This window comes from Arachis stenosperma, chromosome 5, assembly GCF_014773155.1.
Source record: "Arachis stenosperma cultivar V10309 chromosome 5, arast.V10309.gnm1.PFL2, whole genome shotgun sequence".
NCBI classification, from domain to species: domain Eukaryota; kingdom Viridiplantae; phylum Streptophyta; class Magnoliopsida; order Fabales; family Fabaceae; genus Arachis; species Arachis stenosperma.
Window position 1 is genome coordinate 116,173,771 of NC_080381.1, and position 69,039 is coordinate 116,242,809.

The 69,039-nt window shown below is 36.8% G+C and overlaps 8 protein-coding genes across 14 annotated transcripts; 3 read left to right on the top strand and 5 right to left on the bottom strand.

Annotated features, from left to right (window-relative positions):
* Positions 1–2,048: 2,048 nt before the first annotated feature.
* LOC130979195 (DNA-binding protein RHL1) lies at positions 2,049–8,808 on the bottom strand. 2 transcript variants are annotated; one of them, XM_057902572.1, is made up of 12 exons: positions 8,352–8,808; positions 7,671–7,781; positions 7,119–7,205; positions 6,746–6,957; positions 6,171–6,243; positions 5,659–5,877; positions 4,719–4,749; positions 4,586–4,635; positions 4,424–4,472; positions 3,767–3,801; positions 3,137–3,226; positions 2,049–3,020 (listed from the first exon to the last, which is right to left on the bottom strand). In XM_057902572.1, exons 1-12 carry the CDS (start codon positions 8,691–8,693, stop codon positions 2,970–2,972), a joined length of 1,350 nt encoding a protein of 449 aa, XP_057758555.1. In that variant the 5' UTR covers positions 8,694–8,808; the 3' UTR covers positions 2,049–2,969. The 2 variants fall into 2 exon arrangements, with proteins under 2 accessions (XP_057758555.1, XP_057758554.1); XM_057902571.1 differs by having other exon boundaries at positions 2,202–3,020; positions 4,719–4,752.
* Positions 8,809–9,399: 591 nt separating this feature from the next.
* LOC130979437 (plastid division protein CDP1, chloroplastic) lies at positions 9,400–15,187 on the top strand. 3 transcript variants are annotated; one of them, XM_057902884.1, is made up of 13 exons: positions 9,404–9,607; positions 9,681–10,049; positions 10,474–10,587; positions 10,663–10,800; positions 10,914–11,018; positions 11,114–11,236; positions 11,884–12,252; positions 12,389–12,484; positions 12,640–12,756; positions 13,302–13,367; positions 13,465–14,241; positions 14,455–14,645; positions 14,826–15,187. In XM_057902884.1, exons 2-13 carry the CDS (start codon positions 9,786–9,788, stop codon positions 14,905–14,907), a joined length of 2,442 nt encoding a protein of 813 aa, XP_057758867.1. In that variant the 5' UTR covers positions 9,404–9,607; positions 9,681–9,785; the 3' UTR covers positions 14,908–15,187. The 3 variants fall into 3 exon arrangements, with proteins under 3 accessions (XP_057758866.1, XP_057758868.1, XP_057758867.1); XM_057902883.1 differs by having other exon boundaries at positions 9,400–10,049; XM_057902885.1 differs by having other exon boundaries at positions 9,400–10,049; positions 11,129–11,236.
* Positions 15,188–16,478: 1,291 nt separating this feature from the next.
* LOC130978955 (succinate--CoA ligase [ADP-forming] subunit alpha-2, mitochondrial) lies at positions 16,479–20,902 on the top strand. Its single transcript, XM_057902288.1, has 7 exons — positions 16,479–16,818; positions 17,032–17,241; positions 18,213–18,383; positions 18,972–19,095; positions 19,268–19,329; positions 19,918–19,999; positions 20,606–20,902. The coding sequence occupies exons 1-7, from the start codon at positions 16,621–16,623 to the stop codon at positions 20,743–20,745; spliced, it is 987 nt and encodes a 328-aa protein (XP_057758271.1). The 5' UTR covers positions 16,479–16,620; the 3' UTR covers positions 20,746–20,902.
* An 8,214-nt stretch (positions 20,903–29,116) lies between these two features.
* LOC130982102 (dolichyl-diphosphooligosaccharide--protein glycosyltransferase subunit STT3B) lies at positions 29,117–34,773 on the top strand. Its single transcript, XM_057905959.1, has 6 exons — positions 29,117–30,258; positions 30,927–31,463; positions 31,537–31,991; positions 32,631–32,753; positions 33,437–33,496; positions 34,334–34,773. The coding sequence occupies exons 1-6, from the start codon at positions 29,344–29,346 to the stop codon at positions 34,461–34,463; spliced, it is 2,220 nt and encodes a 739-aa protein (XP_057761942.1). The 5' UTR covers positions 29,117–29,343; the 3' UTR covers positions 34,464–34,773.
* Positions 34,774–35,605: 832 nt separating this feature from the next.
* On the bottom strand, positions 35,606–38,660 carry LOC130982103 (uncharacterized). Of its 2 annotated transcripts, none has more exons than XM_057905960.1 (3): positions 38,028–38,660; positions 37,148–37,308; positions 35,606–36,889 (listed from the first exon to the last, which is right to left on the bottom strand). In XM_057905960.1, exons 1-3 carry the CDS (start codon positions 38,166–38,168, stop codon positions 36,100–36,102), a joined length of 1,092 nt encoding a protein of 363 aa, XP_057761943.1. In that variant the 5' UTR covers positions 38,169–38,660; the 3' UTR covers positions 35,606–36,099. The 2 variants fall into 2 exon arrangements, with proteins under 2 accessions (XP_057761943.1, XP_057761944.1); XM_057905961.1 differs by having other exon boundaries at positions 37,166–37,308; positions 38,028–38,657.
* Positions 38,661–52,400: 13,740 nt separating this feature from the next.
* Positions 52,401–55,950, bottom strand: LOC130981920 (E3 ubiquitin-protein ligase RING1-like). 2 transcript variants are annotated; one of them, XM_057905681.1, is made up of 2 exons: positions 54,700–55,940; positions 52,401–52,677 (listed from the first exon to the last, which is right to left on the bottom strand). In XM_057905681.1, the coding sequence occupies exon 1, from the start codon at positions 55,822–55,824 to the stop codon at positions 54,721–54,723; it is 1,104 nt and encodes a 367-aa protein (XP_057761664.1). In that variant the 5' UTR covers positions 55,825–55,940; the 3' UTR covers positions 52,401–52,677; positions 54,700–54,720. The 2 variants fall into 2 exon arrangements, with proteins under 2 accessions (XP_057761664.1, XP_057761665.1); XM_057905682.1 differs by lacking the exon at positions 52,401–52,677 and adding an exon at positions 52,684–54,459 and having other exon boundaries at positions 54,700–55,950.
* Positions 55,951–56,860: 910 nt separating this feature from the next.
* Positions 56,861–61,104, bottom strand: LOC130980209 (disease resistance protein Roq1-like). The gene is made up of 5 exons (XM_057903864.1): positions 60,404–61,104; positions 59,204–60,311; positions 58,774–59,103; positions 57,842–58,654; positions 56,861–57,737 (listed from the first exon to the last, which is right to left on the bottom strand). The coding sequence occupies exons 1-5, from the start codon at positions 60,922–60,924 to the stop codon at positions 57,048–57,050; spliced, it is 3,462 nt and encodes a 1,153-aa protein (XP_057759847.1). The 5' UTR covers positions 60,925–61,104; the 3' UTR covers positions 56,861–57,047.
* A 2,176-nt stretch (positions 61,105–63,280) lies between these two features.
* LOC130981663 (disease resistance protein Roq1-like) lies at positions 63,281–67,386 on the bottom strand. 2 transcript variants are annotated; one of them, XM_057905285.1, is made up of 5 exons: positions 66,791–67,386; positions 65,567–66,689; positions 65,144–65,473; positions 64,216–65,046; positions 63,281–64,127 (listed from the first exon to the last, which is right to left on the bottom strand). In XM_057905285.1, the coding sequence occupies exons 1-5, from the start codon at positions 67,312–67,314 to the stop codon at positions 63,528–63,530; spliced, it is 3,408 nt and encodes a 1,135-aa protein (XP_057761268.1). In that variant the 5' UTR covers positions 67,315–67,386; the 3' UTR covers positions 63,281–63,527. The 2 variants fall into 2 exon arrangements, with proteins under 2 accessions (XP_057761268.1, XP_057761269.1); XM_057905286.1 differs by having other exon boundaries at positions 63,886–64,137.
* Between the last annotated feature and the right edge of the window lie 1,653 nt (positions 67,387–69,039).

Sequence of the window (69,039 nt, forward strand, 5' to 3'; positions counted from 1 at the left end):
CGATTGTGATATAATCGTCTTACTGAGTATCTGGCCAAAAATAGATTCAAGAATGATGATATCTGCCCATGTGTTTTCATAAAGAAATATGTATCTGGATTCATTATAATTGCTGTGTACGTTGATGATTTAAATATCATTGGGACTCCTGAAGAGATTCCAACAATTATAAAAGCTCTAAAAGAAGAGTTTGAGATGAAAGATCTTGGAAAGACTAAATTTTGTCTTGGCCTGCAGATCGAGCATACAAAAGACAGGATCTTTATTCATCAAACAACATACACAGAGAAGATCTTAAAAAGATTTTATATGGATAAGTCACATCCTTTGAGTACCCCAATGATCGTAAGATATTTGGATGTGAAAAAGGATCAATTCCGTCCTAAAGAAGAAAATGAAGATATCCTTGGTCCAGAAAGTACCATATCTTAGTGCCATTGGAGCGCTAATGTATCTTGCTAATAATACACGACCCGATATATCATTTGCTGTGAATTTACTAGCAAGAAATAGTTCCTCTCCAACCAGAAGACATTGGAGTGTAATCAAACAAATCTTTCGATATTTTCATGGAACAGTTGATATGAGATTGTTTTATCCCTATGGATCCAAGTCACAATTAGTTGGCTATGCAGATGCTGGATACTTGTCTGATCCACATAAAGGGAGATTTCAAACAGGATACCTGTTTACATATGGTGAAACAGCTATATTATGGAGGTCCACGAAACAGACGATTGCTGCAACATCCTCTAATCATGCCGAAATACTGGCGATTCATGAAGCTAGTCGCGAGTGTTTTTGGCTGAGGAGTCTGATTCAATATATTCTGTCATCATGTGGACTGATTGATCATAAGATAGCTCCAACTGTTCTGTTTGAAGATAATACAGCATGCATTGCTCAACTTAAGGGTGGATACATCAAAGGTAATAGAACGAAATATATTTCTCCCAAATTCTTCTTCACTCATGATCTTCAAAATCAAGGGACAATTGATGTTCAACAGATCCGCTCAAGTGACAATCTGACAGATTTATTCACAAAGTCACTCCCAAAATCCTCCTTAGAAAGATTGGTACATGAGATTGGGATGCGCCGATTTCGAGACAATAAATGATGTCGACAAGAGGGGGAGACTGTACTCTTTTTCCCTTGGTCAAGTTTTTTTCCCATTGGGTTTTTCTTGACAAGGTTTTTAATGAGACAGTCCCCATCACAAAGGATTTTGTACTCTTTTCCCTTCACTAAAATTTTTCCCATTGGGTTTTCTTTAGCAAGGTTTTAATGAGGCATAATCCTAAATCGACATCCAAGGGGGAGTGTTGTGATAAAATTACTTACGTGGATGCCCATTTATGATGGGCGGTTCATATTTTTCAAGAAAGAGTACATTTAATAAGCTTTTGAAAAAGCTATCCTATGTACATCTATAAATAGAGGATTAAGCCTCTGAAAATAACACACAGCAATAACAAATATTCCTACCTCTCTCTTCTTTCATATATTATAATATTATAAAGTCTATTTTTTTCTCTCTCTCCATGGGTGCTAGTATATATATATATATATATATATATATATATATATAATATTAATACATTTCTATTAGTGTGAGATATTGATGTGGTGAAAATTATCTATTTACATATTTTATTTTATATCTAGTACATCTACCTTATTTATTTTACAACAATTAAAAGATCTTTAGATGGTTCTATGATATAATTAATGTGTTTCAAAAATTTATTTTTATCCAAACTTTTAATTACATGTTAAATAACGTGAATTGATTAAAAACATGATTATTTCGTGTTAAAATATATTAGTTCAAACTAGCAAACTCCCTTTTCATATTATTCTAAAATTTATAAATTCCTTTGTTAAAATATCCAATGATAATAAGAATAAAATCTTATTCTACCAGATGAAATCTACTATATAAATCATTGATCAACTCATCAAAGTCTCTGCTTTTAACTATTGGGGTCTGTCCCAAGTACTTTTATATATAAATGAAGCAAACTCCTGCATGCTTCATTGCATAACTGTGAAAATAGGGGCAATAGCAAATTGCTCTATGGTATCTTAACTATCTATATTGTCATCTATTTATTCAAACACTCCATCAATGCCAACAAGAAGTGACATCAAGGCATCGCATATTTTCAATTATCAATGATATCTTGCTCATATAGAATGCTTTCTTTGACCATGTAGTATCTTCCAAGGGGACTAGAAATTTGTTATTGAACAAATTCTCCCGGTAACAAGAACTTTGATGTAACTTTGCATCACTGAACTCTTACTCCATTGTGTCTACTATAAAGTTTTAACTTGCTTCGTAAAAATCCACATGAATGAAGCTTAAGAATAACTTGGAATAAATTTTCGATTACATTCACCTTTTTCAATATCTCGGTAAGTTTCATATGTTCCACCTGCTCCTCACCAACACCACCAACAAGCATGCCATGATTGATTAGGGACAGACGTTGAACCCAAAAAACAAGTATACAATATATATTGGGCAAACTATTCTAACATCAATCTTAAAAACATTCATTAATTCATTAGTTTCTACCTTTTACCAAACACACTACCAGTCTTATAAATATTCAATAGAACCTACCGATCATTCGTTTTTTTTTTTTTTTTTCAAGTCCTCCATAAACTTGCATCTTTAGCTTCATGTTCTTTTGTAAAACACTTTTTAAGATGATTGAAATTTGTGTCACTTATAAGAACTTCGATTTTGCAAGATGAAGACTGAAGTGGTAAACACCAAATAGTGAGCAAATTTCATTCTCTCTCTCTCGATCTTAAATCCCTTCTCTAATGTATGCACTGGAGAGATAGGTAAGCAGTGGAATATCATCACAGTTCATCCATCATAATGACTTCAAGGTCACCACATCACCTATGCCTTATCATCTCTGTGCCTAATAACTGTGTTTCATATCACACTCTCAGGCAGTCCAGTCTTCATCGCTATCATTATCATCGGTATCATTATCATCCTAAATAAAATAAGAAAAAAAAAAAACATAAAATACAGTTCAGATGCTTGAAAAACTAGCAGTGGTTACAGAACTACATGCATGCAAATGCAACCATGTGTATCAGGAACAATTACCTCTGAAGCATTTGAAAATTCTTCAATGTCATCATCATCATCATCATCGTCGTCATCATCATCATCATCATCATCATCATCATCTTCAACCTATATTGAAAAGTGCCAAGGAATCATATTGCAGTGCAAATGCTAATTCAAGTTTTATTAGAAGAGAGCATAAGAGGGAGAGGTTCATAGATAAACGAGTACATTTTCAGAATAGGCAGTGTATTGAATCCCAAAGTGATCAATGGGAAAAATATCCCAATTCAAACATTGTGAAAAAAAAGGGACTAAAACCCTAGTATACGATATAATGCGAAACCAGAGACAAACAAGAAGCAAGTGCAGTCATGCAGGTACGGAAAAATCAGTGATCAAAATTCAAGAAAGAAAATAAAGTCAAAGCGTGTTCCTCAAAGTATTAGTAGAAAACTTAAATATCAAAGACAGAACAAAAGGAAATTGAGAGATGGCAAAATGCAGTTTGTGGCAAACAATCATCGAAAACAAAGCTAATCCATGAAAGAACGGGAGAACCAGTAGAAATTCTAAGATTTACTTCCTATATAAGTTGCTGAGCTGTTTAACATTACGATAAGCATCAACCAATAAGTAAAATCATGGACTTAAAAGGGAAAAAGTTACCTTATGCCCCTTGCGTTTTACTGTAATATGTTCATCTGAAAAATAGCATACACGGTAAGTTTGCCAAAGTTGTTAGTGAATGACTTATTAAGATAGAAGATTTTAGAAACTTTAGAAGACGAAAAACCGACATTTAGTTACAGAAAAGAAGCAGCCTTTAATGCAGATTGGTAACTCCCTAAAAAGAAAAAAAAATATTAACGGTTGAGTTGTTTCCGTATGACCTCAAAGTCTTGGGTTCAAGCCATAGAATCAGCCACTAATGCAATTATTAGGTTAGGCTGCCTACATTACACCCTCTAGGTGCAGCCCTTTCCCGGACCCTGCGTTAACATGGGATGCTTGTGTACTGGGCTGCCCTTTGGACAGCTACATGAAGAACAATAAGAAAAAACATAAAATGTCTTCCTAGTTTCTACTGATTTGTTGATGTTCAGGCAGGGATTATATCAGAGTTCAGAAAACAACCATATATTGCGTAGGACATGACATATCAATAGGGCCAAAACTTATCTAAGATTAATAGCTACTCAAAGTTTACGGAGGACTTCCAAAGAAACATCCATAGATCCATTCATCTTAGATTGAATTTCTACATTTTTAATAATGATGAAAACACAGCCAATAGAGAGTTAAGTTGGATAGGAGGATATTCACCGAAAGTTTTGTCCTTGGTCTTCCTTGCCCGTTTTTTGGTTCCTGCATCCTGTAACAATAGCCAATTTATTAGCTTTTATCATATTCCAACGTTGAACCACTTACTGCTATTAAGATGATTCTCATCCCACTTGAAGGAAGAATATTCAGGAAAATGAGGACCTGATCAATCTTTCTTTTTGAACCACCAGGCTGCAATTTCTGGCCAGTAACTGAAAAACACCAATAGTTTTATCATTCAATTTTCACAAATTCAATTGCTGAAAATTATATAAAGAAACAAAAGTTTTACAACCTTTAGATGATTGAGGTTTCCTTGTTGAAGCCTTCTGAAAAACAAAAAGGAATTTGACCATTAAATATATACAAGCATATCAGATTATTCAAATTCATCTTGGTGTGAAGGAAAGATATTAAGGTCTTCCAAAGAGTATCATGCAGAGATACTTGATTGAGATGAACAATCATGTGTTCTCATTGCATGCATGGATATTTATCAGAAGTGAAAAATCTCCACGTTTTAAAACAGGCAACCTAGACATTAGACAAGGCTCCCACCTAGTGATGTTTAAGGAAAGTAGATGTAGGTAGATTTTAACTCATGACTTCCAGGTCACAAGGTAAAGACCTTATTCTTGTGCTGATTTACATGATCTAAACATGTATTTTTAAGGTTTTGAAAATTGTTTATATCAATCCCAGTCCCACCCATATCTATTGACCCCCGCCCCCGCTCTCCCAGCAAGGAAGAACCCCACCCAACCAAAAAAAGAAAGAAAAGAAAAAGAAGCAAGTACATCTTCAAATCTTCCAAAAGAATATTAGAAAGTGGAGGTCATATGACAAAATCTTAGATCCATGATCAAATAAGATTTGATTTCAAACCACCATTAAAAGACTACATAACCCAGTGTCTAGCAAGAGGCTAAGAAACATTTTCTTAATTAATCAGAGATGCAATTCAAAAAGCACCTCCATATCTTCGATGCCCTTTTTTTTTTTTTATAGAAGACCAAACTTTCATTCATAGAAATAGCCAGAGGGCACTTACCAAGAAAAAACATAAGATCTACATCTAAAAAGACTAATAAATATCTTGTATGTTGAACTATAAACTGAGAGGAGGCGCAATATTCGACTACAGAGAATCTTTAATACAAAAAGAAAAAGAGTAAACTAACATTGACATATACTGAAATTAAATGCTGGTCCTGCTTACAGTGTCAAAACCTTACCTTCTCTTCTGCTTTCTTGAATAATGTGCCTATAGTAGGCTGGACAAGTGAAGCATTGTTTCTAGACACAACTTCATTATTTGCAGTGGCTGAAGCAGATCGTGGAACTTCCTTAGATTTTAAGCCTGAAGCATGCTCTTTATTTTCCTCACGGACTTGATCCACTTCTGTTGTATCCTCATTATCAATGTCAACAACTGCAGGGCATGGACTTTTTCCCTGTATTGATGAGTTAACAAAGAATAAAACTTCAATATAAAATATAAGATCAATGAATTTCTAAATTCCGACATTTTAATGATGATCAAAGAAATAAAAAACAAAAAGGACAAATAATGTTGAACACAGTTGCAAGTAATGAGGGTAAAGTATTAAGGGAGTGGAGTTTTTTATGAAAAAATTCTACGTAGAATTAAATCCTGAACTTTTTACCCCCAAATATCAAGGGGATCCAAAACAGACTATTAGAATTATTCAATCTGGTGATCGTCTACAATAGCATCAACTTGTACCAATTTTTCTTCATCTTCAGAAAGGTCGGGGCTGCTTGCACCAGAACTATCATCAGAGGAAAGTTCTGTAAATCTGGTCCAAAAAAAGAACCACATAAGTACGGCCTTCAGTCATAATAATACTAATTTAAGTCAGATCATCCTCCTAAATAACTCAGCAAAATAGTTTAACAGAAAATTATATATGAACATTTTAGCACTAAGTTTCAAGGCAGATTAGGCCCCTGGTTCCAGCACAACTTCACAATATGGCAATAATGTGTTTATAAGAGCACCACAACTTTTCATGATTTTATGTCCAGTTAGCAATACGCATAAAGAAATATGGAAGAATTCTGTTTACACATCAACATTATCATCAACAAGAATTAAAAATCCTTTCTTGAGTAAGAGGAGTTGACTACATAGATTGAAGAATGTCTCCTATTACAAAGCATGTCCATAGGCAAGCATTTAAAAATAAGGAATTCTTAATAATTTTATTTAATCTCCTGCTATCATGACCAAACCATGATACTTTTTCATGACTTTATACTGGCACACATCAAGTAAACTAATATAGAAGAGGGTCATACTTATATGATTTTCTTGTAATTCTTCCTGAATGGCGGACTGGGACCGTTTCCTTCATATCTTTTGAATTCATTTCACTATCTGATAAATCATTGTCAACTGGTGTCTTTGGTGAATCTGATTCTGCACATTGAATTTTGGTTTTGTGAACAGCTTTATTAACTGCAGAATTTGCACCTGCACCCCCTTTAAAGTCATATTCAGCTTGCTGTCCCTGAAATAGAAAGAAACTCCAAACAGTTGTATCAGCCACACAAGAGAGGGAGGAGGAGGCATGGAAGGGGGGAGATTTCATTTTTCCTTCATGCCAAATATAGAAGCACGCAACAGTTGTCTCTATAATTAGGTAACTGTGACATTGTAAATATTGCTAACCTCATGCAATTCTTTAGGAAATTCCAGCTTAGCTTCTTCTGGATTCTCATCTTTCCTCCCAATCCACCATGCATCCGAAAATACAATCTATTGAAAGCATGAAATTATCAATTACTTCATGCAGAAAATCCCAACTACAGGAAACACACAATTGCAAATGAACAATCAGAAAGACATGCATAAGATCATAGTTCCTAGACTAAAAGCAAGAGATTCAGGAAGAACACAAAGCATTGTTAGATATAGACATCTGTATGTTACATAGGCATAGGAATTGAAACTACATTAATTTATACAATGAAACAACAACAATAACAACAATGCATTTTCCCGCTAACAAGGGAAAGAATACCGCTGTGTCTTATGATAGACCATACTGTTAACTACAAACCTATTCACCCATCATGAAATGAATATATTAAAAGCCTGTGATAGGAGGTAACAAGGAGAAATTTATTTAGTTGAGCACCTTAAGCATCAATCTAACTTGCACTATCTAGATCAGGCGTCAACAAAAATGAAGATAACAATGAAGTGGGATAGAAAGCCAACCATGTTATCAAAAGAATCTTCGCACATTACATTCTTCCCACCTCTGGAGAACTGTAAAGTCAGGTATCTGTTCTTGGGATATACAATAGTACCAAATAACTTCATTTGGCCCTGGAAGGTAAGAGAAATCACTTCAGAAACCGAAACATAAAGCAACAAACCCAACACTTATAATCCATCCAAAGCAAGCAACTGCTCATACTCATACTATTTCACAGAAACCCAAACCGACCTTAGTACTGAAACTATAATACAGTATTTACATTTTACGTGGCGGCTATTCCAAAACCAAGTTGTTAGAATTAGTTACAAACTGCAGTAGGCAGTTAAATCACAATTGGTACAAAACCCGGGTAGATGATCGCATGATGAAGATAAAATATCTCCTCATTCTCTATTTTCAGTTATTCTCTCAGTTCCTTCTCTCTTTCTGCCTCATCATAGTTGACCCTAGCAACTAAGAACAACAAAATCGCATCCTTCGAAACATTTAAAATAATGCAGAGAGTAGCTAAACTATACACTTTTTTTTTTTTCAAATGAAACACGAAGTTAACCTAAATAAGAGCTAATTATACTATCTCTAACACACTACCATCTCGCTCTCAATTACAAACAAAACTCAAGTAAAATTTCATTTTAGCATAAAAAGTTCAAATTAAATTTAAAAATGGAGATAACCTGCGGAAAATCGAGGTAGAGAATAGGGTTTTTCGTTCCTAGATCCGTGAGCTCGCCGATCTTACCGCCGGCGATGGGAGCAAGGAGGCCGGGGAACGAGAAGAGGAACCTTGTGCTCTTCCTCTGAGACTTCTTGATGATGTCCTTACCGTGGTGCTTCGCCACCGTCGATGACGGCTTCAGGTGGACGGAACCGGCATCGCCGTCGGGAACGTCGGAGAGAATGCCGGTGGAGAACGCCAACGCCTTGAGCCTCTTGCGCTCAATGGCTTCAGAGTTTGTTGAGGGATCCATGTCAGTTGCTTCGGCTTCGTCGACGTTCTTCTTCTTTCCGCGCGCCATTGAGATTCTCTTCTTCGGCGCTCACAGTCAGAGGCGGGAAATAAATTATTTTTCTTCGTGTCAGCTTTAATTAATAATTATCACTGGGTTTATGGTTTGGTTCACTTGTTTTGTTTCAGGCTTTCAGCTTGTTCTATCAAAACTAAATAATACTGACAAATAATATTATTCTATAACAGTATAACCTCTTTTTCATTTTTTAAATAAATAAAAAAGCTATAAATATTTGTGCAGCACAAGTTAAGAATATGTTTGAAAGTTTAAATAATTGCTATTTACTTTATTTTGACCTACTAAAATTTAGTTAAGCAGATTAATGAATTATATCTTAAATAGTATAATTTTTTTATATTTATTTAAGAGTTTGCGATTTCGAATCTTTTTATCTTTAGTTAAAAAAAATAGTTTATAACAAAATAATTTTTTAAAAATTATTTATTTTTACATTTTGATATATATTAAGTCTCACATAAATAAGGAGATATTGAAAAAAGAATGTTCCAATAAAATTGCTAAAATTAGATTGCACAAACTCTGAACCTTACACTCAACATAGATCGGTCTCAATCATTTGATTCTTTTTTCTTTTGCAATTTTCACATCAAACTCACACTACAGGCCAACTGGGTTTTAGCTTTTTCTTTGCCATAGTAGCAAATTAAAGTTAAAATTAAAAAGAAAATAAAACAAAAAAGAAGAACAAAGCTACTATATTGAATTTTACAGAAAGAAAAAAAAAGGTTCCATTTCTCTAATCAAACTTTATTTCAGCTAATTAAAAACACTCGCTCGTTAATTAGATTTTCCTCTCTGGGAATGGGAATTAATCTCCCTCCCTTTTCCTCTTCTAAGTTCTAACTACTGCAACGCTTTTCACACTCTCACTCTCACTCTCGAGAAGAACCTTCTTTATGGTTACTTTTTTTTTTCTTTTTAATGTCCATTAAATTCAGAATGCGATTCTGAGAATTCAAAAAAAAACTGCAGAAAATGCGAAGCTAGAGTTGAAGCTGAAGCGGATTTCCGAAAAATTAGGGTTTCAGGGGGTGCATTGTGCTTTTTCACTTTTTTGTTTTGGGGGAATGATAGCTCATGGCATTTGCGAATGCTTCAGCGATCGCTCCTTCATCTCTGCGTTACTTTGCTCGCGTTGGTTCCTTTGATTTGAAGGTTCCATTTTCGGGTATTCATGGCGATGTGGGTTCCGGGTTTTGTGGTTCTTCATTCTGCGTTGGGTTACACGCGGGGAAGAGTGATGTTGTGCTCGAAAGGAGAAGATTGAAGCCCGTTGATACCCGCATTATTGAAAATGCTCAGTTGAAATCAACTGTTGAAATCCCTGTTTCTTGCTACCAGGTAACGGAAGCTACCTTTTTTAGTCCTTTTTTATCCTATTGTATCTTTATATGTTACTTTCATTGAGGAATTGGGAAGGAAGGACAATGAATTATGGGCAATCAAATCCCGGATGTTGAAGAAAAATAATGGGAAATTTAGCTCAATTGTGTTTGAAGTCATGGAAGAAGAGAGCACTTGATTGTTGACTTATTGGTGGTTTATAAACTTTTCTACTGAAATAATATGGTTAATTTATTCAAAGAAAAAGTATGTCACAATGTCAGAGTTGTACTGCTGAATAAAGGGAGTAGAAGGAATCTTCATCTTCTTATCTTGTTTTCCATCTTTTTCCTATTATACTGTAATGTTCGACTTGGATGCTGGATAGTGCTTATTTACAATTAATATTTATGTTTTTTGTGCTGTTCATACCATTTTGCAGCTCATTGGTGTTCCTGATCGAGCTGAGAAAGATGAAATCGTTAAAGCAGTTATGGGTTTGAAAAATGCAGAAATTGAAGAGGGTTATTCCTTGGATGTTGTTGCGTCTCGCCTGGTATAGAAATGATCATCAATTGGTGGTATCTGAATTGAGTTTCTCTTATTTCTCTGATCTGAAGTTGGTTTACAGGATCTGCTGATGGATGTCAGGGATAAGCTTCTATTTGAGCCAGAATATGCTGGTGATCTGAAGGAAAAGATTCCCCCTAAATCCTCCCTTCGAATTCCTTGGTCTTGGTTGCCTGCTGCCCTGTGCCTACTTCATGAAGTGAGCTTGACTTAGTCATTTTGGATGTTTTTCTTTTGGTTTGTTTGCATGGTTTCTCTAGCTTTTTTTGGGGATGAAATATTTATTGTGTCCTTTATATTTCTTCTAATTAGGTTGGAGAATCAAAGCTTGTATTAGAGATTGGACGGGCGAATCTTCAGCATCAAGATGCCAAACCTTACACAGATGATTTGCTTCTTTCTATGGCACTAGCTGAGGTATGAAATGTGGACCCAGACATCAAGATATTACTTTCTCAATTTGTAGCAATCTTGTTATGTACCCATTCCTTATCATAGGTGTTTTCTTTAAGTGTGCAATTGCAAAGGCTGGCTTTGAGAAGAACAAAGTTTCTCAAGGTTTTGAAGCTCTTGCTCGCGCCCAGTGTCTTCTAAGGAGTAAACCATCTCTTGCAAAAATGACTCTGCTATCCCAAGTAAGAAACATTTTTAGAGGGTATAATTTCACTTAAGATCTCTGTGTTATTAGCTGGTTTTCTGTATATAACATATTAACATATACCAAACAAACGCGATATTGGACTATATAAATCTAATACAGTCTTTCAACAGAAGAAAAAAGATAATTAATGTCCACCAATGTAAAATGCTATACTCTTCATTGTTGTTTCCACAACTGTGGCATATTAAGTGAGTTCTTGGAATAATTCAGTATCTTATTTAGTGAAAATATTATTGTGCACGTCAACAAAATCAATAGCTATTGCTTACAATGATTCAGGAAGCTTCACTAATATGTACTTTAGGCAAGCTTCATGAATATCTTACTATGTGTTGTCAATAACTATAGTATTTTTACATATTAATATCTATAGAGTACTTATTTAATTTTGCAACCATTTATCACTCTTGGAAGTCTCCATTATGTGTTCATGACATTCTTAATTGTTCACATCTTTCCTTTTTCATACTTGTTTTTTGCTGGAGAAGTAGTAGTTCCTGCATTCATGTTTGAAAACATTTAATTTTGAGACATCAATCTCTTTCCTCTTTGTATTATCACATTTCATATCTCAAGATTAGGAATGGAACACACCCTGAGGATGCTTTTGATGATTTCTAGATTGAAGAATCTCTAGAAGAGCTTGCACCTGCTTGCACCTTAGAACTTCTGAGCATGCCTAATTCTGTTGAGAATTTTGATCGAAGGCGAGGTGCTATTGCGGCTTTGCGTGAATTGCTCAGACAGGGTCTTGATGTTGAAGCTTCATGCCAAGTGCAAGACTGGCCTTCATTTCTAAGCCAAGCATTCAATAGTTTGCTGGCTGGTGAGATAGTTGATCTTCTACCTTGGGATAACTTAGCAGTGATGCGAAAGAATAAGAAGACAATTGAATCACAAAATCAAAGGGTAGTAATTGATTCAAATTGTTTATATAGAGTATTTATTGCTCATTTGGCACTTGGATTTTCAAGCAAGCAAAAAGAGTTGGTAATACTCTTCTCTGAAGCTTAATTATTATAGGGATATTTGAATTCTTCTCTTATAGTCCATATTTCATAGTGCTATCTAACATTGGCTTTGTAAGTTTCATGCTAATATTAATTGTTTATGTTAATATATGTAGATTAACAAAGCAAAAAACATATGTGAATGTTTAATAGCTTCTGAGGGCATTGATCTGAAGTTTGAGGAAGCTTTTTGCTTATTCCTTCTTGGCCAGGTATTTTCTTTCATTTCATGTTAACTCTATTAATCATTTCGGCCTTCCAGAAGCATTTAAAAATTATGTTGCAGTTTTAATTTATATCCTCCCTTTACATTCCCCCTGGAGTTCTTCATCATAATTCATCAACTTTTTTTGGCCTTAAATTCTAGGCTACAGAGGCTGATGCAGTTGAAAAGCTTAAGCAGCTTGAGCTGAACTCAAATCCAAAACATAAATCGGTCTTGGGAAAGGCAATAATGGATGCTTCTGTTGAAAACCCATCATTGGTATTTCTCTTATTCATGCAGCTTCTTATTTTGGTTGCCACTCTGATCATGTATTTTTTTAATTTTATGCGGCTTTTTTGGTATTATGTAGCATGCGAAGTTGGTGATAGTTTTAAACTTTTAGCGACACCACCTCATCTTCCAGCAGCCCCATTGTAGTGTTAGTCTGTTAGATGACCTTAACGATAGACCTGGGCTCCTCCTGGCCAGTGTCTGTTATTATCTATCAGATGGGTTTCCAAAGTAGTGTATCTTAGATTACTTAATGCTTTTAATGTCTAGCCTAAAATATAATGCATATTTTACTGCCATACTTTTCCAATAATTTACGTAGAGTTTTCTTTCATTGAAAATTGGATTTTTATAGTCGGGAAAAAAATTAACAAACTTCTGTTCTGATTAAGCTTCATTATGTATTATATTTTTTCCACAAGATAACAGCTGTAATGCTTCAAGAACAATGTTTTGTCCTTCATCTTAGTGTTTTGTCATAAAATTTAGAGTTTCTGTTTTCTTATCGAAGACCACTTGCTGAAATTAACCAGGAAAAATGGCTGAAGGATTCTGCACTTGCTTTGTTTCCAGATACTAAAGATTGTTCTCCTGCTCTGGTGAGATCCATTGTAGTAGTAGTAGTAGTAGGCAACAACTCATCTGCTGCCTCCTTAATTTTAACAAAACGTCGTATTTCGATCTACATCTTTGCAGGTCAATTTCTTTAATGCTCAAAAGAAGTTTCCAGGAAGCAAGAAAGGTACTGGAGCTCCACAATTGGTGCCTACTATATGTCATAGACCTCTGTCCTCATCTGGTTCGTTAGAACGAAGAGATCTCGAGGAACCTCGCTCCTATACAAGCTCTTCTCCAAATATAGGGTATGCAGTCAAACAGCTGACTCCTACTGATTTGCAGAATTCATTGCTATCTGGCAAAGATGAAAATGGAAGCAGTCTTCACGAATCACCTGTTCAAGTGAACAGAAGTCTAGGCACTCATCGCAATGGAATTTGGGATGGTCCCTACACTCATCCACACATATTTGGAAGAGTAACATACATTACTGTACTTGGTTGTATTGCTTTTGCTACTGTCAAGTTGTTTGGAATGAACTTAAGCAAGAGCAGCTCTCATTGGACTTCAACTAGAGCCAATAATAACAGTGCTTGGACAACAGATTCTTCTGCTGACTGCACTATGGGCCCTGCTTACATCAGGGGTAGTAACATTGCTGGCAGAATGAAGAAAATCTTTACAATAGTTAAGCAACCATTTTTGCACCAGTCCGATGCCGGAAATCAAAGTGATTTGCGCGCCTCTCTTAGCAAATCATCATCCCATGTTAATGTGTACAGGAGGCTGATGATGCCTTTGGAAGAGGCTGAAAAGCTTGTTAAACAATGGCAAACAATCAAAGCTGAAGCTTTGGGACCTAGCCATGTAGTTACTCCCCTAGCTCAAGTCCTTGATGAGTCCATGCTTGCTCAGGTAGCCTATGCTATGACTATTATTTAATCTCCTCTCATTCAAATTCTTGTTTGCTTGTAATGGGTGATTTCTGGAATTTGAAGTCAAGATACTCATAATTTGTTGGTTTATGAAAGTTAGAATTGAATGAAATTAAGTAAAATTATCACATAATACAAATTCATTCATCACAATAAAGAGGGGGGAAAAACTAATTGGTGCTATCTTTGGCAGTGGCAAGCTTTGGCTGATGCGGCGAATGAAAGATCTTGTTACTGGAGGTTTGTTTTGCTAAAATTGTCTGTCCTACGAGCGGACATTCTATCAGATGGGAGTGGAGTAGACATGGCAGAAATAGAGGCTCTCCTAGAGGAAGCAGCGGAACTAGTTGATGATTCTCAGCAAAAGAACCCAAATTACTATAGGTATATAGTTTACTTGCATAACCTTGTATTTTTCTGTGATCTATTGGCTAGACAGACCTATCATTTTTGCTATCCTTCATTATTTTCTCCATTCATTTTCCCCCCTTTTCCTGTAACATTTTGCACTACTTCCTGGCTTCTGTCATTTTTTCCTTAACTTCAATTTTTAATTAATTACAGCACTTATAAAGTTAAGTATATCCTCAAGAGGCAAGAAGATGGATCATGGAAGTTCTGTGAAGGTGATATACGAACACCATGATCTTTGGCTTACCACACCAGGAAATAACTTACATTGCTGCTAACTTTGGTTTATTTAGGCAGATGATTACATATATTTTTCAGTGTATACTGTATAAGGTAAGATGACTAGGTTTTCTCTTTTCACTTTATAAGGAAGATGAATAGGCTGTCCTCCAACCCCTCCCTTTTTTTTTGTCGATTAAAGTGTAAAGAACCGATTGATTGACATATTCATTGTAGTGAGGAGAAAATTCTGATAAAATTTTTTTAACGAAGTAATGTGAAAATAAATTATTATGGAGTCCATAGTTAATGTTTTCTTCTATGTTAATGATATACTTATAGTGTTACCAGTGTTTTTCATGACAAGGAAATATTCTCTTTAGTTAGGCTTTTTTCTTTTTATTATTTCTTCTGCAGAATTTTAAGAATAGCAAATACAACTAAAAACGTGAGATTTGAGTGTTGTATCTGCGCAACTGGTTAGGAACTTAGGATGGATATATTTTGTCCAAACGAATCCCCGCTCTAAAATGATTCTAACTCTAGGTTCTTCTAAAAGTATGAAAACACTGATGCTATGCATCTTGAATAGATTGCTGAAAATGCGATTGCTAGCTACATGTTACAGAAATATGTGGTTGCAATCCGATTCAGAGCCATAAAAGTTTATTCAAACAGTAAATTTCTGGCAACAATTCGGTCTCTGTAACAATTTTTCCCGTGAAAAAATTAGAGTGAATTTAGTACTTTGAGCACTTATACTTTAATTATATATTTCCTAGATTATATATTAAGAAAATTTATGGATTAACCAAGTCTCATTTTGCTAATTGCTACTATAGCAATGTATAGACTATAGAGTTATTTTGATTTTTTTAGTATCATTTTCTAGTTGACCAAACCAAAGATTAATCTATAAGCCAATTTGAGCTCTATACATAAAACAAGTAAGTTAACAATTCAATCAATCTAAGTTGGTTATAAAGTATAGAGTAATCAGTACCAAAAGTATTATGTTCTTATGAGATATTGAATACCTAAATAAAAAAAGTCCAATAAATAATAGAAAAGATAGTGAAACATGGGATAAAATAGACATGCAATTACATTTAATTATGTGCTACCGAAAAATAATTTTGTTTTCAGATAATAAACATAAAAATAAATTAGTATTTAATAGTGGACAAAATGTGATTAGAATTTTTTTTTTAAGTTAAGAATGAAACTGAAATTCGCGACTTTTAGATGAATATGAAGAGATTATGCCATTTGAATTATAAGTCGTTGAAAGATGTGATTAGAATATCAGATGTTAATGTAAAATTCAAATACATAAATATCCGTTACACATATATAATAAGGTCGTAAATTTATATTTTTAATAGATTTAACAAGACAAATTAAATAAAAAATAATACATATCAGTTTTTTTTGGCACATGAATGATATCTATACATGAATTCGATTATTCTTCCCCAAACATCAATAAGCCCAAATGTTTTAGCCTTTTAGGCCAAAATTCTTACTTCAATTATTTCTTCTTTTTTTTTTGAATTTTTATTTTATTTTAATTTTTTTGTCACAGAAAATTGCGCTTGCCCTAAGGAAAGCAAATTAGACAAGTGAACATCAGTTGCAGAAAAGCGAGCATAGAAGAAAACTTCACTGCATTCAAAGTTTCAAACTCAACACAGATCTGAGACAGAGACAGTGAACAAGGACGAACAAGATGGGTCGCCAAGCGTTAACCAAGCTGATCGCCACCTTCGCCTCCCGCCGCGGCCACTCCATCCGCCACTTCACGGCGAGTCCCACTCCCTCCCCCGCCGTCTTTGTTGACAAGACCACCCGCGTCATTTGCCAAGGCATTACCGGCAAGAACGGCACCTTCCACACCGAGCAAGCTATCGAATACGGCACCAAAATGGTAATCTCCCTGTCCTTCCTCCTTCCAACATTTCCGCGATCAGCTGAATTTGTTGACCCATTTTGAATTTGGATTAGCGATCCTTAGGTTCTATTCGTTTGTTATGTGTGTGATGTTGAAACTTGAAATGAAATAATGTGTCAGTGAAATGAAGGATTTGAACTGAATACGTGGCTGATCTCTATGTGTTTGATGTTATGTGCGGGTGATTAGGTGGGTGGTGTGACACCAAAGAAGGGTGGTACGGAGCATTTGGGTCTACCTGTGTTCAACACTGTTGCGGAGGCGAAGGCTGAGACGAAGGCCAATGCTTCAGTCATCTATGTTCCTCCACCTTTTGCCGCGGCAGCAATTATGGAAGCCATGGAGGCTGAATTGGATCTTGTTGTTTGCATCACTGAAGGCATTCCCCAGCATGATATGGTAATTTTCTCACTCTTAATGTCAAATTTATAGGATACTAGTACACCAGATATATAGTAGAATTGTAGAGATTGATTCATTATTCATAATGCCCTAAGTATATGAGCTTCACCTTGCCTTGCCTTGCCTTAAGTCTCATTGTTTCAATAATGAAAATTTTCTTCGAAGTTTCTAATGAACTTGGAAGTTATATGTTATTTCCTTTTTCAATTTTAGATGACTGTCTATGTTGTGTCAGTGTGTCACGGTCAACGAAACAATTTTTGAGGTAAACATGTATAGACATGTGTTGTCTATGTTTAATGCAAGATTCATGTGTGTGTGACACTCAAATGATGCGTTGATGCTTCATCGATTTTGTTATACTTTTTTTCTTTTTTATGTTAAGTTGGTATTTACATGGCTTAAGACAGCATGTCATATTCCATCTATGTAGTTCCAGTATAAATAGTTATTATCAATTATTCCACATTGAGAGGAGCTGATTGGGATCGCCACAATATATGTGTCTAAAGATAGTATACATAGGAAATTCCACCTAGTGAGAAAGAGTTTGGTTGTTATTGTATGCTTAATTGGGCATTATGAATTAATCTCTTCTATTAGGTCAACGGTATTTGGAACTTACTTATAACAACCTATGTAAATAGAACTTTTTTTCCTTTTTATTCCGAGATAGGTTTATCTTATTACATGTAGAGGTTTTAATTGTTGCTTCTTTGAAATCTATTTCGTTCTATTTATAGGTTTGATATTGTAGTGTTTAGTAGTGAAAGATTAGCTTGACAAACGCATAAAACTATTGGTAGTATTAATGGATATGAGAATCTGGACTTATGGACTAATATTAAAATATCATATGAAATCTTATGTTTGAACTTGAGCGATTGCTAAGCACCATTACACTAGTGTAGTTTACATATTGCTCACTGCTGCTGAAAATATTACTAAAGTTATTGTGTTTATGCTAGGTAAAAGTTAAAGCTGCTCTTAACCAGCAGTCCAAAACTCGTTTGATAGGACCAAACTGCCCTGGTATCATCAAGCCTGGGGAATGCAAAATCGGAATCATGCCTGGTTACATTCATAAACCTGGCCGTATTGGAATTGTATCTCGTTCTGGTACCTTGACATATGAAGCGGTGAGTCATTATTTTGATTTCGAGTTGAATATATAGTTTGTTCAATAGTGGATGCAATTGAATTTTTTGGCTAAATGGTAAGTGTTGTTTGTCTGGATTGGGTTCTTTTTAATTTTTTTCCCAAATTTTTCATGGGATATGATATCGGTAGTATGTAGAGGAAAATATTGGCACATACTACTGGGGATACTGATGTATCTTTTGCCACTTTTCTTCAGTTGAAAATTGGTTCATGGGCCTACTGCTTTTCCACTTGTGATTATACCATTCATAAAATATTTATATGCCACTTCTTGTATTATCATCTGTTTTGGTTCACTCCAGTTCTTAGTTGGAGCACGATAATCAACTATAGGTTTCAATGGATCAATTTTCTTGCTCAGTTTCTTGACATTTAATGCCTCTACTTGCATGCATCTTTTATAATTTTAGTTTAGCAGCACTGATTCAGCATTCATGTTTGTTACCAAATAGCTGGCTTTTATTCCTTGGAGTTATTATCATTTGAATATTCAAGTTCATTTTGATTCATAATTAATGATGTTCATTGTTTAACAAAGGATAAAGTATGTGTTCTTAACTATTTAGGTTTTCCAAACGACTGCTGTTGGCCTTGGACAATCCACTTGTGTCGGTATTGGAGGAGATCCCTTTAATGGAACAAACTTTGTTGATTGCCTTGAGAAATTCATTGCAGACCCTCAGACAGAAGGTATGTTGTCATATTTTATCTCTTTTATTGTCATTTATATTACTGCATGTTTTGACTATCTTCTGATCCTTGGCAGTGACTTCTGTGAGTATTTTCTTTGTGTCGTGAAGTGTTTCCTCTGGGAATTATGGGGTAGAGTCATTTGTAAATTCTTTCTGTTTGTTTAATTCAGGTATCATTCTTATTGGAGAGATTGGAGGAACTGCAGAAGAGGATGCTGCTGCATTAATCAAGGTTTGTTTTTAATTATTAGCTGTGCATACGATTTTGTCTTTTACTTAATTATCAGTATTTGAGAAATTAAAACATGTTTTTGATCTTGTGAGTAAGGAACACAGCTAGGCTTTCATAATATGTTTCCTACATTATAATTATGATTTTGAGGAAAGTATTTATGTTATGCTGAATTATAATATGAGTAGAACTTGCTGCTGCAGTATTCTGTTCCAAATTTCCAATTGTTTTAACTTTTAAGTGATAGATTACTCTTTTTATGGGTGAGTGGTAATTAAAGCAATTCATTGCTAGCCATCACTTCTAAATGTTATCTTCTTCTTGGTCCAACATTTTCAAAATTTTATGTTTTGTTGTTATTCTGCTTGTATTAACTAGGTCTAAAAGCTTTTGGTTCATTCATTTTGTTATATATGATCATGTGTAGTAGAAAAAAGGTCCATATATTGTTGGCATATATTAAATGTTATAAGGTGTTGCCCGGTGATATTTATGCTACATATCATAAACATGCTCGGTTATCATGTTATTTTAGACTACCATGTTGATGTTAGGCGGTTCTTAACTTTGAAATGGCATTCTATACAGGCAAGTGGTACCGAGAAGCCTGTTGTTGCATTTATTGCTGGATTAACTGCTCCCCCCGGCCGTCGTATGGGCCATGCTGGAGGTAAGGATATTTTATATATATGTGGAACTGATGACTTGTAGTGGAACATACCAATGCGGCTTGTTGCTTGTTTTGGAGAATTAGATAGCATAATGCATGCTTATTTTGCTCCTTTCTCTCCATGCCATGGGTTTTAGTTTACAATTTATAACTGATATTTATGGATGTTCTTAAATGCCGCAATGTCAGTTGATGGCTTTTATTTTGCAAGCCAAGGGATTTTGAATTTATTAGTTTAGTTAACAAGTGACAATTATTAACTACTATATGTTTTCCCTTTTAGTTTGACCAAGAACTGTGTTGTTTGATATGAATGAGTTCATGTAAAGCATCTTATGCTTAAGCCTTAATGTGCTACAATTTGCTTAATACAGAGGAGGCACCCGTAGTTTGTTGAGGGGAGAAAGTATCGTTCATTTCGAAACTGTTCTATTAAAGACTGAAGTTCTCATTGAAAACTGCGCTATAGATTGGAGGAGTTTAGTTGATATTTTGGCCATTTAGCTTTGGGATACTTCTTAGTTATATGTTCATTTTACGTAATTTTATTATGATTGGTATTAAATCAACCATACATCCTGAATTTGTTTGTGCTCGTTTGTGCAGCTATTGTCTCGGGCGGCAAGGGCACCGCACAAGACAAAATCAAAACCTTGAGGGAAGCTGGCGTCACCGTTGTGGAGTCCCCTGCCAAAATTGGAGTCGCTATGCTAGATGTTTTCAAGCAGAGGGGTTTGGTGCAATAGTTTGGGTTCATTTGACTTTTAATCAAACCATATTGGTTTTTGTTGTCTATAACACAATCGGAAAACTTGATCCCCATTGATAGCAATGGGACTTTTTCCTTTTTCCCCCAAAGAAAGGCTGAGAGGTGCATTAAAATAAAAAAAAGTTAAAAAGTCATTCAAGATTCTTCGTATTTCCGGCAAGATTGTTATGGTCTCTACCAGTTTTGTGGCACCGATTTGTAAACATCTAATTTATCATTTGCAGTGAATTTCCAGCAGCTTAAAATTGCTGTTTCTGCATCGGTAGCCTGCAACTGGGTACTTCTGTGCATGTTTATGGTAGCTTTGTTATCAATACGCATTATGATATAAAGTCACCCTGTTGCAGTGACTTTCGAACTACCTAAAATTGTTCTGCAAAGTTGGTCACCTATAATGTTTGTCTTATGATTCGCTGTGGATAATCTTGGGCATACATATGTTGTCAACTTGTCATAGTTTGGTACGTCATTGTAATTCAGTGTGGACTAGAAACTAAAAAGTGATAGTAACGTTCAAAGAGGCAAAAAAGAAGAAAAAGAGAAAGAAAAACAGATTTAGCAAGTTATTATTGGTTAGAACATTGGCAATTAAGGTATCTATTTATTTTAGAACATCCATAAGTTTTGAACAAGAGGGAACAATATTATATTAGCCTATGGATTGTATGCACTATATAATTTGATGATGCAAAAATCAGGAATTTTGTAAGACTAGTCTTAAATGCTATGCTGACTGGTACGATAAATAAACCTCGTTCTACATATCTCAATCTTTAAGTTCTAAATCGCACTTCAGCTCTTGCTGTTGAAGAATTACCATTAGTCGAAAAGGGCAGTTTTTTGTCCAGAAGATGAAGTTCATCGCCTGTGTGACATTAAACACCTAGTTCTAATGTGCCATCCATAAAAATTATTTTGACGAGTAAACCGCTAAAAATGTTTTCAAATTATCAACAAAGTACTCTATATATATATATATATATTCAAAAGAATTTTAGAAATTAGACTTAGATATAAATATGATTAGAAAATGAAATAGATTTATCCTAAAAATTTGATGATGTTTACTATTTTTTGTTAATGAAAAAAATCCATTTAAGAAATGAAGAAAGGAAATCTAAAAATCAAATTTTGGTTCGGATTTTTGGTACACTTTTAAGTATTATCTAAATGTTGTCACAAAATTTCGAATCATATGTATTAATATTTTGTCAAATACAAAAGTTATTTTTACTTATAAAAAAATGTATTTTTTATTATTTTTAAAGGGAATTAATTTGTCTTAGATTTTTATTTTGATATACAGTCAACGTAAAGTAATTTTACACGTGTATTTAATCACATAACGTCACATTAGCATAAATAATTATTTGTTATATTGACCACTAAATAATCATCCAAAAAATAGATATAATTCCACAATTGTATTAAACGTTTACATAGTCAATACACTAAAAATTAAACTTTGTCTTATAATGATACTTTTTAAAAATTTAATTATCTTATAATAAAATTTATTAAAAATTTATTTGTCGAACACATTAAAATTTGATTGAAAACAATATAAAAATTAATATGTTCGACGAAGTATCAAAGATTTCTAAGATAAAAATTTATATGACACCAACATATCCAATTTAAAATTCGTTGAACCAATTTAAGTATTTTCTGCTGAAATTGTTTTTCCTATTTCTATTTTTGGTTAAATGTGTATGGTTTTCTTGTCACCGTCTGTATTGGGCCTTGTGCTCTGTAGCTCATAAGCTCAAAGCTGTGGTCCAAAAAACCAAGCATAAAGTAACCTCGTTTTTTTTTGGGTCAATCTAGTGTGCAGATGTATTTTGGTACAGATTTACAGATTTTTGTTTTTATTTGGTTAAAAGTGTATCACTAAAAGTGTTGCTTAAAGAAAAAGTGTTACCCTTAATCGTTAACTTAGCTCTGATACCAATTTTTTAAATGTTATTTCTTTTTCAAAATTATTAACTCTTCATATTTTGCTTTGAATAAGTTTATAATTTGTATAGATTTGGTTGGTGGTACTTTATAATTTGTAATTTCATAATCAAAAGTATTGACCATTTCTGATTTTATTTTTATAGTTTTTCAATCTTGTTTTAGTTTATAATATTCTTTTTTGCATGGATTATTGTATATAAAATCTTTTATCTGTTTGTCTTTTTCTTTAATATAATTTTTCAAATCCTCAAAAACTTCTTTTATTTCTACACTTTCTGTTGTTTCTAAATATCTTTTTAATTTTTCAACTTCCTTCTCCATTTTTTCTTTCAACAGCTTTAATTCTTTTAAGTCATAATATGGTGTTTCAGGCATTTATAAATTTTTTAAGTTTAGCTCCAACTTGTTTATATTTGTTCTTATTTCTATCCTTTTTATTATAAGGTCATTAATTTCGAACTGAAGATTATTTAATTCCCGTTTATACTCCTTTATTTTACTTTTTAATTTTTTCGCCCTTTTTCTTTTTATTTTGTTTTCTGGTCTTTCAACCTTTTTATATTTCATTATTTATCTTAGAATTTCTGCAAATTCTATCATTGATTCATCACTATTTTCTAGAGATTCTATTAATTTTTCTAACTCTTCAACTTCTCCTTTCAATTTGTCATAGATTATTTTTAGAGCTTTAAATGCTCTTTGATTTATTTCAGAAAACTGTAAATAATTTAACCGATTTTCTCTTTCAAAAAGCTCTTGTTTCTTGTCTTGATAGGTTACATATATTTTTTCTTTATTTATTGTCATAACTTAGTGTTTAGGGTTTCATTTAATTTTTCGACCTTTTTTGTTAATTCTTTTATTTCAGAATTTTCTTCTTTGATCTTTAACTTAGATAAACTTAAAGGGCTATTAATTTTGGATTCTCTTATTTGAAAATTCGATGAAACTAATTTTCCTGATGGTTCTTTTAGTAAAAGAACTGGGTTTTCAATAGCTTTATATTTTGGTATTTCTGTCTTTACAATTTTCTGAAATAATTCATCGACATAAATTCTTTCTCTGTTTTTAAATATTATACTATGATGGCTATTTGTTAAAGCATAATTTATTGCATATGTAATTGAAAATGGTTCATCGTCTTGTTCCATTAAATTCTTTCTGTGAAATTTATAAGCCAAACTTATAGATCTTCCAAGATTTTCAGTTGATAAAGGTATAGCATATCTAAGATGGGCATTAAATTTAACATTTACGTTTGCCAAGTTTCCATGAACAATTCCAATTATTTGATCTATTGGGTCATCAGTAATTCTTTTGTCACAGATTGCTAAGCTTATTGGTGAATTAATTCCTTTCATATATGTAGATTTGATTAGGACTTGTATAGTACTAATATGAATCCATCCAATTTTAGATTTTTTTGTTGATCCTTAATTTTCTCAATCTGTTTACTCAATTCTTCATCATTTATCAAAGCTATTTCAAGTTCTCCATTAGCAGATTTTATCTTTATAAGGGCTTCAAGTTGAATTTTTCCATAGTATATTATATTTTTTCTATTAAAAACTTCTTTTAAAAGATTTTTTTTATTAAAATTTTCATTTGATTTGAGGTTTAATTCTGTTTGTAAAACAGCCTGTTTTTCATTATCTAATAAGGCAGATAATCTATAATAATCAGATTCTTCCGTTAATTCTAAACTTTCTAAATAATTCATAACTAAAAGATTAGGATAAAGGCGTACCTTTCTGGAGAAAAACTTTCTTTATTTAGAATATTTTACATAAGATGTTTTTATCTCCAGAGGGGAGATTGTAGATACTAACTCCAGAGGGGAGTTTAGAATTGGGTTTTCCTAAGGGAATTCTTCTTCAGACTATAGAATCGCCTTGGCAGCTTCCTCCTTGCTCTCCTAGCATATGAGTACTCTTAGCCTCCTGCTTTCTATTGTCTGATGCCTTCTACAATTGCCTAAGCAACCTATTTATAATGGTTGGGTCTGATGGACAATTCCCATCCTTACCCTTCTTATGACGTCATTGCTTACGTCATTGTTTATTATCTTGCACCAGCTACATTGTTGGTGCTCTATGACCTAAGCGCTTACGTCACTATGCAATAATGTTGAGAGATGCTTCATATGTGCTGTCCTCCTCTTTCATCATGTGACCTTCAGATGTATTGTCTTCTTCCTTTATCATGTGGGTTGATTCCGTTTTATTATTGCTTTCTTCAGATAACTCTGAGACACATAGCTGGCACTTGTGGTCTTCTCTGTCTTTTATCAGATAGCAGATATTCCTCTTTATCCCTTCGGGGAGTTTTTCTAAGAGTCCAAATAAGTTGTAGAATGCTGATTCAAATTCCACTAAGAGTCTCATCTCTCTTTCTTCAATTTCATTCCTTTTACTGGACACAAGTAAAGTATTTCTACTTTTATAATTGATTCTTGTGTGAGATTTCCTTGTTATTTTTTGAGTTCTTTCGAAGACCCTTGCTAGTGTGCTGGCTAGTCTTCCTTCATGACTGTAGATTGTTAAATCTTGAACTTGATCAATTGGTTGAAAATTTCCTGGGAAGACGGACATGAATATTACTTGATGTGCTGAAACCAAGCATTCTTCTTCTTCATTAAAAATAGGTTGACTATTCGTAAATTTTAGGGATATATCCCTTGGATTTACGTTGTCAATCATATTTTTAAATCTCTTTACTGCATCAATGAATCCTGCAGGAAACTCACTAATAATTTTCAGATCATTAAAAATAAAAATTGTATCAATTAATCCATACTAGAAAAACTGATAGGTGTCAGATGGGAAAGCATCTGGAAATATAACCAGCTTTGTTAGCTGTTCTTTGGCAATAGGATAATATCCCAAGATTGCCCTTTTTTCTTCAGTCCAATTCAGGACTATGTTAAGGGTTTCTCTGAGATTTGATCTACAGACCCTTTTCTTTTCCTTGATTTTAGCCCTTGTAGCAATGTTTCTTATTATTCCTGTTCTCTGGGTTTGAATTGGAGCTTTATCTGCTCTTTTTAGGGTTTGCTCTGGATGAAGAGCTTCATATTCCCTGAAAGATTCCTTTGCTTCTTCCAGTGTTAAAAACCCTCCTTTATGAATTATCCTTGATTGATGTGTAAATGGTGCTGCTTTTTCCCAGGCATCATATACTCCTTTCATGGGGCCATTATAAATTACATAATATTTTTTATCTTGGGTGGATTTTTTGATAATTTCAGCAATTGTTTTATTTTCTGGAATTTTTTCTTCACCTGATTTGTCCACCACGCTTAGCTGGCTGAACTCTGATATTTTTGGTTGTTGTGTTGATTTCATTGCTTCGATGGCCTTCTTAAGAGATTGGATCTGTGTCCTTATTTGCTGACAATACTTGCATTTTTCGAGTTCTTATTCGTATTTTTGAATTTCTTGATCTAACGCGTTGTAGACGAACTCCATTCTCTTGTTAATGTATCTGCAATAACATTTTTGTCACCCTTGATATATTCAATTTTTATTGGATATTGTAACAAAAATAATTGCCATCTTACCAATCGTCCATGATTATAATCAACTTTTAAATTATATCATATGAAACCTGTTAGGTAACTTGAATCTGTCCTTAATGTAAATTCTCTGGGTAGTAAATCAATTTTCCATTTCTTAAGAGATTTAATTGCTGCTAGAGTTTCCTTTTCATGAGTGGTATATCTCTGTTCTGTTGGAGTAAAAGTCCCTGAAATATACCTGCAAAGTAATTCCTTTGGGAAATATTTAGAATCTAGTGATTCTTTTTCTTGTTCCAAACTTTTTATAGCTTTCTTAGCTTTTAGACATCCTGACCAGGTTATGTCTGAAGCATCTGTTTCTACTATTAAGTAGTCATTTTCTTCTGAAATATAAAGTTCTGGAAGTTTTTCACAAAGTTCTTTAATTCTTTGAATTTGCATACTATCGTTTTCATCCCATTTCCATTCTTTTTTAGTACTTATTTTTGGAAATAAACTTTTAGTGTATTCTGTTATATTCTTTAAAAATCCTTTATCGGAAATATAATTTATACACCCTAAAAATCTTTGTAATTGTTTTCTATCTTCTATTTTATTAGGAAATAAATTTACCTTTTCTAGAACATTTGGTTGAAGTTTTAGCTTACCTTGAGTAGATAGAATTAATCCAAGAAATTCTATTTCTTGTTTTGCTATTCTTGCTTTCTTTTTGCTAAGAACTAATCCTTTTTCTTTACATCTTTCTAAAACTATTAATAATTTTTGAAGATGATCTTCTTTATCCTGTTTTGTAAAAATTAGTATATCATCAATGTACACTAAAACAAATTCATTTAATTCTTTTAGATTTTCTTCCATAAATCTTTGATAAATACCTGGGGCTTGTTTTAATCCGAATGGTAATACATTCCATTCATAGAGCAACACACTTGTTGATTCTTTTGTTGGGCAAGTAAAAGCAGTTAATTTCTTTGTTTCTTCGTCTAAACGAAGTTGCCAATATCCTGATTGTTGGGCAATACCAACATTTACAATTTTCTTTTTTATTCGGGCAATAGTTATTTCTTTGTCTTTTGTTTTTATTATTATTTTCTTTTCTAAAATATCTCTTTTTTCTCCAGTTTGGATAGTATTTTCTTTTTCTAAATTGATATTTTCTTTTTCTTTGAAAATTTTTATTAAGACCATATTTTTGAGGTATCTCTTCATTATCCTGACAGCAAATTCTGATTATATTTGCAAATCTTTTTTGAGTTGCTTCTTGCATACAACGTTCTTTTATTTCCTCTCTTATTGTAGAGGTTGCTCCACCAAAATTATTTTCAATTGTTCCTCTATTTATTTCTCTTATAAATCTTCCCATTATAAATTCATTAGCAGGATATGGAAGTTTTGTTATGTACATACTAAGATAATGATTTTTATCTTCTTCTTTTAATTTGTAATAATGTATTCTATATTCACATATATAAGATTCCACATTACATAAATCATATATCTGAATATTAGCTAAATGGTTTTTTGCTTCTTGATATTCTTTATTATAGACTTCTTGTCTATGATCTATAATATTTTTTCCAAAAAATTCTTTATATAGAATCATCATTATATATAATATCTTATCATAAGTTGTTGTTTTTGTTTCTAATTCTTCTATTATTTGGTTTTCTATTGATGTCATATAATCTCTTATAGTTCCTTTAGTATGAAACCCTATGTAATTCCAAATGTCTCTTTCAGACAATTCACTAAGTTTTGGATTAGTAAAGGCTTCTAATAAGAAGGAATTTAACCAGTTTTCGAAAATTTCTTTTTCGTTCTTTTTGCAGTCTAAATCGAGCATTCTTTCTCCTTCTATTTCCTGAATTTTAGGAACGTATTTTGATGGTATTTTTGTATATCTTGAATCTTTATTTATAAACCCTTTTTTAAAAGCATAATTATCAAAACCTGTTTCCCATTTAAATTGAGATTGATTTTCCTTAGATGTTCCAGCTTCATTTTTTACTTGTATTGGAATTGCTGGTTCTTCGTCACTTGAATAATCTAGAATATGTTCTTCATTTTCTATATTTTCAGAATTAACTAACTCTTCTTCTATTTGAAAACCATGTTGCATAATATTATTTTCTTGAGCCATTTTTAATTGTTTAAAAAGCATTGTAACTTCTTCTAATTTTTCTTCAATATTCATAATTTCAATGGTGGTTTAACTTTTAGATCTGTTATGTTGATTATATTTTGAAGTTTTTCTTCTTTGGGATTCTCTTTTTCCTTATCTCTTTGAAATTTTATACATACTAATATTTCTTCGAGCATATCTACTATAGAATTTAATTGTGGGTTGAAGGTATGATAAAGATGTGGAGAATCATTTCCATGGTAACATATTTTAGAAATTCCGTGTGAAAAATAAGTTTTTTCAGGTTTTTGAAGTCCTTCAATAAAACTTATAGTAAAATAAAGATTTTGAGAAAAATCATTTTGTATTGATTTTAAGAATTCGGTGTCATTACAATTAACATTAGTTAAAATCATTAATTTTTGATCTATTAATTTTGATAACTTAATTATTTTTTCTCTTAAATCTTCTAATTTACTTTTTTCCATTAGGTGACGCTTTTCTTTGTGAAGAGTTACAGTTTTGAATGAAAAATATAACTTTAAGATGTGTGGTTTAGATTTTGCCAGTAGTAGTATTAAGGGTACCTCGTTTTCGTTTGTTCTGCTCGGACTTTGGAGTTTGGAGTATCTTGGATTTCATTCACCAACCTTAGGCTTTAGCTTTTGTCTAGTGTTTGGTATATACACTATTCAGATCCCCCATTTGGGTTTGGATTGGAATAAGGAATAACTCTCACTTTGTTTGATTCACTCACTCTATTTACCATTTTCATATTTGTTGTTGACTTTGACTCTTCTTCCTCTCTTCTTCGATCAGATCCACACTCTCATTACACCCCAACTGCAACACACACACTCACACTAGGGTTTTTCAAATTTTCCATGGAAATCCCCACACCCTAACAAAATCCACTCCGTTTTCTCCACTCCCATACAAAAGAAATCAAATTTCCTACCATTCCGATCCGCTCAACCATGGCAGCCAGCTCGAAACCCGGATCACCACGGCCACCACCTTCCTCGTCGTCATCAATGGCGCAAGATCTCTTCAACAATTTCTCGTTCTCCAAAACCCTGAAGCTCAAGACCAAGCAGCAAGAGCTTCTGATCCGCGTCACTGTCCTCACACTCATCTACATCCTAGCCTTCATCACTCGCCTCTTCAGTGTTCTCCGCTACGAGTCCATGATCCACGAGTTCGACCCTTACTTCAACTACCGCACCACTCTTTACCTCACAAAAAACGGCTTCGCCGAGTTCTGGAATTGGTTCGACTCGGAGAGCTGGTACCCACTTGGACGCATCATCGGCGGAACCCTCTACCCCGGTCTCATGCTCACTGCCGCCGCGCTCTACTGGGTCCTCCGCTTCCTCCGTTTCGCAGTCCACATCCGCGAGGTTTGCGTCCTAACGGCGCCGTTTTTCGCCTCCAACACCACCCTCGTTGCTTACTTCTTCGGCAAGGAGATTTGGGATTCCGGCGCAGGGATCGTCGCCGCGGCTTTGATTGCAATCTGCCCTGGGTATATTTCGCGGTCTGTGGCAGGGTCCTATGACAATGAAGGCGTTGCTATTTTCGCGCTTTTGTTGACATTTTACTTGTTTGTTAAGGCTGTTAACACTGGGTCGTTGGCTTGGGCTCTGGCTTCGGCGTTTGGATACTTCTACATGGTTTCGGCTTGGGGTGGTTATGTGTTTATCATCAATTTGGTGCCACTTTATGTGTTGGTGTTGTTAGTTACTGGGAGGTACTCGTTGAGGTTGTATGTAGCTTATAATTGTATGTATGTAGTGGGAATGTTGCTTGCTATGCAGATTAGGTTCGTTGGGTTCCAGCATGTTCAGTCTGGAGAGCACATGGCTGCTATGGGCGTGTTTTTCTTGATGCAGGTTGAGATTTTTCTATGTTGCCTTGTTGAATTGCTTTTTGTGCGTATGACAGATGATTTTCGAGCAAGTTGATAATATGTTACTGATTGAGTTGCATTCTTGTTCACATTCCTGGTTTTAATTGTGTCTGCATTATGGAAAATATAGCATAGGTTGTTGAGTCCAATTTAAAATCATTGTTATAGTAATCAGTTACTGAGTTGAGTGTTGCTTGTTATTCATCTTGTGCTCGCACATCACCTTGCATGTAGAATATGTGGCAGAATCAAATTGTAGGATTGCTGAAAACTAGGTCAGACTGGATTTAATCAAATCATGAACAATGCAGATGTGAACTTGTGAAGTGATCTGTGTTTAGCACTTCATAGTTTATAGGTCTTTTGTAATTACATTGAGGAAATTACCTTTGATGGATGCATTTACAACCTAGCTGTTTTAGTTTGTTTTTTCCCGCCCAGGTGGCCTGCCTTGTTATATATTTGATTTGATCTGTAGTTGCAATACTTTATTCTCTGTTTCCCTTGTCATTCAAGTTGAATTTATCTTTGATAGTTAGGATTATGAATTGATTGTTACAACAAAATATCAGAATGATGTTTATGGTGAATTGCTGCTCCCTCTGAATGCATGTGATCTTCTTGTGACGCCAATTCTCATTGTTTTCCCAGGTTTTTTTCTTCCTAGATTGGGTAAGACATTTGCTCAGTGATGCAAAATTGTTTGAAGCATTTTTGAGGATCACGGTAACTGGTGCAGTTAGTGTTGGAGCCATTGCTTTGGGAGTAGGCACAGCATCCGGCTACATTTCTCCATGGACAGGAAGGTTTTACTCCTTGCTTGATCCAACATATGCTAAGGATCACATTCCAATCATTGCATCTGTCTCTGAGCATCAGCCAACTGCTTGGTCATCCTTCATGTTCGATTTCCATATCTTGCTTATACTTTTCCCTGCTGGGCTCTACTTCTGCTTCAAGCGCTTGTCAGATGCCACGATCTTCATTGTTATGTATGGCCTTACAAGCATGTACTTTGCTGGTGTGATGGTTCGTTTGATTCTTGTTGCTACCCCCGCTGTGTGCCTCATTAGTGCTATTGCGGTTTCTGCTACTGTGAAGAATCTGACTCGGTTGGTGAGGTCCCAAAGCCAAGCTGTTCAAAGTGGTTCTAGCAAAGGAGCTAGCACTGCAAAGAGTTCTTCCAAGGTTAGAACTTTCAATGGAATTAGTGGGCAATTGCTAATGTGAATTTTAACACTTTATGGTTACTTCCATGCAGGGTGTAATTGATAATTCCCAGCCTTTCCAAAGAAATGGTGCTATTTTCTTGCTTCTGGGTGCTTTCTATCTACTGACTAGATATGCTATTCACTGCACCTGGGTCACATCAGAGGCTTATTCATCTCCCTCGATTGTCTTGGCTGCAAGGGGGGCTCATGGAAACAGGGTCATCTTTGATGATTATCGTGAAGCTTACTTTTGGCTTCGCCAGAACACCCCACCAGATGCCAAGGTGATGTCTTGGTGGGATTATGGTTATCAAATAACAGCCATGGGTAACAGGACAGTTATTGTTGACAATAACACCTGGAATAATACACATATAGCAACTGTTGGGCGGGCAATGTCATCGTATGAGGATGAGGCCTATGAGATAATGAGATCGCTTGATGTTGACTATGTATTAGTTGTGTTCGGCGGTGTTACTGGCTATTCTTCTGATGATATTAATAAGTAAGTCCATCTGAAGTAATATACAATGCTTTTCTATGTTCATTTGAGTTGTTTAGCATATAAAAGTTTTAGGGTTGTCACCTGAACTTAGAATCATTTTGTTACATTGTTATGATTAATGATTGCAAGAGTTCCATTTATCGCAATTGGTTGTTTTTGTTCTCAAAAATCGTTTTTCTAGTTTCTCCTCATCCTTGCTTGTGTTTCTTGTCCATACGTATTGTATTGTGAATGATAGCCCTCATATTGTTTAAAAAATAAGTTTCATTGGCAATCCATTTTAAGATAGTACACATCGGTAGTCTATTTCTATGAACACTTGTGTCAAGCATACTTCTGTTTCTCATGGTTTGATACTTTGCATTGCTGTGGCAATAAAAGATATATCTTGTTTTATAATTGACTCACTAGAATGAGCTTGGACACTGTGCTAGTAGATTTTCCTTTTGCTATATTTTCTTTACTTGTGAATATGTAAATTGATGCATATTTGATCATTTCATAGTTGTCGCCATCTTTCAATTTTCTTTTTAAAATAATTAATAAAATTAAAAAATTATCATTTGAGCAAGTAGTCTATATCTTAACTCCTATAAGGCCTTGCAACATTTTTGTACTGATATTCATAATTTTGTATAGATTTCTCTGGATGGTGAGAATCGGTGGTGGGGTTTTTCCTGTAATTAAGGAACCTGATTATCTTGTCAATGGAGAGTATCGTGTAGATAAAGGTGCAGCTCCCAAGATGTTGAACTGTCTTATGTAAGTTTCTTTCAACTTCGAGTTGGGCTTTGCTTTTTGAATCACTGTTTACTTCCAAGAAGTCTATATTTATACAAATCTGTTGGATTCTTCCCTTGAGACATTAAAAATAAGAAAAGATCCATATTTGGATACAACAATATAAAAGTAATTTTTTGTTTATTTACTATGTTAAAAACATTTTTTTAAGTAAAAAGGATCTTTTAAAAAAAAGATGTAAAAGCTTGTTTGGATGTGTTTCTACTAAGATTTTTTTTCAAGTGATCTTTTTTTAAAAGATCGTTTAGAAAGTAAAAGGAATTTCATGTTTAGGTATCTTATGTAAAACATCTTTTTATTTAACAATTATGTTTGGGTACAACAATATAAAAGTATTTTTTGTATATTTATTATATTAAACACATCTTTTTTTAAGTAAAAAAGATTTTTTTTAAAAATGCAAATTTTAGCTGCTAAAAGAGATGTTTTATTTTTATTTTTCTAGTGTTTTTATTTTAACTACTAAAATTTTGCCAAAAACAATAAAAAATACTAAATTTTTTTTTTCATTTGGAAAAAGATATTTTTCTAACAACTTAATAACACTTAAACAAGCTCAATATTATTTGTTATTTACATGTAAAGGCAAGTGATGAATTGATACATGGTGACTTAATGCATTTTTTTTTTCCGGTGATTATCAGGTACAAACTATCTTATTATCGGTTTGGGGAGCTCACTACAGAATATGGCAAACCACCTGGGTAAGTTTCCATATCCCTTACGGTTTATACTTGTTTATTTAACACTGGCGCAGCATAAAATTTTGTATCTTCACTGACAGGTAGCCAATGTTATTTATATCATTATATTCTTTTATTTTACTTTTTTTAAAGAATCTTATTTATGTTGTTCTATGCATGTGAGCATATAAGACTATAATGAACAATTAGTATTGGTATATATCCTTATTGACAATGATATTTATGAAGATATTATGCATAGAATCTATATATGCACCCTGTCATTGACACGAGGGAGAAGTACAATTACATGTAGGTGGTTTTTACTAGGGTATTTAATGAATCTATGACTTGATTAGCTTTCTGAAAGTCATAGTTCATCTGAATTTTGGAATTACATGGGTTTTTGATGATTCCTATTAGATATTATTCATTCTTCTAAGGAAGAGGTGACCAACCCTATATAGTATATTGAGACTAACCCATGTAACACTTGATATTAGTCCCTAAAATCTGAAATCCTGGTAAAATCTTGGTGCCTTTTTACAAGTGTGACCTGCGTTTTTAGGCTTGGAAAATGAATCGTTATTGCCGCCCTCACCTCCCCAACAGTCGCACATGTGCATCACTTAACAGATGGTCAGATGTGCAGTTTTCACTGTTCGCTATCTTATTTCAGCTAAACCCACCTTGTTTTCTACACATAGCACTCTGATTCAGGCCCCTGACATTGCCAGTTATCCTTTGTCCAAAGACTAATGATTGAAGTTCTGAAATTGGCACAACAAATTGTGAATATAGTGTATTTGCTTGATAATTGATACCTTATTTACAACTGCCTGTATTGTGGAATGACAGGTTTGATCGCGCTCGAGGAGTTGAAATTGGGAATAAGGACATAAAGCTTGAGTACTTGGAAGAGGCCTTCACTACCCAAAACTGGATAGTTCGTATTTATAAAGTGAAACCACCTAAAAACAGGTGGTAACTTTTAGAAAGGAAAAAAAGAAGTTAAAGTTAGACTTTGTTTTCTTTGCGGGAACGATAGAGCATTGTAGTGAGTGAACTTGAGAATTGAAAAACGTGTTTAGCTACGTTACAGATTGTGGACTGATTTTTGAAGTATTTACATGTAGAATACATTTAAGTTAAAGCTTTGGAATCATTTCTTTTTAGAAAAAAAGGTACCATTGCATTCCAACTGGTCGATTTAACCGTGTGCTTTAAGTGCTACTTGGTTGGGCATGATTGCATAAACGATACAAATTTTCCCCTATATAATTAACTGGATTATTAGAGATGTTCCCCCTTTTTTTTTTTTGAGTAAGCGCTGTAATTTTATATATGAAATTTGTCAATGGAAATTGTCATCTGATTCGTACTAAGTATACCATTAATGTTCTTGTGAATCTTTATCTGATAAAAACAACAGACGCGTAGCATGAGGTGTGATAACATCAAATTGTGCTAGGCCACTCAATTAGAAGTGCCTCAAATGTTCAGACAGAAGGAAAAAAGCCTTTGGAATATCCTCTGGTGCTTCTGTCCAAATATTTAGAGCCTCATGATTGTTCATTTTCAAATTCAACACCACCCATCATTTTCATTGTGCCGGCAAACGTGATTCAAGCCATGTGCCATGTCGTTGTCTCGAGAAATGAAAAAAGGGGACATGCATGTCCATTAATCTCTATATTGGTGTCTCAATAGTAGATATTAATTGCTAATAAATCATTGCTTAGCATTGCTTTTCTCAACTAAAACAAGCATTCACACCGGTATCTCTCCTTCACAAAACAATCCTCGCTTTTATTATTTTATGGCCCTGTGATATATATAAGTATATAACACATTCACGTGAACAGTGCACCTACCCTACCTTAAACATGAGCACTACCATAGGTTTTCTTAGAACTTCTGCAAATCAGATATACGTACCACATTACCTTACCTTGTTCCTTGTACATCTGAACACACCACTTCACATAATTTTTTATCCTAAATAGTAAATAGAATGCATACTTTATAAGAATAAAATAATCTGATATAGCCTGATCTCTTGTACTAACCAGATGTATCTAATTGAGGGTACGCAAATCCATGTAATATAAAATATAAGACATAAATAAATACAATATAAAAGGCCATGTAACATGGTTTGCACATTTTTCTGTCAATGCAGAGTATATAAAGTAAAGGGTCTGAAGAAAAAGAATAAACCTTAGATACATACACAAATATAATGACTTGATACAAGTGATGACTGGACAGAATGACTTGCACTTTGCTTGACCCAATCATTCAACAAATGAGGCTATCGATCTGTAAGTAACTTCTGTGATCCAGGTGGGTGGGGCAACCTGGTGCATTTCACAGAAACCAGTTTTGCATACCAAGTTTCTTGCACCTGTTCCTCAGCTTTAGCTGCTTTGGGAGGTCACTGATCCCCTTGTTATTCTAAGCCTGGAATAAATATCCTAACCATGTATTTTGTTTCTCCAACTTTCTACATCTTTGGCTCATGCTTACTTACCCAAAAGATTTGCATCTTGTTGCAATTTATGTTTTGTAATTTGTATAATGTCAAAAAAAATAATAATTTTTCTCCAAGGGAAGGGTTTCAACTAATCAAGGGCAGTTTTGCTCCTCCGACCAGTTATTGGGATCGGTAAGCCATCAAAGATGGGTTTGGAGATAGCTGCTTGCAAATCCGGTTTCAGATTCCACATTGTGGTTGGCCAAGCTGAGGCCGAATTGTTCTTTTCCTGCTCTCTCAGGCTTGACGCACTTGATGATTTGCGTACTCCAGAAAGAGTATCGGTAAAGATGGATTCGCCCATCCCCACTGCAATAGAATCTAACCATCCTGATTCTGATTCTGAAAGCAGATTTGCTCGACTAGCTGATTTTGGCCTCATAGACAACGCTTTTCCATTTGAAGAAAAACCATTTGACCCCCCGTTAATTCCTTCCTTCAGAATCTTTTCTGGTGTAACAGGTCTGCTATCAACTTCAGCTTTCTGCCGTCTGCGAACGGATTTCTCATCAGATTTCTCACCTCCCACATCTCCAATGTCCGCAAGAGGCACATACTCATGCATTTCATCATTCCCAGTCAATAAATCATACACTAAATTTGTTGACCTGGGGTAATGGTTTGATCGAAGGTCAGAAATTGGCGAAGTTTTGGGAAACCAATCATCTCCAGAATGATCTGAATTATCAGATGCATAAACCGCCAATTCTGTCTCAGATGTATCTCTAGCTATAGAAGAACTCAATCCATAGTATTTCTGCAAAATGGTCATGGCTGGAGAAACCTTCTCCTTGGGTGGTTTAAGTCTTAAGGATTGTAGAGGTTCCTTCATGCCGTATTGACCTGCACGTGGGGGTCTTCTTTCCGAGCTATTATCCCTGCAATGATTTTAACCTAAAAGGATTAGTTTGTGAAACCAGCAGATTTTGAATTGAAGCAACAGCCTAGAACATCAAACAAAACTCATCCCCAAAGGAAAGAGATACAAGCCAAAACATGTAGAGTAGCAGCAAGAATTTTCATCAAACTGTAAATATCATGGGTTGATGATGCACCACAAACTTGCAAAAGCATCCTTGAAAAGCAATAATAAATTGTTGCACAATGACATGGGGAAGAATTAGAAAACATAATACATGAGTATATGGTAGTACCCCAACTTTGCATGTCCATTAGGTACACTCGGAGTGGGAGAGGGGGATGGCGGATGTCGTCCCGGTAACGGAATTTTCAATGTCTTCAGTGCAAACATTTGAAGATCCGTGGCTAACCCGTTCATCCTTTTGATATCAGCTACCTGAATAAGGAGAGTTCAGTATCATAATATCACAGCCCAAAAAGCAATCATCCATGCATTGCTGGCCAGAAGTAAAAAATTTCTGACGCTTTCATTGTTATAGCCTTATAGGCATTTCTGCACATTATACAATCATCTACTTTGTATATTACCATATCTTCATGATAATGCAGTATCTCTAATAGTAATTTGTATGTTACTGGAAATGAATAAAGATAAACAATATTTGGAAAATGAAAAGTCAAATAGGTTGGAAATCAAATGAATTCAAGTTCTGCCCCAACTTCAAAACAATTTCTACCTATCGTTACTTATTCTCACCTGCATAGCCATTCCACTAATCTCAAATCCCAAAAGTGGAGAATATTAACTCAAAGGAGAAAACTTTGATTAAATTACTAATCAGAAATCGAGCCACTTAACTTAAATGGTTCCTTCAGATCGGTTTGGTGGAATAACAAAACAAAAACAAATCAAACATACACAACCTTCCATCATTCCCAAAAAAAAAAGAGTTAAATAAGTTTAAAAGAGCACAACACAGGACACCAAAAAATATTGAAGAAAAGGGTGTAAACAAAATGAAAATAGGACCTCAGAATGAAACCCAGAAGAAAAGGGTAAAACTTTACCACGTTTAAGGCACCCCAAGTTCAGAATCATAAGAAAATAATGCACAATAAGATCATGAAAAAAGAAAAATTGAAGTAGCTATATACCTCAACGCCATACTTAATAGCCACACCAGCGAGTGTGTCGAGCTTAGAGACTTGGTGCTCAATATAATTCAACCCACTTCCACCGCCGCCGACACCGCCACAGACGCCGCCGCCGTTCTGCAACCCGTTCGACGGCGACATCTTCTCCGATCGGTCGCCGACACCAAAGATCTACGATCTCACACCAAAGGAATAATAGCTTCTTCACATATACAGAAAAAAGGGGCAAAAAAAGGGCAACCAATTGATTCGAGAAAAAGTGAGGGTTTGGTGAAGTGGGTGGAAGAGTGGAGGGTGGAATTGCGCCTAAAGATGAAAAGGGTCAAAGAAAAATCTGATCTTGGAGGAAGAAGAAGAAGAAGGGAAAGGGAAATTAGAGGATGAAGAAAAACAAGGGTTTTAAAATAAAACTCTGTATTATGTTGGTAAAGAGAGTGAGAAAATAAAAGAAAAAGAAAAGAGAAAAAACAAAAATGAAATGAAAAATAGGGTTCTTTATTTCCTAAGCTTCTTCTTCTTCTTCCTCTAGTTCAATAGGGGATTTGACTTTATTCCACACTACCATTACTCTTCTTTATTTCTTTCTCTCTTTCTTCTGAGATTGAAAATTTTGGATGTGGAGAATGGGAATGTATTCTTCTTCTTGTTAATTCCTCTTTTAAGTAACATGTCAATCCTTTTTTTTCGTTTTGGGGGGTTAAGGTTTTGAACCAAAAATATAAAAATGGAAATTAGTTTTAAATGTATTAGGTCACTATGGTTGAAATTTTATTTGTAAAATTTGTTATATTTTAATTCAATTTTGTTGTTCCTTAATCGTATTTATAACAAATTTAGCAATTTATTGTAAATAATAAAATATTACAAATTTTTATCATACAAATATTATCATTTTAAAATATAGAATATTTTGCTTGTATAAAAAATTTAATTTATCACACTAACAATATATTAATATGAATAATGTTTTATCATACAAATAAAGATAAATTGAAGTGTAATCTAATTAATATGAATATAAATATACATTATAAGTGAGTCAACACTCTTGGAGTCTTGATCCTTTACATGCACCATTTTTTTCTCAATATGGCTTAAATTACTATGACAATAGCATTGCAAATTTTTCAAACAAAATACACAAAAGTAGTATTCAGATATTACTGGTAATTTTAATTAATTGAAAACATAATTCCATACTATATATTAGTAAAGAAATAAATAAAGTTGGTTTAGAAGGAAAGTCAAATGATTGTGCAGGCACACCGGTGATGATAGAATGGATTCCTTGTACCTTTGTCAGCGTAGCTCTTCAAACTTCTAACACCACTTTTGGATTTGGAATCACTGCGAATTATGAGATTCACTATTCTTTTATCAATTTCTTAACTTTATTCATTTGTAGTATAGCTTATTTTGTTTAATTTAAATGTTTGGTGGTGTTGGTAGTGGTAATGGTAGTAGTATAATAGGTAGCGTTTGGTGGAGAGACAGAGACAGAAAGACTGAGATTGAGAGAGACAGAGACTGAGAGACAGAGATTGAAACAAATTTCAGTATTCTGTTTGGTATAAAATGAGAGACAGGAATTGAAACAAGAATGAAACTCTAATTTAATTTGCACAAAGGGTAAAATTGGAATTAATTAATTGAAATGAAAGTATTTAAGGTATAAAATGTTATTAAAATTTCAGTTTCTATCTCTAAAAATTTCAGTCCCCTGTGTCCCTACTTTTTGGAGGTACTGAAATACTGAAAGTTTGGAGACAGAGACAGAAATTTTAGTACCAGTCTCTGAACTAACAAACACAATACTGAGTCTCAATCTCTCAGTCTCTGTCTCAGTACCTGAAAACAAACGCTACCTATATAGTATGGGATAGTATATATTTCTGTTCTTAATTTATTATATTGAAAAGATTGGTATACATTGAAATTCTTACGTTGTAAAGTCTAATAAAGAGGCACGAGTTTATGTTAAAATATTAATCAATGAAATCAATTTTTATAAAATTGAGTAACGCGGTGAGAGAGAGCGCGATGCACCGACACACAGCCAAACACAGCCAAAAGCACCGAGCCATGTGGCCCCTCTCATGATTGTTACGCTTCATTTTTTTTTTCTCTTAAAATTATGCTTTATCAAATTTTTAAATTCTATTCTCTAATAGTAGTATATGGTTGATGTGCTCTACTATGCCATATAAGTAGAATTTAATTTTGATGTATTAATAATATAAAATATTTTATATAATTATATAATTATATTTATTTTTAAATAATTATTCATATAATTAATAGAAAAATAATTATTTTTATTAATATATTATTATATAATTAAATATATATAAATTTATTTTATATTAACAGTATATTAAAATTAAATTTATAAAAGTATATGATAATATTTATTGCAAAGTATTCTTATAATTTTAATATATAAATGAATGTTCATTTTATGACATTTTCATATTGTGCCAATTTTTTTCTTCTACTAGCTAATTCTTGTCATTTGCAAGTCCAAGTTTTCATTTTAGCCGTGTTTAAAAAGTGCACATAGAATTTTTCTTTTATGTTTTTATCTTGATTAAGTACATAATTATTTTAATACGATTCACTCTATTTTTTTATTTTTTGGATATTCTAAGGTTGGTTAAGAAATGCTTAATATGAAATCACTAGAATGACGAATCAGGTCATGTGCACTTAATTGTCCCTCACTCCCATTATTATGTTAATCAGCAAACATTTATTGTTATCATGTGATTTTATTTTTATCCAACTCTTGCAGTTTTTTTCCTTTAGCTTAGAAAATTTTGAGTGCTTAAGTGCTAGTATTAGTTTCTAAAAATCATATACTCCTAATAGGGTAATAATCAGAGTAAATTAACTTGCTATTAAGAACTTTCTTAAATATTATAAAAGACTTTTACAACAATTTAAGAGTTTCATGTTCATTGTTCAATTTTCTCCGTTTTTTCTATTAAAATACCTAACCACGTGATGCTTGTACTTCCCAAACGCCATACTAAATTAGAAAGAAGCCCCTTCTTTATTTTCTTTTTGCAAATTGAGTCTTCCATTAGAAAGAAACATGAAACTATTAAGCGTAATTAGTGATAATCAAACGCGGATTAGTGTAAATCACACTTCAATTCCGTGTTATCTCAACCTCCTTCAATATCTTCATTCATTAGTTAAATGACAAATACTTAAATGTTTAAGATATTTAAATATTTATAAATATTTATTTTTATTTATAGTATCTAGCTTCTATAGAAAAAACTAAATAAAATAAATTCCAAGGGATGTATCTTAGTTAAGTTTGGCGAGTTCTCAATATCATTACTTTAAGATGTAAAAATAGGAGATAGTTCTGTCATAGACCATTAATAAAGTATATCAAATCTAAGAAATTGAAGTCAAAGTGTGCTGGCAAAATGCAAGTCAATGGATTCATAATTCATTCACATTGTTTTAAGATTCCCTCTTGTTTAACGATGTATACTCAAAGCAGTCAACAACTTAATAAAAAACCTACAATTTTCTCGGGATTTTATCATCAATATTTGCAAACCGAACAGATTCCTTTCCCTTCTTTCCCTCATTATCGTTTTTGGTTAAACATATATCACGAAATGTAACTTTTTGGTTAATTATGAATACTATCTAAGTTTATACATTGATTTCATATGCTATACTATACCATTTATTAAAATGTTCGTTGGTCGGCTTCTGAACAGGTCGGGTGGACAGAAGATGCAAAGGTGGATAGATGAGGGTGTCTTAGTCCTGGATGCGCTGATCGAGGGTTTGCCGAGCTGGCGAGCACTTGAGTTGGTGAACGGACGAGGGGGGGTGCTACCTGCAAAGACACTCCGACGCTCAAGTCAGAAATCGTACAAGCAGGGGGAGTGATGTAGAAAGTGACGTACCTCGGGGGAAGAGCCAATCTTCCCCTTATATACATGTCAGTAGTGGGCCCCTTACGTGACAGGCCCATATTCCCAAGGACGCTGTCCTGCAGCACGTGTGCGGTCCGTACAGGAAGTGTGTCCGGGTCGGTTGTAGGGCGCGTGCCCGGGTCGGGTGTTACATGGGTCGGGTCGGCCCAAAGCTGGTTCTGGGCCGGGCCGTAACAGTGCCCCCACGCGCCAATGGTGGCCGTGGGAGCTACCAATGGCGTGTCGTCTCGTATCTCGTCTAGTCGATTGCTCGTGGGGAGGACGTGCCCCCAAGGCGCGTCTCTTGGTTGTTCAAACAACCGTTTCATCGCCTCGTTTCCTGCGCCGGGCATTGAATGCTCATAATGGGGTGAAAAACCCCGTTTGAAAAGACCATTTTGCCCCCAGGCGTTTCGCGCTCTGGAGGCAGCTTTTAAATGAGCGGTTTTGGTATTTCTTCATTTTATGTACTTTTTCCGCACCCTCTATTCTCCCTTCTCCCTCCTTGCTACAAGGCTTTGCTGTGGTGCCTCCGTTCGGGTTTCTTGCATTTTACCAGATTCAACCCCATCTCCCTCTCGCCAATTCAGGTAATTTTTTCTGATCATCCTCCCTTTTATGCATTACTTCTGCATGCTTGTTATTTGGTTCTTTTGATGTTACTGCATAGCCTTAGTTGCGAGTAGACGTGTTAGGGGGGAAAGTACCATTCTAGGGTAGGCTTTTTCTCGTTCCTTTAGTCTTTTAGTCTTGTTTGTCGTTAGTCGGGAAGTCGTGGGGGGTGGTGTTTGTTTTCGGCCTGAGTAACCGATCTCTTAGACTAACTGGATGGTACCCCCATGTAGGTATGGCCCGCACGGTCTCCCGAGCATCCGTTAACCTGGCGGCTTACGACCAGTATGCTTGGGTCGTCTCAGATGTAAGGGATTCACCCAACCAAATGAGCGAAGAGGAGCTCACCGAGTTCCGACAAGCCGGGTACTTGTGTGGCGGGACTGACGAGGAGGCCAATTATGACGCCTTCATCCCGGCTGCTCACGAGCGGTTGTATGAAATCAACTTCCAACCCCGCCAGGTCGCCGACTGGATTTGGTTCTACAAGGCCATGTTCACTCAAGTCGGAGTTCGTATTCCGTTCTCAGCCTTTCAGATGGCGCTCTTAAACCGAATTTCTGTGTCACCGTCGCAGTTGCATCCGAACAGTTGGGCTTCGATCCGCTGTTTCGAGATGGTTTGTGAATATCTCGACCTGCCGGTCTCCGTAGATGTCTTCCTCTTTTTCACCCTTACAAACCCTACCAAGCAGGGGAAACATAGGAAAGGGTTCATGTCCTTCCGGGCTGCTCAGGGTCGGAAGATTTTCGGCTTGTTCGAAGATTCTTACCACGGGTTTAAGGACAAGTATTTTAAGGTCCGTCCGGCCAAAGGTCGTCACCCCTTTTGGTTGTCCCTGGAAGGGGTACGGCTCATCCCGACTTATTGGAGCTTCGGGGCAGGAGCCAATAGTTTTATTAAGGTAGTTTATAAAAACATGTCGGCAGAAGATCAGCAGATTGCCGAGGTGCTAAACGCAGTTTTTGGGAAGAACCCAGTAAACCCCCACCTCCTCATGGGTGATCGGAATTCCGGTCGTAATTACATTTGTGAGAAGCTTTTTACTTTACCCTTTATTCTTTTTCCTTCTTGTTGGTATTATGTGACGACTAACCGACCTTCCGTGTTTTCCTGCAGTGGATATGTCTGCGTCCGTGACGGGTCTTCCCGACTTGTTCCAGACTTTCCTCGGCGGCGGTGATGAGGAGAGTGACGAGCAACCTGCCCCCGAGGGACCTGATGCTCCGGAGGACAAAGACGTTCCCGAGCAGAAAGCCGCAACCGATGGGATCGGTACCTCGTCTCAGGGTGCCGCGGTCGAGAGTGGTAAGGCTGTCCATGCCTCCCCTGTCCATGAGGTGGTAGGAACTGATGGTTCTGTTCCTGGTCCGGACGTTGAGGTGGAAGAGGTCCCCAACCCAAGAAAAAGAAAGAAGGCTTCCACGGCGTCGTCTAGCCCTGAGGGAGCCCTTACTGTTATGGAAAGGAATTTTAATGCAAGCGACTTCATAGATTCCCAGTTGATCCCTGGTACCGAGGAGTACTTCCAGGAGTCTTCTCTTGCCGCGCAGGCGAGGTGGATGTACCGTACCCTTTTGCGCGGTGCCGTGATAGCCCGGAAGGCCGAGTTTGAGCTAACCGGGATGGAGTCCCTCCGCCGAAGGTTGGAATCTGCTGGGAGAGCAAATAATGAACTAAAAGGTGAAGTTGAAACTCTCCGGCAGCAATTGACTCAATCTTCGGAAAAACTAGATGCTGCCGAGAAGAAGGCCACCACTGCCGAGCAGAAAGCTACTGCCGCCGAACAGAAGGCAACGGATGCCGAGAAGAAGCTGAAAGAGTCGGTCGCGACGGTTGAACGTTTAACCGAGCGCGAAATGGCTCTGGAGGGTCAGGTCGGCGAGGCGCAAAAGCGCGTGGCCGAAGTTGAGAAAGAGAAGCAGGCCGTGGAGGCCGAACTGTCGACATGGAAGGCTAAGTACAAGGACGTCGTCAAACAGGGCAGGGGCGCGATCCTGGCTACCGAGGAAGCCCTTAAAGCACAAGTCAAAATTATTGCCCCTGAGTTCGATACGTCGGCGATTGGTGTCCGCAAGGTCATCCATGACGGCAAGGTTGTTGATGCCTCCACGAAATGACCCTTCAGTTCCTGTTTAGCCGCTTTCTTTTGACTTGTAAACTATTTTAGTCTTTGCCGTTTTTGGCTTTTGTGAACTATTTGATGTTAGCCGTTTTACTTTTGGCTCGTGAACAATGACCTTTTTGGTCGTTTGCCCGTGTTGTCGATATAAATCTTACTTATCTGAGTGCGTTATCATTTTTAACCGTTTTGGTTTATATTTGTCGTTTTCCGGCATGCTCGCGTTATCGTTCCTATTAACCGTTTTTGGTTTGAAGTCGCTTAGACCGGCGGCCCGTGGCCTTTCGTGTAGTTGTTTGTTACAACGGTGTTTGACGGCTTCCCGGGGTGATCAGTCCCGGGTCGCACGTCGTTGTCAGTCGCGACAAGGTGATTTATCTGAAAAAATGGAGGTAAAATAGAATGGAGATTTTGCACAAGTGTATCTTATTCGGTATCCACATAAAAGACTTGCAAGTTACTATGAAGTTCAAATGACAAATTAACTACTTAGCTAGATTAGTCGGCAGGTCGCTCCGTCCTCTAGGAGTAGAATCTTCTAAGGTTGTCCGCATTCCAAGTTCTCGGGACTTCCTTGCCGTCGAGCCTTTCTAGTTTGAATGCTCCTTTTCCCATCACTTTCTTGACTCTATATGGGCCTTCCCAGTTAGCCGCCAGCTTGCCTTTTCCGGGGGTCGGCAGGCCGATATCATTTCGCCTCAGGACGAGGTCGTTTGGCTCGAATTCCCTTTTGAGCACTTTGGTGTTATAGCGGAGCGCAACTCTTTGTTTTAGCGCTGTTTCTGTCAAGTGGGCCATTTCTCGGGCTTCTTCTATCAGGTCCTTTTCTACGGCTTCCTCCACCCCTTTCAAAAGAAGTCGTGGGCTCGGTTCTCCGATTTCTACGGGTATTACCGCGTCCACCCCGTACGTTAACCGGAAAGGGGTTTCCTTGGTGGAGGACTGCTCGGTCGTTCGGTAAGACCAGAGAACTGATGCCAGCTCGTCGGCCCAAGCACCCTTTTTGTTGTCCAACCTCTTCTTTAGCCCTGAAAGGATAACCTTGTTGGCGGACTCCACTTGTCCGTTCGTCCGAGGGTGTTCTACCGAAGAGAACTTTTGCCTTATACCTAGGCCGTTGAGAAATTCTGTGAACTTTTTGTCGGCAAATTGTGTGCCGTTGTCCGAGATGACGACTTCTGGTATCCCGAACCGTGTTATCACCTGCCTCCACATGAATTTTCTGCAATTGGCAGAGGATATGCTAGCCAATGGTTCGGCTTCTATCCATTTGGTATAGTAATCAATTGCCACTATGAGATATTTGACATGCCCAGGGCCGACGGGAAAGGGCCCCAAGAGGTCGATTCCCCACTGTGCGAACGGCCGGGAGGTCGTCAGCAAGCTCAACTCGTTTGCCGGTGCCTTGGCAAAGTTGGCGTTCTGTTGGCACTTTATGCACTTTTTGACAAACTCTTTGGAATCTGCCATCATCGACGGCCAGTAGTACCCAGCTCGGATCAACTTTCTTGCTAGGGCTTTTCCTCCGATGTGGTGCCCACAGCAGCCCTCGTGGACTTCCCTGAGGACGTAGTCCGTTTGGTCGGGGTGCAGGCACTTCAGTAGGGGTTGGCTGAGCCCCTTTCTGAATAGCTGTCCTTGGATGACGGCGTATTTGGCCGCTTCCCTCCTTAATTTCACCGCTTCCTTTTCGTCAGCAGGGACTTGGCCGTGTTCTAGGTAGTTTGTGATGGGGTCTAGCCATGAAGAACTTAGGGCTGTTGTGTGTAGTACAATTGCAGGTTCCCTTGTCATGCCTTGGATGAGAGACCGGTTTCCCTCCCCTGGCTTCGTGCTGGCTAACTTTGATAGGAGGTCTGCTCGTGTGTTCCTTTCTCTGGGTACATGCTGGACCGTGACCTCGTCGAACTTTTGGCTCAAGCTCTTGACCTTTTCCAAGTACTTCTGCAACAAGGGGTCCTTGGCTTGGTAGCTGCCGTTTACTTGGGAAGTGACGACTTGGGAATCGCTGCATACTTCCAGCCTTTTTGCGCCGACCTCTGCTGCTAGGGTCAAGCCTCCTATGAGGGCTTCGTATTCTGCTTGGTTGTTCGAGATGGGAAACTCGAATCTGACCGACTGTTCGTATACGACCCCGTTCGGACTTTCTAGGATGATCCCGGCTCCTCCGAAGGTCTGGTTGGAGGCTCCGTCTACATGGAGCTTCCACCGTGTACCCATGTCTTCGCCTGGGTCTCCTGTTATTTCAACCAAAAAATCCGCTATGGCCTGCTCCTTGATGGCTTGCCGGGGCTCGTACCGTATGTCATATTGGGAGAGTTCGATGGACCAAGTCATCATTCTTCCCGCCAGGTCGGGTTTTTGGAGAACTTGCCGGATCCCTTGGTCCGTTCTGACGACCACTTGGTGACTCTGGAAGTACTGTTTTAATCTCCTCGAGGAAGTCAGGAGTGCTAAGGCTAGCTTTTCCAATTTGCTATATCTTAACTCTGCTCCTTGTAGGGCCCTGCTTATGAAGTAGACTGGTTGTTGGGTCCTCCCGTCTTCCCGCACTAGTACTGCGGCCAGGGCGTCGCTTGTTATAGCGAGGTACAGGTACAGTGGTTCCCCGTCCCTTGGCTTCCCGAGAACGGGAGGTGCCGCTAGGATTTCCTTGAAGTGTTGAAAGGCTTCTTCGCACGCGGGTGTCCACTCAAACGCCATCCCTTTCTTCATGAGGTTGAAGAATGGCAGGGCCTTGGTCGCCGAGGCTCCGAGAAACCGGGAAAGTGATGTCAATCGCCCTGCCAACCTCTGGACATCCTTGACACAGCCTGGGCTCTTCATCTGAAGTATTGCCTGGCATTTCTCCGGGTTGGCTTCTACCCCTCTCTGAGTTATCATAAATCCCAGGAATTTGCCGGCTTCCATGGCGAAGGCGCACTTGAGGGGGTTCAGCCTCATACCATGTTGACGAAGGGACGCAAACACACTTGCCAGGTCGTTTAGGAGATCGTCGGGTCGTGTTGTTTTTGTCAGGATGTCGTCCACGTAGACTTCGACCGTTTTCCCTATGAGGTCGTGGAATATCCTGTTCATCAGCCTTTGATATGTCGCCCCTGCATTTTTCAAGCCAAACGGCATTACCTTGTAGCAGAAAGTTCCTCCTGGCGTTATGAACGCCGTTTTGTCTTCGTCTGGTCGGTGCATCGGTATCTGGTTGTAACCGGAGTAGGCGTCCATGAAACTCAGATATCGGTACCCCGCCGCGGCGTCGACGAGTGCATCTATGTTGCGGAGGGGGAAGCAATCTTTGGGGCATGCTTTGTTGAGGTCAGAGTAGTCCACGCACATTCTCCATCTGCCATTGTGTTTTTTCACCAATACCACGTTTGAGAGCCACGTCGAGTAGTCCACTTCTCGTATGAAGCCTGCTTCTAGGAGGCCGGCCGTTTGCTTGGCTACCTCCTCTGCTCTTTCCGCCGACATCTTTCTCCTTCGTTGAGCCACTGGGCGTGCTTCCGGCTTGACGGCTAGGTGGTGTGTAATGATTTGTGGATCAATGCCCGGCATGTCGGCTGGCGTCCATGCGAACAGGTCCTTGTTGGCCCTTATCATTTCAATCAAAGGCTCCTTCAACTCATGCGGGAGGTTCTTGTTAACGAATGTGAATCTTTCCCCTTCGTCACCGATGCTAAATTTCTCCAGGTCCCCTTCTGGTTCCGGCCTCGGGTTGTCCTCTACTCTGGCATCGAGGTCGGCTAGGAATACGCCGGATGCTTCCTTGGACTTCTTTCTGAGGGAAAGGCTGGCGTTGTCGCAGGCGACCGCCGTCTCGAGGTCTCCTCTTATGGTCCCTACGGATCCATCATCGGTGACGAACTTCATAACTAGTAGCTTGGTGTTGATTATGGCCTCAAAATCATTGATTGTCTTCCTTCCCAAGATGATATTGTAGGCTGTGGAGTCTCGGAGGATCACGAATTCGGCCATCGCCGATCTTCGGCCTTGCATCTGTCCTACCGAGATCGGTAGGGAAATGACTCCGTCTGGTTTGATGAAGTGGTCGCCTAACCCGATAACCCCGTGCTGGTGGGTCGTCAGGTCGGCATCCTTCAGCCCCAGTGCGTCGAACACGTTTCGGAACATGATGTTTGAGTCGGCCCCAGTGTCGACAAGGATCCGTTTGACGAGGCCGGTTCCCACTCTGGCCGTGATGACCATGGGAGGGTTTTCCGGGGCGTCGCTGAACCATTGATCTTCTGGGCCGAAAGAAATGGACGGGGGTTTTTTGGTACTCTGCACTGGTGAAGATGAGATCGCCAGAACCTTGGCGTCTTTCTTGTGTGCCGACCGGGATTTTGGTGCAGTGTTCTTTGCCGTTACCACGTTTATCACCGTGAGGCCGTGGTCTCTGTCTTCAGGCTCTTGTCGCCGCTTGACCGGGCGTGTCTTGCCTTCCTCGTCCTGGTCGCGATAACGCCTTCTCGGCTCCCTGATGAGATGGGAGAACGCTGCCAGCTTTCCTTCCCTTATCGCTTGCTCTAATGCATCCTTCAAGTCGAAACAGTCCTGCGTTTGGTGGCCATATCCCTTATGGTAATCACAATAAAGGTTCTTGTTTCCGCCTGTGCGGTCCTTGAGTGGTCGGGGCTTCGGGAGAATTCCTTTCTCCGCAATTTGTTGGTAGACTTCCATGATGGGGAGGGTGAGTGGGGTGTAGTTAGTAAATTTCCCCACTCGAGGGAACGGTCTAGGTGCTTTGTTTGGCGCCTCCTCCCTGGCCTTTTCTTTCGCCCTCTCCCCGTCGCCACCGAACTGACGAGCCTGGCCGTAACCGGACTGCCGCTTATTGGCAGCCACGACTCGGTTGACTTCTTCATCGTTTATGTATTCTTTGGCCACCGTTTGGATTTCATGCATCGTCCAAACCGGTTTCGTTGTAAGGTGCTTTCGGAAGTTCTCGTTAAGGAGGCCGTTCGTCAGGCAGAGACTGGCCACCGAATCGGTTAAGCCGTCGATTTCCAAGCATTCGTCGTTGAACCGATCTAAGTACCTCCTGGTCGGCTCTCCCTGTCTTTGGGTTACCCCGAGAAGGTTGATAGGATGCTTGGCCTTTGTTATTCGCGTTGTGAATTGAGCCAGGAATGCGCGGCTGATGTCTGAGAAATTGTAGACAGAACCTTGAGGGAGGCCGTTAAACCATTTGATCGCTGGTCCTGCTAAGGTCACCGGGAAGGCACGGCATCTCACTTCGTCGCCTACTCCCTCTAGATTCATCCTGGCCTCGAAGGCCGTCAGGTGTTCTAGAGGGTCTTGAGTTCCGTCGTACCTCATGTCCGTTGGCTTGTCGAAGTGTTTCGGCAGCCGGACCTCGAGGATAGATCGGTGGAACGGGGTGGCGCCCATTATCACAGGTTGTCGTGTTCTTCCGTCTTCGCGACCTCTTGTCGCTCGATGGGTCGGTCTGCCTCGGGAGTAGATGATCGTGTCATTTCGTCTCCTCATTATGGGTGACTCCTCCCGCGAACTCTCTGCCTCCGTCCGCGGGCGGCTTCGGTAAGAGTCTTCCTCCTCGCTTCCGGGAGACGGGGTATAGCTTGGATCGGTAGAACGTCCGTCCCGCTCCCTGTCGGCAAGCTGCCGCTCCAGGTTCTGGACTCGGTGGGGCAGCTCTTGCATTATTATGGCGCTATCGCCGCCTGTTCCTCCGAATGGTCGTGTCCCCGTGCGTCGATGGGGGGACCTTCGCCGCCCCCCTTGCGAGGCGACGGAGGCTGCCCCCTCCGCTCCGGCAGCCCGGCCTTGGTCGCCAAGACCCAGTACAACTTCCATTTAGACGTCCCCACAGACGGCGCCAATGTTCGTTGGTCGGCTTCTGAACAGGTCGGGTGGACAGAAGATGCAAAGGTGGATAGATGAGGGTGTCTTAGTCCTGGATGCGCTGATCGAGGGTTTGTCGAGCTGGCGAGCACTTGAGTTGGTGAACGGACGAGGGGGGTGCCACCTGCAAAGACACTCCGACGCTCAAGTCAGAAATCGTACAAGCAGGGGGAGTGATGTAGAAAGTGACGTACCTCGGGGGAAGAGCCAATCTTCCCCTTATATACATGTCAGTAGTGGGCCCCTTACGTGACAGGCCCATATTCCCAAGGACGCTGTCCTGCAGCACGTGTGCGGTCCGTACAGGAAGTGTGTCCGGGTCGGTTGTAGGGCGCGTGCCCGGGTCGGGTGTTACATGGGTCGGGTCGGCCCAAAGCTGGTTCTGGGCCGGGCCGTAACATAAAATAAATAATCTAGGAGGCCTAACCTAAAGCAAGGGATAAGAGCCTAAGAAGAGAAATTTTGGGTTCACCTACATAGTCAAGGGATTGAAATATTTTTCTAGAAAATATTGTGTATAGAGAGTAAAAAACAAACATTAGATATTTCAATTTTAAATGAAATATTGAAATCCTGTTTTACCAAATCAACAATTAAAATAATAAGATATGTGAAAGACAATTATTTAGATCAGTTTTTTTTTTTTTTAAAGTAAGCTATTAGGATAATACAAAAACAAAAATTCCGTTACCCTTTATTTTTTTTCTATTTTTCTTTCTTCTTTTTTTTTTTTTACAGTATTTTTAATTTTAGACCGGATTACTTCCAAGACATGAAATGATCCCTCAGGAAACTGGGAATGAAAGCGATGCTAAGGTCAAGGTGGTACCATTGTTCAACAAATCTACAAACATTTATCTTCTTCCCATTAACTTGTACTCAGCTATTGAATGCGAAGTTATTGCCACAACTTTGGGGAACATATTGAAAATTCTCCCAACAAAGAGTTAACTATCTCCAAAAAGCACTCAACCATCAACCAAAGCTCCAGTAGCAGATGCCAAAGTTAGTGCCACCACTTTGGGAGATGAGCTAGTTGACCTTTTCTCTTACCAAACTAACTTGCCTCTATTCGGCAATTGCCTTGGAACATTAACACATGCCACTTACCAAGTCTCAATTCAAGAGCAACGTGTCCCAGATAAACATAGAAAACCGATTACTCAACATTCCAAGGCAACCCATATCTTCAAAATTAAAATTAAAATTGGAAAAAAAAATCAAGAGAGCAAGAGTTGTGTCAACACATGTGAGCGTGACAAATGGGATGTGCAAATCTAATTTCTATGGAAAATAACACACAAGCTAGCCAATAGTCGTTGCTTATCATTCAGCATAGGACCATAGAATATAATACATTCCTCTACATCCATTTGAACAACACAGACTATGAAAATGAATGACAATGAAAAGAAGATTGCTGAATATCCCCACAAGCCACAAGGAATGATAACAATCCTTCCTGATTATGGTTGATCAAAATGAAAATGTTGTCCATTATAATATATAGGAAAACTTCTGAAAACCAGAAAATCGATGAAACCCCAGGAGATGTATGTAAGTTTTGATAATTAGAGGGAAGGGAAGAAAAAGGAGGATTGAAAATCTCTTCCTTCAAACCTTTCCATTCTCAGAAAACACTCTCAACATGGTTCAAAGTTCCACAACAAAACTCACTAGGGAAAATCTATGAAAACAAGATATCATGAAAAATCCCCTGCTTATCTGCTGTAACTGAGACTGAACAAATGAAGAACAGGAACAGACATTAGAAGCCAACTGCAAAAGCACACCCCCACCCTCCCTTCCAAAACCAAAAAAAAGGGCTCAATATTTGATCTTTAGAAGCTCTCCAATGGCAGTATATTAAGAGATGAACCAGTCAAAAGGAGCCACACATAGACAATCAAAACTTCACAAATATTGAAAATGCACATAAAATTTTGAATCTGTATAAAATTCTAAGTGTGAAAATGGTAATGGGCATTTGACAGTTACGTGTGTTTATTAGTATCATGGAACATAACATTTGCAACTGTCACCATTCACTGATTGACATTTAAGATCATTTCTATTAAACAAGGCTGCAGATTTGAAACACTCTTCATACCTGCCACCAAAACAAAACAGAACTATGTGAAAATCTCCGAAAGTGTATGGCATCTGAATCATAATATTACAGCATGCAGCATAAGACCAAAGCCCAAAGGCAAAAAATCAATTCAGGATATCTGATATCTAAGCATAAAGGCTTGAGAATGGAACAAGCTAGACTTGAACCTAAAAACACAAAATATTAACTGCAGTCACATTGTTTTTCTTTAATTCACAATGCTTAGTGCAAAACTGCAAGGAGATTTATAAAAAGGTAGATTTATAAATAGGATTACAATTGAGCTTTCAACAATAAAGGAGTTCCTGAATCCAAACCCAAATTATACAAATCCCATGACTACATTGGCCAACCCCTCTACTAAGCAGTGGTGGAGTTGCTTTTAAGAGATTACATAAACAATATAATAAGCCCCTATGTCTATGATACTTAGAATTTCCCACTCCAGGATTATGTAATAAAATTATAACAAGCACAACCTTTGTAACGTTCAACAATAAGTATGAAAAGTTGAAGACTAGATAAAGATTAATCATGCAAACACATCCCAGAGTTGAAGTCTTTCAAGGAAGTGAGGAAGGTCTTAAAAATAGCAAGCATTATTTCAACAAATATAAATAACAAACAGATGAACCACAATTATTGTTGTTGAAAATTGATATGTACATGGTCCTTCATATAGAAAATAGAAATACAAAATCTTATGAAGCCATGTTTCACGAGTGGTAAAATACATACTAAATTCATCGTATTTGGCTACCTAACAATATAATAAGCCTATATCCATGATAGTAAAGCATCCATCAAAGGGCAAGTATATTAACAAGATCAAAACGAATAAGCATTGTTCATCCGTAGTTACAATCCCTCAATAGATCTAACATTATCCTCTGCCACAATCGTTAAGAGTAGTTCTACACAAGCCCATTTATGCTTATACATTTCATTTGGTAACAATATTTTTTCCTTCTTTTTTTATCCTCCTTCCTTTATACAAGTCTTTCTAAACAGAAGAGAAACTAAGCTAATTCATTCAGTTAGCGTGCATAAAGAAACAATTGAGTTGAGTAGTTAATACATCAAAAATCATCTTGAGTCTACATAAGATTAAGGAAGTTTACTCCATTCATCCTTTGAGTCTGAGATCACTGTAAACAACAACATTTCTTGCAGAAAATCACTTAGCAGAATAATTATGGGGGGACGTTAGTGACATTACACTACTTGTATATCTTTAGTTGTGCAGCTATGGGGGGGACTTCATATTGCATTAGCAGAGGTAAATCTTCATACAAAAATTGTTCACGTTAATCACAGAATCACAGGCATGTTGAGGCTCATAGACATTGAAAACAACTGCAATAGCTGCTAATTCCTCCAATATAAATAATAGAAGAGATAAGGAAGCTTCTGTTGTTGTAATGACCTTTTGTATTTATCTAGACGGGTTGGAAGTGTGGCATAAATATTTTAATGAACTGAAGCATTTTCTTTCAAAGTTTGCTATAAGAGAAACCATAATCCTTTCTTCATCCTATAAATGTTTGCTGTGATGACATTGATCAATAAAGCAATTGCATCCAAAAAAACATGACCAAAAAATATCAAACTATTTCCAACTCTGGTTCAAATTTGTCCAAGCAACAAAGAAAAAGAATGAAGGTTCCTTGAAGTAGCAGCTGTACAATCCATATGTTTAACACAAACTATAAGTTCAGAAACCTCATTCTTCCATGGCTGCAGGCTCAAAGCTATCACCACCTAAATCTAACCTGCCACCTAACATACCACAAATTTCTAATCAAAAGAGGTGTCTCAGTTCTCACAGTACAATTGTATTCACTTCAGGGGACTCAAAACAAAGCAGGAAAAGCAAAAGGATTTCACAATAACCAGAGCTAAACGTGACACTTTAGTGCTCCTTCATCGTGTTACTCAATGTATTCGAATTAGACAACACCATGATTCAACACCAAATTCGGAACCAAAATACCATATGATAAAATGATATGAACTTACATTATGAAACACAAGTTGCTCTCAATCAAGATCTTCCTGTCTGGTCTCTGACTCAAAATTCCGATTCCCCCTACTTTCGGAATTCGGTTGCCCACTGTTGTTGTTGCCGCCACTGTTGCTGTTGTTGTTGTTCCCAACATTGCTTGTCTCCGCAGGAGAACCACCGAATTGCCTAAACGGCCACGGCAAAGAAACCCTAAACACCCTCCTCTCCAACGTTTGCCTATTATCCCCGCCATCATTGTCACCGCCAACACCACCACCACCGCCACCACTTCCATCAGAGGATTCAGCTGAACCGCCTGCTCCCACAGACCGGTTCACTGGGGCAGGCGTAGGAACCCCACCACGCTGAGCCCTCCGCTCATAATCCGGATCATCGGTAGGCAACTCGTAACGGCAAACTGGGCACGAATTATGCAGTTCCAGCCATGGCAAGATGCAATCAGAATGGTATATGTGCTTACAGGGGATCTGCTTCGCCGATTCGCCAAGCTTGAAGGTGTCCTTGCACACCGCGCACTGAGAAGAATCCGATTCCAGCAGCTCCTCTGTGACCGACACGTCCGGCAGCCCCTCCACAGCTGACTTCGATGCTGGCGGCGTCCCGTACCGATTCGGATCGTTCTCGGCCAGCTGCTGGATCAGCTCCTCGAGCCCCGGGCCGAAGAAGTAATCGCCGTGAGTCATGTTCCCGCCGGGAAACCGGAACGTTCCGGTGGTAGGGTCGCCGGAATTCTCGATCACGAACTGGACGTTGGCGCCGCCAGCTCTTAGGGTTTGGAGGTAGTTCTGGAGGAACACAAAGGGGTTAAAGGCTTCGCCGGAGGCGGCGGTGTTACCAACGCCGCCGCCAAGCAGCGTGGATAGATCGTCGCCACCACCGGAGAATAAGAACGGGAGGTTTCCGGCGGAGGGACCTCCGGCGAAGTCAGAGTTGAAAGAGAAGAAAGGATTGCTGAAGTTAGGGTTAGGGATTGGAGTTTCGAGTTCTTCGAGGAAGCCTTCGTTGCAGTTAGGGCAGAGGAGCTCGGAGGAAGAAGGGACGATGGAGACTGTGCGGTTGCACTGGTGGCAGAAGTATTGCTGAGGGCTGCCGGAGGTGACGCCGCCGGAAGAAGACATGTCAATGGAAAGATGAGAGAGAAAGAGAAAGGTTTGGTAGAGAGAGAAAGTGAGTAGAGCGTAAGAACGAGGGAAGTGCCAACAAGTGAGGGAGAAAAGTAGGGGCAAAAGCGTAAATAGAAATCAATTGTGGGTAACTAGGGAAATTGAGCTTCTTTTAATGTTTTTACTTTTTACTTGTTAGTGCCAAGCCCACTAAATAATTGGATTGGAGGATGCTCCTTATTCACATTTATCTGTTTAGAATTACTTCAATTTCCTGCTTTTTGAAATAAAGATGATATTCATTTAATTAAAGAGATGAAGTTATAGAAATGATTTTAGAATCCAGGCATTATTAACTTTTTATAGAGAAAGAATAAGAGAAAGATTTTTCAACAAATCAGAAAAAACAAGAACATAGAATAAGCAAAGTATGTCTTCATTTTAGCTTGCAAATTTTGTTTTTGAATTCCAGTATCCTGTTAATGATAGGATTGAGATTTTGTTCTGCTGATTGGTGGCTATGGTTAGCATAGCGTCACATATCTCAACCTTTTTTTGTTAGAATCCAGTGATCCATTTTTCATTTCAGTTCCTAATACGAAGAGAAGGTTTACTTTGTTCAGCCTTGAGTAACTATGCTCATCTAATTTTGTGGACGTGATTGAGAATTAGTGAGTGCTGATAAGGAGGTCTAGTGTAGCTTGAATCAAATAATTCCCTGTTCTTACTATTCCATAATAAGTAACTCATTTTCATACATTCCAATATTTTGCATAAGGTTATTTTAGAACCATTATGGTCTGTGCTCCACATTCTTGTTGAGATAAGACTAATAAACTACTTATTTGCATTCCTAACTAGTGTCGTAGTACCCATTTTGTTAGAAATTCAGAATCATTCAGTTGTAACATACAATATAAACTGTACAATACAATATAAACTGTTTGATAAAAAAGTAGCAAGTACCATATTGAATGGATATCTCAAGTACACATGCATGGTGATTTCTATCATACTGATAATAATATTCTTTTTTCTTTTCTGTCACTAATGAAATAAACAAGATTGTGTTCATTTTATGTTATCTTCAAGAACAATAACATGTTCAATGAATCACTCTAGTCCCAGACTCCCAGGGCTCCTTTTATGTACAAAAATATTATTGATAAAAAGTAAAATTGGGAGAGGGAGATAAATAAAATCTAAAATGAGTAACGCAAAAACAGTGATCAATGCAATTACGCTTGGGCACACCCAAGTTCTGCACCCACTAGCTCTGTGGATGCCATTGAACCATGGCTGATATCTGATCCTTCCGACCCTAATTCACTCTCATTATCCAAATCATACATAGTTAGAAACAGCAATGTCCACAGACCAATGCATGTTTCCAGAAGCAAGGGGTGGTTCTTATGGTTGGGGAATGCTATTGAGAGCATGATCATCATTATAATTAGTTGTGTCATTTTGTATGGATCAGTGAATCGAATATCTTCCATTATACTACTACTCTCTTCCTTCCATACGTGCATTCCAATCTCTTTTCCAATTGACTCACTTGGGACCTTTCCCTCAAAACCCTTATAATATGCTTCATATGAAAGTTTCACATGATTCCATCCTCTTTCAAAATGTGGTGCTTCATAATAATAATCATCTCTCTTCAGATTAAAAATAAATAATTGACCCATAAGGCCATACCGTCCAAATTGAACTTGGTTGCCATTGATGGTCACAGTGGGTTTTACTTGAAGTGGTGGGGAAAGGATGATGTGTTTGAGTAGAATTGCAACGCAAAGAGATTTGTAAGGGAATATGGTGCCACGAAACCAGAAAGAAATAGAAGCTCCACTGCTGCGCCACTCAAACCACCTTGGAATCCTTCCACCTGGCATCACAAAGTGGGTGCTTCCACCCTGGTGCACTTGCTGTCATTCATTCATAATGCAGAAGCAGTAGTTTAGCATACATTATTAACTTAATATGAATTATGATGTGATCTGCATTGTTAATTATTAAAATGTAATGAAACCTGGTTGAGTAACACGCTTGTGCCCCTCGGACTCAATGATTTACAGTTTACTGCTGAGAACTCTCTCAAGCACGGTGGAATCCCTCTAATCTCCCGAAGATGCTCGCAATCATCCACCTTGAGTATCTCTAGAAAGCGAAATTGTTGGATGCATTCAGGAAGGACCGTGAAATTATTGCCTGTTAGGTCTAAAAATTTCACATTGGGAAACCATGCAACAGCTAGTGGAAAAAAGTCATCTGACAAATTGCTGTTCTTGAGAGAAAGGTGCTCCATATCTGAAGAGGGGAGAGAGTGAGTGAGTATTCCGTGAAGCCCCTCTTCCTGCTCTCCCGATACACTCCCCTTGTTTCCTCCTAAGTTAATATTACAAAAATCCAGGCTTGGCATCATGCAAATGACACTTGGTATTCTATGCATTTTATTCTCCTCCAAATACAAATGCCACAACCTAGAAAGGTTACAAAATGAACATGGCAAATCTTTTATCCCAGTGCCAATCAAATCAAGCTCTTCTAGATTTTTCATCTCTTCTGGAATTTCTGGAAATTTCTCAAGGCTTGAGCATCCAGATAGACCGAGTATTTCCAGTGAGGGCAAATTAATAACAGGTAGAAAACTTCTGAGTTTGGGACACTTTTCAGCATTCAATATTTTAAGTTTAGGTAAAAAACCAACTGAACTGTCAACTGAGACTAAATTACTACATCCTTCAAAAGAAAATTCTTCTAAAGTTTGAAGATTAGACACATCAGGTATCTCTTTCAAATAATCACTGTAATCAAAATTCAAAACTTTTAAGGTGATCAACATCTGGAGAAAAAATAAACAAACAAATAAAATTAATGAACAAACTAAAATAAAACCAAATAAACCTGATCATGTGAATTTACAAACATACAAAATCATGAAAATGAATTTAGTATGCTTACCTTGGATATGCCATCCAACTTGGGTGACTTGTAGAGATAATTAGGCAACTTGAGTATGGAAAGTTTTTCTGGATCAAAATTAGAGGGAAAATATCTCGATGGATATCTCCTCCATTCTAATACTCTTAAACTATTTGGAAGGTATTTGGGCCCTCTGGAAAAACGACCATTTTTTATAATAAGTGTTTTGAGATTTTTCATCTCTTTAAAAGCTGTTCCATCCCATTTTACTTCTACATCATCAATTTTCTCTTTTTTTGACGGATCTTCACCTCCTTCCTTTCTAAATAAAGGAAATTCCAAATGTATAATTTCAATAGCACTAGTTCCCTTTCATCACACAAAAGTAAAAACATGAATTAATTAAAATACATGTGTTAAAATAAGTCTTTAATAAACTTAAGTAAAAAAAAAAAAAACTATTACTTACTTGATTATCTTCTAAAACTTCAACTATATCCTTGTAGAACCATAATCTACTATGTTTTCCAGGCACTTTTGACGATTTTTCTCGACATATATCTTTACCCATGTCCTCTATTAGATCATGTAATGTTATTCTGAATAGATGATCAATCTTTATGAGAGATTTTTCAACCAACATTCCAATATGATATTTCATACCCCTCCCATATTGAGCTTGAAGTATAGCCGTAACTTCCACTGATTTATATCCTTTAAAACAACAAGCAATATCAAGAAAAACACTCTGCACATCTTCTCCCAAAGCATCAAAACTAACCTGAAGTATCTTACGTATTTTATTATCAAGAACTTCTTCATATTGATCCATTGCAGATTCCCACTCTTCTAAATCTTTTCCAAACAAGTTAGAACCTATAACTTCCAAAGCCAATGGAAGTCCAGAAGCATAAGTTACTGCACGGGTTAAAACATTCTTATACCTTGGGTTGACAATATCTGTTTTAAAAGCCTTCCATTGAAGCAAAATTAAGGACTCTTCCTCATTCAAACCTTGTACCTCATATGTTCTTTCAATGTCATGAAGCGTCAGCAAATGTTTGTCCCGTGTTGTAATAATGATTCTGCTTCCAGGATGAAACCAATCAGGTTTTCCCGCAATAGCTGTCAATTGTTCATGCTCATCAACATCATCCAGAACCAAAAGAACTTTTGTTTGACTGAGTCTACGTTGTATCTGTGAAATTCCTTCCTTAACACCTATTATCTGGACTCCCTCCTTTCCTAATATCTTATAAAGAAGATTGTTTTGAAGATGCACCAACCCATATTTTTGTGAATTTTCTCTCACGTTTTCAAGAAAACACACACCTTTAAAATTGTCAGCAATCAAGTTATAAAGAGCAAGAGCAAGTGTTGTTTTCCCTATGCCACCAATTCCATGTATCCCTACCATGTGAACTCGATCAGTAGAATCCATTTCTAAAAGTGCAATCACTTCTGACATTGGAGACTCGAGTCCAACAGGGAAGTCAGCCACTGGCAAAGGTAGACGCCCAATCTTTCTTGAAATGTCTTGCACGATCTTTTTAATAAACTGATGTTCATATCCATGCCTGCCCAACAAACATACACATAGATACTTGTACAATTCAAAATTGTAATAATCAGAAACAATTACATAAAGAAGTATATGAAGTGAAGTTACCCATCTTTGAAATGATAACCAGACAAATTGGCTACTTCTTTCAGAGCTTTCTTCCATGTGTCCACCTTGTTATTCATGTCATCCTTGTATCTCTTCTCATGCTTATCCATTGCTTCTCCAAAACTGTTTTTTAGATGGCGCACATCAGAAGGATCCACCTTAAAGAAAACCGGCAAAACAAACCGATTGTTTCCCTTGATGCAGTGAAGGACATGGACCAGTTCGTCTAAGCAAAAAGAAGAAGAAGCATAGTTAGGAGAGAGTACAACGATGGCAATCCTGGACTCTTCAATTGCCTTGAGAAGTGCAGGTGTGATTTCCTCTCCGCTTTGAAGCTCGCCATCATCAAAGAAGGTGAGAATTCCTTTGTCACAAAGAGCCTTGTAGAGGTTGCCGGTGAAACCATAGCGAGTATCTCGGCCTCTGAAACTAATAAAGACATCGTATTTCCATTCATATCTGATGAAAGAAGAGGAAAATGGATGGACAGAGTAGGAGGAGGAGGAGGATTGCAGAGACATGAGACGGAAGCAAGAAGGATATATGTTTTGTTGGATGATGATGAAAATCAGAGAAACAAAGTAGTGAATATATATAGAGAGTGAGAGACAATAATTATGTGTGTAAGTCTAAGTCAGTCAACTTAGCAACCACGCAGAAACTGCATTCATTCAATAAATGTGTTGGAGGTCTTAATTTTTCCCTGCTGAATTTAATGAGTGATTGAGTTCACTAAGAAATTAGTTGCTGTATTTAAGTCTTTAGCAAACTTGCTGTTTATTATATTTACTTTGATTAAGACAACTTTGTCCTTAGTTACTTATTTTTCATAGAAATGCGTGGCCACCTATGAGCATTGAGTGGTTGAATTCAACGTCCATTATTATTTCTTAAGAACTCAACTTTCAGGACGGGACTTTCAATTTACGGATTTCTTATATAGCAGAAAAATAATTTTTTTTATGAATATTAAATGTATATTCTTGTACAATGACTAATATTTTACGCTATGATATACTATAATATTAACTCATTGAAAATTAAAGGTATCTGCTACTACCTTACATAATTAATTGTTTGTCCGTTATTATTCTTATCTTGTGGACTCAAGCCACCAAGAATAAAAATTAAGAACAAAAATGAAGAGCGTTATTATCACCTTTTTATATTCTAATTTTCCTTTTTCTTTTTTCCTCTGTAATAAAATAAATAGAGAATTTCCTTCAATATCTAAACTCGTTACAGAACTAAATGCAATGAAACTTTCATGTTTTGAATGGAAGTATTATTGTCTTATTTATTACTTATAAGAGAATAATACTATATGAGAACTGAGAAGAAAGAGAACAAATTAGGCGCAAGAAGAAACAATATAATTTTTTATTTGATTGGAACATAATATATGTGCTTGTGTTCTTAGAACTTGTTCACATAAAATCTTTCAAGAGTAATCATATGTGAACTTTTATTACAAAGTGGAGTATGTAATGCAAGTGTCCTGAATCAGTTTTCTTCTTGTATTGTCTATACCAACACTTTCTTCCACTTCTGTTGACCAAAGAATCTTTCTCTCCCACGCTTTTCATCATGTTGGTTCTTTGTATCCAAGATTCCGAGCAATCAATCTAACTACAGTTATCTGTTTTTACTAGTTTTACTCTATGAAGCACGGACATTTCCCTGATTTAAATAGAGCTTACAAAGGTAAGAAACACGAGGATAAGTTGCAGAGCTATTACACTGTTCTGCTCCTGAGTACTGAGGAATATTGAGGAGGACATGACACAAGGAAATGCATTCACCTTCTGTTCGTATTTCTAGCTAGCTACTACCTATTTTCATTTGGTTCAGAATTATTCAATATAATATACATAATTAGTTAAGAAAGTTTGCTGCACATTTAATTAAGAAAGAAATAATTCAGATTAAGTAAATACTTTCAGGAAATTACACACATAATTATACTTTGCTTGTGCAATACTATTAAGACCATAATAATCATAGTGTTGTCCTTTTGAGAAATTATTAATTAGAAGATTTCACAATAAAATTTAAAGCTTCCATGGGAATTTTGTGTGGATTAATAATTAGATTAATTATGGTTGTTTAATACTTTAATGTTTATTCTCTCAGTAAACCATATGACTTCACCAAATGAAGCTGCTTACAAAAGCTTTCCAGAGCTTTATTTCTTTTTGTACCATAGGGCAAATTTGCAGTTCTTATTTTAAAAAATCAACTCATTGAAAAGTTTTAGCATGATTGAAGGAAAGCTTAGTGATTGAGATAAGACTAATAAGTCACTTATTTTGCTATGTTCTGCACTCATCAAGCAAATTAGCAGAAAAATAACAAAAATAGCGCATTGTAATAGTAGACACCTCTTCAACTACCTAAAAATTAACATACATGTTCAATTGTGCAAATATTTCAGTTTTAATAATAAATAAATAAATGAACGATCAGTTTCTTACTTTCTTACTTTTCTAATAACCAAAGAATCATTTTTATTTAAACCGAAAGAAAATAGATGTTTAATTGTCCAATTTTCTTTGTATTCATAATGCTCTCTGTTATTGCTTAAGGTACCATATTGAAAGGCAATCTCTGGTTCACAAGTTAGAACTTTTACCCATTGACATTGAATCAAACAAGGAGAAGCAAAACTAAAATATTAAATTCACATAAAATGAGTGTTGCTCAATTCTGGTTTATATTAATTGATGCAACATAATGTGTTTGACTGATGCCACAAAAATCAGGGTTCAAAAACATTTATCTTCTTGAGCCTATAAATCAATGAGTTAAGATAAACCAAAGCATACAGATTCAAATTGACAGTGGATAACAGGGTTATCTATTTGGCTTGCAATAGCATTATGTTACACATTCAGAATGATTCAATATATAAATGTATAATACAAAAGAGTTGTCAAAGTAGCAAGTAACATATTCAATGGTCATCTCTATTTCATACTGAATCAAACAAGCACAAGCAAGGGAAGCATCACACTTATCTTAATAACAATAATTATACTATGACATATACAAGTGGTGACAACCATATAGCTGTGCGGATGCTGATATTGAATCCTCCCTACCCTCCTTCCTAATTGACAGTTATTTATCCAAAAAAGAGAGTGTGTGTTAGGAACAGCAATGTCCACAAACCAATGGATGTTTCAAGGAGTAAGGGCTGCTTCTTATGGTTTGGCGATACTATTGAGACCATCATCATCATTATGATTAGTTGTGTCATTTTGTAAGGATCAGTGAATCGGATATGTTGAATTATACTGCTACTGATCTTTTGCTTCAATAGATGGATTCCAATCTCTTTTGCAATTGACTCAGTGGGGACCTCATCATAGGTATAGTAGTCATGTGCTTCATATGAAATCTCAGCATGATTCCATTTGTTTTCAAAACGTAGTACTACATTATAAGCAATTGTCTCTGACAGATGAAAAATAAATAATTGATCCACTGGGGTCTCCCGCCATCGACAGGAAACCTGGTTGCCATTGACAGTCACGATGGGTAGTACTTCAACTGGGGAAGGGAGGTCATCTTTGAGTAGAATTGCAAAGAAAAGAGCATTGTCAGGGAATTCAGTGCCATGAAACCAGAATGAAATTGAAGCTCCGCTGCAGCGCTTCTCAAACCACCTTGGAATCCTTCCACCTGGCATTGCAAAGATTGTCCATCTACCCTCATGTAATTCCTGTCAAGGACTAGTTTAGCATACATTATTAATATAATATGAATCATGATCTCATATACATTGTTAACTAATTAAAAAGTAACAAAACCTGATTGAGTAAAACTCTTGTGGCTCTAGGACTCAAGGATTTGCAGTTTACTGCTGAGAAGTTTGTCAAGCAAGGTGGAATCCCTCTAATCTCCTGAAGATGGTTGCAATCATCGACGTTGAGCAAGTATAAAAAGCAAAATTCTTTCATGCATTCAGGAAGGACTGTGAAATTATTGCCTCTTAGGCTTAATTGTCTCACATTTGGAAGCCATGCAACAGCTAGTGGAAAAAAATCATCTGACAGATTGGTGTCTCTGAGACAAAGAGCTTTCATCATATGTTGCGAGGGGAGGGAGTGAGTCAGTATTCCTTGAAGCCCCTCCTCCTCATCCTCCTCCGGCTTTTCCGATGATACCCTCCTCTTCTTGCCTCCTCCCTCAATATAACATGAAGATAGTTGTGGCATCATAAAAATGATGCTTGGTATCTTACACATTTCATTCCAAATAATTTCCAGATTTCGCAATCCAGAAAGATTATGAAATGAGCATGGCAAATCTTTTATGCCAGTGCCTTTCAAATCAAGCCATCCTACATTTGCCATCTCTTCTAAAATTTCTGGAAAATTGACCAGGCTTGAGCAACCACATAGACTGAAATCTTTCAGTAAGGGCAATTTGATAGCTGCTGGGAAAGTCCTGAGCTTCTCGCAATATTCAGCATTCAATCTTTTAAGTTTAGATAGAAGCCCAACTGAACTGTGTACTTTAACTAAGTTTTTGCATCCTCGGAATGAAAATTCTTCTAAACTTTGAAGACTAGACACATCAGCTATTTCTTTCAAAGAATCATTGTAATCAAAATTCAAAACTTTCAAACTCACCAACTTCTGAAAAACATTAAAACAAAGAAAAAAGTCAAACAAATAAACTTCATATCAAGTTACTAAAACACAAAATCAGAAAAAAGAATTTAGTACACACTACCTTGGATAAGCTATCCAACTTCTGTGCCAAATAGAGATTATTCGATAACTTGAGTATGGAGAGTTTCTTTGGTTGAAAATCATTTGGTAGCCACTCTGAAGGAAATCTCCACCATTCCAATACCCTTAAACTGTTTGGAAGATATTTGGGACATTCAGAAAAACAACCATTTTTTATGATAAGCGTTTTGAGATTTTTCATCTCTTTAAAAGCTGTTCCGTCCCATTTTACTTCAACATCTTTATTTCCCTCTTTTTCAAATGAATCTTCATCTCCTTCCCTTTCCAGTAAGGGAAATTCCAAATATATGATTTCAATTGTGCTAGTGCCCTTTCAACACAAAATTAAAAACATGAATTAGTTAAAGTACAAGTGTGTAAAAAAGGACTTTCAACAAAGTCATTAGAGAAATTTATTACTTACTAGATTATCTTGTAAAACTTTAACTATGTCTTCGTAGAACCATAACCTACTACGCATTCCAGGCATTTCTGGTGATTCTTCTAGTGCAATTTCTTTGCCCATGTTCTCTATCAAATCATGCATTGTCACACTGAGATCATACAAATTGATCTTTATGAGAGATTTTTCAAAAAGCACTCCAATATGATATTTCATGCAACTCCCATAATGAGCTTGAAGTAGATCTGTAATTTCTTTTAATTCATATCCTTTGAAACAACAGGCAATATCTAGAAAAACACTCTTCTCTTCTTTTCCCAAAGCATCAAAACTTACTCGAAGTATCTCATGTATTTTATCGTCAAGATGTCTGTCAAATTTATTCAATGCAGATTCCCATTCTTCTACTTTTTTTCCACACAAGTGACTACCTATTACTTGCAAAGCCAATGGAAGACCAGAAGCATAAGTTATTGTACGGGTCAAAACATCTGCATAACTTGGGCTGCTAACATAACCATTTTTAAATGCATGTTTAACTAGCAATTGAGAAGACTCTGCCTCATTTAAACCCTCTACCTCATATGTGTTTTCAACACCATGATATTTTAGCAAATGTGTGTCCCGTGTTGTAATAATAACTCTGCTTCCAGGACCAAACCAGTCAGGTTTTCCAGCAATAGCCTGTAGTTGTTTGTGATCATCAACGTCATCTAAAATCAAAAGAATTTTCTTTTGACATAGCCTTCGTTGGATTCGAGAAGTTCCTTGTTGAAAACTCACTATCTTAGTTTCCTCCTTTCCTAATATCTCAGAGAGAAGGATATTTTGAAGATGAGCCAAGCCATGTCTCTCTGAGTTTTTTCTCACATCTTCAAGAAAGCACGTACTGTCAAAATGGTCAGCAATCAAATTATAAACAGCACAAGCAAGTGCTGTTTTTCCTATTCCACCAACTCCATGTATCCCTACCATGTGAACTTGATCACTCGAATCCATTTTCAAAAGTGAAATTACTTTTGACACTCGAGAATCTAGTGAATCTAGTCCAACAGGAAAACGAGCAACAAACAAAGGTACACGTCTAATCTTTCTTGAAATTTCTTCCACAATATTTCTGATAAACTTATGTTCATATCCATCCCTGCCAAATACACACAGATTCTTATTACAATGCAAAATTGTAATATTTTGATAAATGAAAAACAATTACAGACCAGAAAGAAGTATATGAAGTGAAGTTACCCGTGTTTGAAATGATATCCTGACAAATTAGCAACTTGATGCAGAGCCTGCTTCCATTTGTGCACCTTGTTCAAGTCACTCTTGAATTTCTCTTCATGCTTGGCCATTGCTTCTCCAAAACTATTTCTTTGATGGCGCACATCCGAAGGATCAACCTCATAGAAAACCGGTAAAACCAGGCGATCATTTCCCTTGATGCAGTGAAGGATGTGGACAAGCTCGTCTAAGCAAAAAGAAGAAGAAGCATAGTTAGGAGAGAGGACAATGATGGCAATCCTGGACTCTTCAATTGCCTTGAGAAGTGAGGGTGTGATTTCGTCTCCTCTTTGAAGCTCCTCATCATCAATGAAGCTGTGGACTCCTTTATCAGAAAGAGCTTTGTAGAGGTTGCCAGTGAAACCATAGCGAGTATCTTCGCCTCTGAAACTAATAAACACGTCATATTCCCATGCATAGCCGAAGGAGGAAGAAGAAGAAGAAGAAGAATGGGTGGAAAAGGAGGAGAAGGAAGATTGCAGAGGCATGATAAGAAAGAAGGATAGAAAGTTGTATGAATGTTGGGAATGTTGAGTCTCAGAAAAACCAAAAAAAGTAATAAAAATATAAAGGAGAGTGAGTGATTAAAGAAAGAGTGAGAATGGATGCAATGCTGAATAATTAAGTTTCTCAAAGTCAGTCAACGTAGAAATAAAACAGAAACTGCCTTATCATTTCATATGCTCCGTGTGGGGTCTACTGTTCTGTAAGATTTTTCACTTTGGAATTTGGTATTCAAAGGGTGTTTCACTTTGATTACTTTTAATTAAGACAAAACTTTGTCCTTGTTTATGCTACTAATGAGCATTGAGTGGTTAATGCATGGTGTAAATAACATTGCTTGCAGGACTGAATGAGGGTGTTGTTCAACTGCACTTACTTTTGATCCCTACTAAATTTTTAGGAATCATTTCACCCCCTTCTTTTGTAAAGACAACTATGAAGAGTGAGTTTCTCCAAGAATGGGGACCCTCCATTATTATTTATTAAGAACTCAACGTCCAATCAAGGACTTTCTGGGCTATAATGCCATTATGCAATACCCACCAAAGATAAGGCAATTAATTACCCTCCTCTGCCTTATGAAAATGAAAACTCACATGCCCAAGGGCTCTCTTTAGTGCAATAATATCCATTAATATAAAAGATTTATCATTATATATTTGTATATATTTATACATATATATTTTTTTAAATAATTAACTATCAAAGTAATCAAACCTTTTACAATAAAATAATTAAGCTTATGATAATAGAAGAATAATTTTTTTTATGAATATTAAATTATATTCTTATATAAAGACTTATTTTTTATGCTATGATATTTTATAATGTTAATTCGTTGAAAATTATGCGTCAACGTATCTTTTTTTTCCTCGAAATTTCATTGAAAGATATCTACTACTACCTTACATAATTAATTGCTTCTATTATTATTCTTATCTTGTGGAATCAAGCCACCAAGAAAAAAAAAATCAAGAACAAGAATGAAGAGTGTTATTATCACTTTCTTATACTAATTTTCCTTCTTTTTTCTCTGTAATAAAATAAATAGAGAGAATTTCTTTAAACATCTTTAAGTCACTAAACTTACTACAGAACTTCATGCAATAAAAACTTTCATGTTTTGAATTGAACAAACACAATGTTATGATGCCTAATCAATTATAACATCCTTTATGTCTACTCTTTTAGAGAAAATCCACCATAAACACTAATTATATTCTCCAATCTCAAACAAATATCCAACTTTTAATCTTACTTTAACTAAAATAAATATTTGCTTAAAAAAATAGTGTCATGACCCGAACCAAGCCATGACTGGAGCTCAAGGGACAAGTCCCTCAGCAAGCCAAACGACCAAATTTTCAGAAAAACGGACAGAATCTCCTCTGTTTCTAGGACCTTACCAACATAAATATTAACTCCCTGTATTAATAATAAACCTCCATTTCCAAGACAAACAACAACATACTCCAAATTATATCCACAACCAAATATATCCAAAATACGCATCATATATATATATATATATATATATATATATATATATATATATATATATATCAAGTTGATAACTAGAGTATATAGTTAAAACCATAAATCTTACATAACCAAATCATAATCACTACCTAAACAGTTCAAGATTCAAAATAACATAACCCACACGAGGATCCTGCCTGTGACATATGGAGCATTGACATAATCTAGAT

Bases quoted from the DNA above. Each gene is read 5' to 3' on its own strand.
- LOC130981663 (XM_057905285.1), bottom strand. From the start codon at position 67,314: ATGCCTCTGCAATCTTCCTTCTCCTCCTTTTCCACCCATTCTTCTTCT. The intron at 66,690-66,790 runs GTAACTTCACTT...TGTATTTGGCAG, and splicing joins GGATATCATTTCAAACACGG to GGATGGATATGAACATAAGT. The intron at 65,047-65,143 runs GTAGTGTGTACT...AATGTTTTTCAG, and splicing joins AGTTGGATAGCTTATCCAAG to AAGTTGGTGAGTTTGAAAGT.
- LOC130982103 (XM_057905960.1), bottom strand. From the start codon at position 38,168: ATGTCGCCGTCGAACGGGTTGCAGAACGGCGGCGGCGTCTGTGGCGGT. The intron at 37,309-38,027 runs GTATATAGCTAC...CTCCTTATTCAG, and splicing joins CTATTAAGTATGGCGTTGAG to GTAGCTGATATCAAAAGGAT. The intron at 36,890-37,147 runs GTATTATGTTTT...AAATCATTGCAG, and splicing joins GGGTACTACCATATACTCAT to GGATAATAGCTCGGAAAGAA.
- LOC130980209 (XM_057903864.1), bottom strand. From the start codon at position 60,924: ATGTCTCTGCAATCCTCCTCCTCCTCCTACTCTGTCCATCCATTTTCC. The intron at 60,312-60,403 runs GTAACTTCACTT...TTTGTTGGGCAG, and splicing joins GGTTATCATTTCAAAGATGG to GCATGGATATGAACATCAGT. The intron at 59,104-59,203 runs GTAAGTAATAGT...GTGTGATGAAAG, and splicing joins AAGTTTTAGAAGATAATCAA to GGAACTAGTGCTATTGAAAT.
- LOC130978955 (XM_057902288.1), top strand. From the start codon at position 16,621: ATGGGTCGCCAAGCGTTAACCAAGCTGATCGCCACCTTCGCCTCCCGC. The intron at 16,819-17,031 runs GTAATCTCCCTG...GCGGGTGATTAG, and splicing joins TCGAATACGGCACCAAAATG to GTGGGTGGTGTGACACCAAA. The intron at 17,242-18,212 runs GTAATTTTCTCA...TGTTTATGCTAG, and splicing joins GCATTCCCCAGCATGATATG to GTAAAAGTTAAAGCTGCTCT.
- LOC130979437 (XM_057902883.1), top strand. From the start codon at position 9,786: ATGGCATTTGCGAATGCTTCAGCGATCGCTCCTTCATCTCTGCGTTAC. The intron at 10,588-10,662 runs GTATAGAAATGA...GTTGGTTTACAG, and splicing joins ATGTTGTTGCGTCTCGCCTG to GATCTGCTGATGGATGTCAG. The intron at 13,368-13,464 runs GTGAGATCCATT...ACATCTTTGCAG, and splicing joins AAGATTGTTCTCCTGCTCTG to GTCAATTTCTTTAATGCTCA.
- LOC130982102 (XM_057905959.1), top strand. From the start codon at position 29,344: ATGGCAGCCAGCTCGAAACCCGGATCACCACGGCCACCACCTTCCTCG. The intron at 30,259-30,926 runs GTTGAGATTTTT...TTGTTTTCCCAG, and splicing joins GCGTGTTTTTCTTGATGCAG to GTTTTTTTCTTCCTAGATTG. The intron at 32,754-33,436 runs GTAAGTTTCTTT...GGTGATTATCAG, and splicing joins AAGATGTTGAACTGTCTTAT to GTACAAACTATCTTATTATC.
- LOC130981920 (XM_057905681.1), bottom strand. From the start codon at position 55,824: ATGTCTTCTTCCGGCGGCGTCACCTCCGGCAGCCCTCAGCAATACTTC.
- LOC130979195 (XM_057902571.1), bottom strand. From the start codon at position 8,693: ATGGCGCGCGGAAAGAAGAAGAACGTCGACGAAGCCGAAGCAACTGAC. The intron at 6,244-6,745 runs GTATGACCCTCT...TTTTTGGACCAG, and splicing joins ATTACAAGAAAATCATATAA to ATTTACAGAACTTTCCTCTG. The intron at 3,021-3,136 runs GTAATTGTTCCT...TATTTTATTTAG, and splicing joins AATTTTCAAATGCTTCAGAG to GATGATAATGATACCGATGA.